Source organism: Dioscorea cayenensis, chromosome 7 (genome assembly GCF_009730915.1).
Source record: "Dioscorea cayenensis subsp. rotundata cultivar TDr96_F1 chromosome 7, TDr96_F1_v2_PseudoChromosome.rev07_lg8_w22 25.fasta, whole genome shotgun sequence".
NCBI classification, from domain to species: Eukaryota; Viridiplantae; Streptophyta; class Magnoliopsida; order Dioscoreales; family Dioscoreaceae; genus Dioscorea; species Dioscorea cayenensis.
The window spans coordinates 20,151,239-20,217,135 of NC_052477.1; the positions used below are offsets into that span (position 1 = coordinate 20,151,239).

A 65,897-nucleotide genomic window follows, 5' to 3' on the forward strand; every position below is an offset into this window, starting at 1 on the left:
GCCCTTCAAGAGATCTACCCGAATTATAACCTAGATCCAACACATCGCTCATATTATACCTTGTGGTGAGTTCCCAAACCTAAGTTTATATTAGCCCGAAGTACGATCCGCAGCCCTGTGTCCCTTCAGCCATGATTTACTACTTGGCAAAAACCGTGCACTTGTGGTTGTGCAAATAAGTTCTTTGGCGCCGCTGTCGGGACTATAGTGTGATATTAATTGAATTGCAACCCTCGGGTTAGACTAGGTATTTTTATTCTCTGCTTTTTCCCATTTAGTCGAACTCCTTTTAACTTGTTTTCTTTGCAGTGTCAATTCTCATTCTATGCAAAGAAATAGAAGTCTTGGAAGTCCATAGGAACCGGATCAAGAATTTGAGAGGGATTTCTGACTTCAATATCAAAGGAAAAGCTAAGCTTAAAGAGTCCCTCACAAGCATCAAACATGGAGGATAATAGTAAAACTTTGAAGGAATTTACAGCCCTCGAGTGCTCAAGGATTGCATTCCAAAGATTGCAATGCCACCGTTGAAGCAAACAATTTTCACCGCAGCCAAAGACTCATGTCATTAATTCAAGCAGAATCGCTTGAGGTTCACCAAGAGAAGATCCACACCTCCATCTCTCCGCTTTTTCCTCGAACATCGTGACACTCGTTAAGCTCAATGGAGTCCCACGTAATGCGCTAGACTCGACTTTTTTTCCATTCTCTTTATGGGACAAGGCTCGAGCTTGGTTACATTCACTACCTCAAGGCTTTATCAAAAACATGGGATCAATTGCTCCAAGTTTTTCTTTTCTAAGTATTTCCCGCCAAGCAAAATATCTACTAGGAACCAAATCACCGGGTTTTTTTATCAAAAGGATGGTGAATCACCGTATGAAGCTTGGGATAGATTCAAGGAGCTTATGAGACTATGCCCACACCATGGCTTGGAGAAATGGTCGGGTTGTGCAAACCTTCTACAAATGGGATTAAACTATAACTCTCGTGATTTCAGCTTGATGCCGCATCGAGGAGCTTTGATGAACAAAAAAGTGGATGATGCCTATAATTTAATTGAAGACATGGCTCTCAACCATTGGCAATGGGCAAGTGAAAGAAGCACCGCCTCCAAAACCTCGCAGGGAAGACACGAGGTGGAGACCTTAAACTTAATTGCAGCCAAGGTGGATGCTTTAACTCAAAAATTTGACAAACTGAATGCTCCAAGTGCCGCCAATGCTACATGTGAAACTGTGGTTCCACAGACATCTAGTCAGAATCGTCAACTCGATCGCATCCTCTTCGTAACCATCAGTGGAGCAAATGAACTATCTCAATTTCAACAAAGACCCGTCAATGATCCATTCTCCAACACCTACAACCCCGGGTTGGCGAAATCATCCTAATCTTTCCTACAAGATCAATCAACCTCACTTTGATCAAAACCACAGCTCTAATGTTCCTAAACAGCCACCAGGATTTCAGCAGAGAATTTCCAATCCACAACCAGTGCAGAAATCAAATTTAGAGACCCTGCTAGAGAATTTTGTTGTAACACAAGCCAAACAGAATGAAGAGTTTAAGCTACAAGGTCAAGTTATGAATGAAGCAATTCGGCAGCTTACCTCCAAGGTTGATTCCTTGGCAACCCACAACAAAATGCTGGAAAATCAAATTGCTCAACAAGCAAGTTCTTCATCCAGACCCCCAGGGATGTTTCCAGGAAAACCATAAATTAACCCAAGCGAGCACTGCAAAGCTATAACTCTAAGGAGTGGAAAGCAATTGGAAGATCCCAAGTTAAAACAAGCAGAAAATGAAAACATTGGGGTGAATCCTGCTGAGGAAAATGATACACAACAACAAACGGCTGAACACAACAATGGAGATGCAGAAAAAGTTGATGAAACACCGAGGTATATACCTCCAAAGCCTTACATACCACCTGTGCCATTTCCACAAAGGTTAGCCAAGGCTAAGTTGGACAAACAATTTGGAAAGTTTCTGGAAGTTCTCAAGAAGCTATACGTCAATGTTCCTTTCACAGAAGCTTTGCAACAAATGCCATCATACGCGAAATTTTTAAAAGATATTCTGTCCAAGAAAAGGAGATTAGAGGAGTATGAAACAGTGGCATTAACGGAGGAGTGCAGTGCATTAATCCAAAACAAATTGCCTCCAAAACTGAAGGACCCAGGAAACTTCTTGATTCCATGTGAAATTTGGGCAACAAGCTTTGAGAAAGCTCTATGTGATCTAAGTGCAAGTGTAAGCTTGATGCCTTTGTCAGTATGCAAGAAACTAGACATGGGAGAGTTAAAGCCGACAACAATTTCCTTGCAACTCACGGATTGATCCGTCAAACATCCAATAGGTATTTTTGAAGATATCCCAATCAAGGTCGGTAAGTTCTTTGTACCCGCTGACTTTGTGGTGTTAGAAATGGAGGAAGACACTCAAATTCTAATCATTCTTGGGAGACCCTTCTTGGCAACTGCAGGGGCACTTATTGATGTTGAAAATGGCAAGCTTTCTTTAATCACAGGTGAAGAAAAAGTAGAATTTGATTTGGCTAACTCTGTTAAACACTCTTTTGTTGAAAGTTCATGTTGTAGGGTTGATCTACTTGAACAAGCTATCAAAGAGGAGTTGCCAAAACACATTTCCAAAGACCCCGTCCCAGCTTGTGTTTGGTACAAGATGAGCAGGAAGATAATGAAGATAGTGAGAATGAGAATGTGCACACCGCGTAGTCTAAGAAATTTCTCGCAACACCAGCACTTTCATAACTCGAAATTTTGGAAACCAGCTTTCCACAAGACACAACCCGTAAGACCGAAAGCTCCAAAGGTAGAACTAAAACCTCTCCCATCCACTCTCAGGTATGAATTTCTTGGACCTATTTCCACATATCCTGTGATTATTAATGCTGACCTAAGTAGGGCGTAATCGAAAAACTTCTCAATGAGCTTAAAACTCGCACTAAAAAGCCATAGGATACACAATAGATGACTTGAAAGGAATACAATCATCAATTTGCATACACAGAATTCTACTTGAACCTGATTTTAAACCTTCTATTGAGCACCAAAGAAGACTAAACCCCAATATGAAGGAAGTTGTTAGGAAAGAGGTGCTTAAATTGCTTGATGCCGTGTGATTTACCCACTTTCCGATAGTGAGTGGGTCAGCCCTCCTGCAAGTAGTTCCCAAAAAAAGGAGGCATGACTGCTTTTGAAAAATGAAAAATGATGAATTAATCCCAACTAGAATGGTCACGGGTTGGAGGATGTGCATAGATTATAGGAAATTGAACAAAGCAACAAGGAAAGACCACTACCCACTCCCCTTTTTATAGATCAAATGCTAGAAAGGTTGGCTAAACACTCTCATTTTTTTGTTACTTAGATGGATTTTCTGGTTTTTTTACCAAATTCTTATCAATCCTAGTGACCAACACAAGACCACATTCACTTGCCCTTACGGCACTTTTTGCCTATAGGAGGATGCCATTTGGTCTTTGTAATGCTCCCCGCCACCTTTTCAACGCTGTATGACAAAGCAATTTGTTCAGATTTTTATTGAAAAACATCATGGAGATTTTTTTATGGATGACTTTTCGGTGTATGGCACAACCTTTGATGAATGCTTAGCTAACTTGTCTAAAGTTCTATACAGGTGTCAAGAAATGAACCTCATCCTTAACTGGGAGAAGTGCCATTTCATGGTACTGGACGGTATCGTGCTGGGACATGTGGTGTCCGAATGTGGCATTGAAGTAGACAAAGCGAAGGTGGAAGTCATAGAGAGAATGCAACCACCAACCACAGTTAAAGCAGTCCGTAGTTTCCTAGGACATGCATGATTCTATCGGCTCTTTATAAAGGATTTCTCCAAAATTGCAAAACCCTTAACTAATTTGTTAGCTAATGATGTTCCTTTTGATTTTAATCATGACTGTTTGGATGCGTTTTGCAGGTTGAAAAAGGCATTAACCACCGCACCAATAATTCAGCCACCTGATTGGGAGTTGCCCTTTGAAATCATGTGCGACGCGAGCGACTACGCTGTAGGAGCTGTGCTTGGCTAGCGGAAGGAAAAGAGATTGAATGAAATCTACTATGCAAGCAAGGTGTTAGATGAAGCCCAAGTCAACTATGCCACAACAGAAAAAGAATTCCTGGCGGTTGTGTTTGCTTTTGACAAATTCAGGTCCTACCTCGTCGGCTCCAAAGTGATAGTATACACAGATCATGCTGCGATCAAATACCTGTTAAGCAAAAAGGATGCAAAGCCAAGGCAAATTAGGTGGATTCTCCTCCTTCAAGAATTCGATCTTGAGATTCGTGATAAGAAATGTGCAGAAAATGTGGTAGCCGATCACCTCTCAATATTGCATCAAGTTGTGGAAAAGAGTGGAGAGAATGAGCTGGCTATTAACGATGCATTTCCTATGAACAGCTGCTGAGAATTTCCACAATTAACACTCCATGGTATGCAGATTTTGTGAACTACCTAGTTTGTGGAATTCTACCACCAGACCTGAAATTCCAGCAGAAGAAAAAGTTCTTTTCAGACTTGAGACACTATTTTTGGGATGAACCATTTCTTTACAAACGATGTGCTGATGGAATACCTCGAAGGTGTATCCCTGAAGATGAAGCAGAAAAAGTCCTGTTCCATTATCACTCTTCATCTTATGGTAGTCACTGTAGCTCTTCAAAAACCGCAGCCCAAAAATACTTCAAGTCGGGTTCTATTGGCCTACACTTTTCAAAGACACGAGGAGATTTGTGCTTGCTTGTGATCGTTGTCAAAGAACAGGAAACATTTCAAGAAGACATGAAATGCCTCTTAATTACATCCTTGAAGTGGAAATCTTTGACGTTTGGGGAATAGATTACATGGGACCGTTTCCATCTTCATGCAACAACAAATATATTCTTGTGGCTGTGGATTACGTTTCCAAATGGGTTGAAGCTATTCCATCCCCAACAAACGATGCCCGGACTGTAATTAAGCTCTTCAAACGGGTAATTTTTCCAAGATTCAGAGTTCCTAGAGCTGTCATAAGTGATGGAGGATCACACTTTATAGAAAGACAATTTGAAAGCCTCCTTAGAAAATATGGGGTAACACATAAGATCGCCACACCGTACCATCCTCAAACAAGTGGACAGGCTGAAATTTCAAATAGGGAGATCAAAAACATACTTGAGAAAATGGTTTCAACAACAAGAAAGGATTGGTCACTGACACTTGATGATGCCTTATGGGCATATAGAACAGCTTACAAGACCTCAATTGGCATGACACCATTTCGTTTAATTTATGGCAAGGCTTGTCATTTGCCGGTTGAATTGGAACACAAGGCATTTTGGGCAGTTAAAGCTCTCAATTTTGATATGAAGACAGCTGGAGATAAGAGGAAGCTTCAATTACAAGAACTGGAAGAATTAAGATTGGATGCCTATGAAAATTCGAAGATGTACAAGGAAAGAACCAAATTATGGCATGACAAGCAGATTTTTCCTAGAGAATTTCAGGAAGGAGATTTGGTCCTGCTTTTTAATTCACGACTCAAGCTTTTTCCAGGGAAATTAAGGTCGAGATGGTCAGGACCTTTTGCAGTGACCAAGGTCTTCCCGTATGGCCCTGTTGAGGTTCACAGTGCAACAACAGGCACTTTCAAGGTTAATGGGCAAAGACTGAAGCATTATATTGTTGGAGAACCTATTGAGGAAGGGAGAACTTATGTTCTCTCTAACTCCTCCCATCATTGAATAAATGAATAAAAAGGGGTCGTGCTCGTCACCTTAAACGAGCTCCTATTTTTCCTTTTGATTTTCAGTCTTTGTTTTAATTTTTTTGGTTATGTTACAAATTTTTAATTATATTAGCTGATTTAAGTTCAACTTTTTTCTGCAGGTTCAGGGTTGTCCCAGAGCTCCTTTCAGCTTCTCTGATGTTCAATTATACAGACTAGATCACCAGCAGCCAATGCAGACTCGTCAGGTTCACCTGTTATGAAACACAACCGGAGTGCGCCAGGGAACACAGGTGTGGATCATACGCGGACTGGGAGAATCCAGAAGCAGTTTTTCCCTCCAAATTTTCCAGTCTTCTGCTCCCAATCCCAATGTCCACTCCTACTTTCCACCCACCCCTATCATTTTTTCGCTCGCCCCAAGACTGACCTAAACACTACCTATGCCTTTCCCCATGATCTTCTTGTCCTTGCCTTTACTCCACATTGCCTTTTTCCTACAACCAAGACAGCCTCATGACTTCCCCATTCCATCAACTATTCATCTTTTCATCTCCTCAGCCATCTCCAGCACTCACTCATTTCACCACGACTTCTACTTTTTCTCCCAAAGCTCAAACCACTAACCCTCGAAAAACCTCCTCACCTCCATATTAGTTTTTTTCACCACCTCACCCTGAGTTCCATCGGCAACACCTTCATTATGCAGACTCAGAGAACTCGACGCACAAACTGCCGCAGAACCAAACTCCGAGGATCATCCCCCGCAACCTCCTCCGGCGAGCCACACCAACATTGAACAGCTTCTTAACGCTTCCACTCACAACATCATATTCAAGGATGCTTTCCAAAGGAATAGGTACCGAGTTCTTTCTAAACGGAAAATCATCCCAACCGTGTATGTTGATGACAATCTTCTCCGCACCTTGGATATCCTTGATGATGTATATTGGATGGTAGGCAACCTAGGGTGGACCGCATTTGTCAACATGAGATTCCCCACTTATGAACGCCTCACCCTAGAGTTCTTAAGCTCAGTTGATGTCCATGTCCTGTACAGTCCAGGTAGTGAGGAAGGTGAAATCACATTTAGACTCCTCAACCAGGATTTTAAGCTTAATCTGGCTCAATTTAACCACATTTTCGGTCTTCCAACCGGTGGTGACCGCAGGACACCTAAAGACTTTGATGCCACTGATTTTTGGCACACCCTCACTAATGAACCCAAATTTGAACCTTCAACTATTAGGGCTACCAGTCTTAGGAATCCATGTTTCCGCTACATCCACCGTATTATGGCCCTTTCTTTGTTTGGTCGTGGTAAGTGTGAGGCCATTGTTAGGCAGTCCGAGCTCATGTTTCTCTGGGCAATGCTCCACAACCCCCGCGGCAAGTTCCACAGACTGTAGACTATCTCTCACGCATCATGACTGCCCTTGACTCCATTGCTGCTGAACAACAAGCACAACGGCTAATCTTAAACTGGCTTCAGCAGCAAACTAATTCAATCTACGAATGGCTAGTCGAGCAAGGCCACTTCCCTCTTCCACGGTAGCCCGGTCAGTTCCACACTCCCCACTTGCTTACTTTTCTTTATTAACTCGTTAACATTGAGGACAATGCTTAAAGTAGGCTTGGGGGAGTTAGTAGTTAGTTTAGTAGTTACATCCTTTCATGCATCCCTTCATGCACTTGCATTTGCATATTTATCTTGAAAAAAAAAAAGAAAAAAAGACTTGTCATCGTAAATCCTATGATGAATTGTGTAGCATGACACAAAAAAAGGCCATGGAATAGATTTTTCTTATCTAATAGTGATTGGATCGCAGACTTGCATTTGCATGAGTCTAACTTTGCTAATCTCATTGCTTATGATCTTGCATTTTAATTTAGTATATACATTTGCAATGGATTCTTCTTTAGATTTTGTGATCCTATAGCATTCTCTTTGCCTAAGTTAAGCTCTCAAATAAGAGGGAAATGATATAGGTGATGTTTTGAATTTTGAATTGAAAACTGAAAAAAAATGAAAAAAAAAATGAAATGAAAAAGAAAAAAAAAGAGGTCTATGGCGGCACTCCTCTGTTTTCATGGGCTATTTGCTATCGAGACATGAGTGTGTCTATGTAGGATTGTAACAAGTAGAAGGGTGACTCTTGTGCCTAACCCGCATGTGCACCCTTCGAAAAAAAAAAATAGAGAAAAAAAAAATCACATCCTATGTTAGTCGGACAAAGAATTGGAAAAAAAAAAGATCAATGAATGGTTAAAGAAATCCTATTGATCCCTCTAATAAGCAACTTGGCATGGATTGTGTAAGGGAGTTCTATGAAGTCTCTAAGACTCATTGCATCTATATATCCTATCTTAAATTTCAGGACCATTTGCATGCGAGGTGAATCAAGTTCTTTTGTGATGCTCGTGTACAATCTATGCTATGGGAGAAGCTGAATTACTCCATGACCTTTATGAACTCTATTCATAAGTTATGCTTGTGTCCTGTGCTAGATAATGTCATCATTTGAATTCTGTTAACTTCCCTTGTCATGTTGTCTAAATTGTAACATTGCTTGAGGACAAGCAAAATTCAGGCTTGGGGGAGTTTGTTGCACAAATAAATTGCATTATAAACATCATGCATTTAGCTAGTATTCATGCATCTTTACTAGTTTTTATGGTCATTTCCCTTTCTCCTTGTACAATCTACTTTTTCTAGTTATTTTCATTATAGGAAGCTGGAATTGGCTGAGAAACCTGGAGACTGGGAAGAAACACAGCCTATCTGTGGTCTGCGAGAAGTACCTGTGGTCCATAAAGTGACTGGGGCCCAGCTTTTATCTTTTGGCTATAAAAAGGACCATAAAGGGGCTTTAGGGAGAGGAGGAAGGTCTGGAAAAGGGGCTGGCGGCTAGAAAGCAGAAAAGAAGCTTTGAAGACCTGGAGAAAGTGGAAGAAGGAAGGGAGAGCTGAAAATTGAAGATCAAACCCTGTGGACATCATAGGGAGTCCTCTGAGCTTGCTGTCGCTTTCTGCAGTAATTACTATTCTTTTCTATCTTTTTTTCTTTGTAACTGAGATGGTGTGTGAGTAGAACTTTTCTTAGGTTTGGGATTAGCCCAAGATGTTTTGTGTATAATGGGTTGACACTTTTGTATGGATCTTTTATGCTTAATGGTAGATTTCTTGAGTCGATTTCGATTTGAGTACACGACTTTGTGATTGTGAAAGCATTGCTTGCTATCTTAGAGATCTAGGTTGGTCGAGAGGTTAACTTGGGTCTTGGAACCTCTTTAATCACCCCTCGAATATACCGAAAGGTAATTCTTGAGGGTCTTTGCCTTAATCATCGTACTTTAATCAGGGTTTTTGAAGAGGTTTATCTACCACGAAAGTAGGAGGTAGCCTAATCAAGATCTAACTTGTTATCTCTTGAAAGAGAGTGACAAGTAGTTTAGGATTAATGCCCTTCAAGAGATCTACCTAATTATAACCTAGATCCAACACATCGCTCATATTATACCTTGTGGTGAGTTCCCAAACCTAAGTTTATATTAGCTCAAGCACGATCCACGACTCGTGTCCCTTCAAACTCGATTGTGTTTCATTCCTTGTTTCTTGTTGTTCTTAATTCTCATCTTTTTAATTGTCTAGATAACCTCTTGTTGCAATAGGTTGGTAATTACACTTGGTCCTCGTGGGATCGATGATTTGTCAAAATATGCAATTATTATTCAGAACAATGATTCAGATTGCAGTGATGGAGATCTTCTTTTAGTTTTGTCATATCAGCCATCGGATTCTTGGATTTTAGATATCGGTTGCTTGTTTCATATAACTCCCAACAAGGACTGGTTCAGTTCATACACATCTAGTAGTTTTGGTTTTGTCAACATGGGTAACAACAAGGTGTGTGTTGTTACTAAAAAGAGACAGATCAAAATTCAGATGCATGATGGTGTTGTTCGTACCTTGTATGATGTCAGACACGTTCCATAATTGAAGAAGAATCTGATCTCACACGACACATTGCATGTGAACTATTTTGGCTACAAAACCGAGGAAGATTGCATTAGGATGAGCAAGGGTGCACTAATAGTGATGAAGGAAAAGAGGAGTGCTTGGAACATCTACTGATTGATTGGGAATACAGTTGTAGGTGGAGCAGTAGTTGCAGAATCAAATCATGGCACAACCTTTTTGTGGCACATGAGATTAGGTCATCTCAGTGAAGCTGGGATGGTTGCTCTTCACAAATGAGGGTTGCTCAAGAGGGTTAGTTGTTGCAAATTAGACTTCTGCAAGTATTGTTTGTTGGGAAACAGTCCAAAGTGAAGTTCAAGGTTGGTAAACACTAAACTGAGGGAATTCTGGATTACGTACATTTTGATGTATGGGGACCGACCAGAGAGCTGTCATTAGGAGGATCTCAGTATTTCGTGACATTTATTGATGACTTCTCATGGAAGGTTTGGGTATATTTTTTGAAATAAAAATCTGAAGTCTTCTCAAAGTTCAAGGCCTGGAAAGTAGAAGTTGAAAATTAGACTGGCAGAAAGGTTAAATATTTGAGAACAGATAATGGCACGGAGTACACAGAGTCACAGTTTTCAAAATTGTGTGAGGATCAAGGCATTAAGAGGCACTTTATAGTTCATAAAACACCTCAGCAGAACAGTGTTTCAAAAAAGATGAATAGGTCTATTGCTCAAAGGACAACATGCTTGAGGTTGAATGCAGGACTTCCGAAGATTTTCTGGTAAAAAGCGGTCAACATAGCGTGTTACCTCATCAACAGATCACCGTGGGCCTTTTTGGATAGGAAGACCACAGAGGAAGTGTGGACAAGTAATAACATTGATTTGTTTGGATTGAAGATTTTTGGATGTCTAGCTTATGTGCATATTCCTGGTGATGAGAGGTCCAAGCTTGATCTGAAGTCTAAAAGATGTATATTCTTGGGATATGTCAAAGGGGTAAAGGGTTATAAGTTCTAGGATCCAATGTCAAAGCAAAAACTGATTAGGAGAGATGCAGTGTTTGATGAACAGTCCATGTTGCAAGAAAGTGGTAAAAATCATATGCTGATTTCAGTGGAAAATAGAGAAAATATAGTGGAGGTGGAGCTTCAAAAACCTAAAAAGGCTGAGAGTTCAAGTTCAAGAGAAGAAAGATCTATTTTAGATGGTGAATTGGGAAGACCCAAATGTACAATTAAGCCACCAACCAGATATGGTTTTGAAGATTTAGTTTCTTTTTCACTTACAGTTAGTGATGTAGATCCTTCTTTCCAAGAAGCTATGAGTGATCAAAATAAAGATAAGTAGCTTGGTGCTATGGTTAAAGAGATATAGTCTCTCCATAAAAATAAGACCTGGGAACTGGTTGAACTTCCTCCATGGAAGTGGGCTATTGGGTGCAAGTGGGTCTACAAAAGAAAACAATCAGTATCAGAAAAAGAAGGGGAAAAGTTTAAGGCTAGACTTGTGGCAAAGGGGTATTCACAGCAGAAGGGGATAGACTATGATGAGATTTTTTCTCCTGTGGTCAGACACACTTATATCCGAGTGGTGTTGGGCTTGGTAGCCAGATGGGATCTACACTTTGAGCAGATGGATGTGAAGATAGCTTTTCTTCATGGTGATTTGGAGGAACAGATTTACATAGAGCAACCACAAGGTTTTGTGCAACCTGGGCAGGAGCAGTTGTTTTGCATCCTGAAAAGATCGCTATATGGTTTGAAGCAATCTGCACCGCAATGGTATAAATGGTTCGATTTGTACATAATCCAGATTGGCTATAAGTCTGTGAGTATGATTGTTGAGTTTATGTTCGAAGCCTTGATGATGAACTGTTATTTTTCTACTGTTGTATGTAGATGATATATTAGTTGTTGCGAAGAATATGAGTGATGTGGCTGAATTGAAAGGCCTTTTGGGGAAAGAGTTTGATATGAAAGATATGTGAGCTGCAAAGAAGATTATTGGTAAGGAGATACGCAAGGATAGAAACTCAAGGAATCTGTGGTTATCTCAACAACATTTTGTTGAAAAGATGTTGGATAGATTTGGTATGAGCAGAGCTAAATTAGTTAGCACTCCATTGGCTGCCCACTTCAGACTTTCCCAAGATCAATGCCCAAAATTATAAAGTGAGGTTGAAGGTATGTCTTTAGTTCCTTATGCTTGTGTAGTTGGTTGTTTAATGTATGCTATGGTTTGTACAAGACCAGATTTGGCACATGCTGTTAGCTAGGTTAGTAAGTTTATGTCAAAGCCTGGTAAACAACATTGGGAAGCAGTCAAATGGATTTTCAGGTATCTCAGAGGCACTGCAGATTATGGTCTTGTGTTTGGAAATGAAGAGGGTGATCCTTCAGTGAGGGATATGTGGATTCAGATTACGCAGGAGATTTGAATGACAGGAGGTCTACTACAGGATATGTCTTTTCTCTTATAAGAGAGCCTATTTATTAGAAGTCTACTGTTCCGTCTATTGTAGCATTGTCCACAACTGAGGCAGAATATAATGCAATTGCAGAGGCTACTAAAGAAGCTTTATGGCTTACATGGCTAGTTAGAGAATTGGGTATTGAGAAAGGTGGAGTTAGATTGCATTGTGATAGTCAAAGTGCAATCTACTTGGCAAAGAATTAAGTCCATCATGCTAGCACCAAACATATTGAGGTGAGATTTCACAAAATCAGGGAATTGGTGGAATCTGGTCAGATATTATTCGAGAAGATTCACACCTTAGAGAATGCAGCTGATATATTCACAAAGACAGTGATTACAGAGAAGTTCAAGCATTGCTTGGACTTGATTTATGTCTCTAAATGCTAAGGAGGCATGACACCCAACCTATCAAGATGAAGAGGTACTCCCCGGTTTTCAATTTTCTTGGGGTATGTTCACCAATGTGGAGATTGTTGTATACGGCTCATATACAAGGGTTAATGGGCAGATGCTGGAGCGGAGATATGTTACCCTAATTAATTTCTAATAAGAGAATCGACATCCGCTCTGCTCCTGAGAACGTAGGTATACTCTGCTGAATCTCGTTAAATCTCATGTCTTTGTGTGATTGCTTTTGATTTTTTCTTTAGATCGTTGTTCTATTTCTCAAAAAAAAAAGCCTCAAGATTTGTGTTTTAAACCCTATCTCAAGATAACATTGTACGGCATTCTATCAAGTGGGGATGGTCTATGTTTTGGTCTTAGGGGTCTCTATTTCGTCTTGGGCCTTCTCTTGTCATCCACAGACATGACACCATGTATCCAAAAATTTATGCATGTTTTTAGGTTCCACCCCCTAAGAAATAGTGAAATTGTTCGTTGCCCATTAATTTTTCAAAATTAGTTTTAAAATTTTTAATTTTTTCTAAATTATTTTTACAATGAGTTTTTAAAATTAGATAATTTTTTATGTAATTTTTTTTATGTATAATTGACTTTAATACAAAAATTATGAAGTAATTTTTATTTAAAAAAAAAAGGATATTTTCATCTCTTATGTGCATTTGTATATGTCAAAAAAAATTCATAAAACTAAAATTTTTTTTGCTATTTTCATAAGCAGGCGTTAAAAGACTCAATTTTAATGGTTATTGGTTGCAAGATGAGTCCATTCCCAAATAGAAGACTGATTGGATGGGGTTGTATAAAGAATAAATGTAAATTTTATAATATTTGACTGATTGGATCGGGTTATTGGTTGCATGTAGATGTGTTTTTATTAATATTTGTATAAAATAGCTCTTTTTTTTTTACTATTATATATTTTTAAAAATTATCTTTTTATTATTTTGAAAACTTGTAAATAAGAGGAATTGTTTAAAATGTCTGAGCAAGTTTACCATTGGATATAAAAGCCCTTTGATTTTTTCAAACCCCTCGGAAGTTTTTCATTTTTTTCAGAATTACTTTTAAGTCCAATGGCTAGATGCCCTTTGATTTTTTCAAACCCCTCGGAAGTCCTTCATTTTTTTCATAATTACTTTTAAGTCCAATGGCTAGATAACCTATGATTTACTAGTCTTACATCATGTTCAAATTTTAATTTTGCTCTTTAGTTTTTGGTATTTCGCATTTATTATTTTTACATCACCTTCAGTTTTTAGTTTTGCTCTTCAGTTTTTTATGTATCCACTTATTATTTGACAAATCTATTTGAACTTGTGTTATCAAACAGAATTTGAACTTCCAAAACTGACGGGAGGATGAAATAGAATTAGTTGTAAAAAAGAGAGACTGCAGAGAATAATATTTTGTCAGGACTCATTGGAAAGAATAAAAAGTTTCAGGTACTGCAGAGTAATTTTTCCAACTTTTTAAACTTTAAATTTTTTCATAATTTTTAAAATTACAATTGAATTGCTATATATATATTTTTTTAAAATTTCAATTGATTTTATGGAAATTTTTAAATAAAAATAAATTAAAAGATTGAGATGAGCTGTAAAAGATGGGATCCTATCTAAAAGTGGGCATGGGTTGGTTAATCGAGGTAGAAGTCACCCAAGAACCCGCTGGTTCACTTGCCGCCCAGCGCGGATTTTATTATTTTTAAATAATAGATTAAAAATTTTGATTTAAAAAATTAACATAAAATCTTTAAAAAAAATTTTAAAAAAGAATGTGTTGCCTTTGCTTATTTACTAACAGTTACCATTTTCTCTTTCATGAGCTAGTCAATATGGGACTAAATATGGATAACATGTCTTATTTATTATTTATATTATTTAGTAAAAAATAAATATCAACAAACAAGTTTGAATCTGGTTTGTTGCCTTTGTTCATTTTTTTCTCTCAAAAACTCATATATAATTTAATAAAATAAAAAATATTCAACAAAATTTCAAATAAATCGCAATAATTAAAAAATTTTATAGTTATAATTTATTTTTTCTTAAATACTCATTGTTAACATCTAGCTTTCCAAGAATGTTAATGTAACACTTAGTCCAGTATTATAACTTTTATGTGATACGATAGCTTTGGTACTCTAGCAATCTGAGGATTTTTTACAAACTTCAGGCCGTTTTCCACTCGTTTTTCATTCTCTTCTCTTGGCTTTCCTTGGCTTTACTCTTGGAGCTTTGGCAATCTGAGGATTCCTTGGCTTTTTCTTGCAACTGTAGCTATGGTACTGTAGTTTTGGGTTTTCCCCTAGTTTTTCTTTGGCTTTCCTCTTGGAGAAGAAATACTATGGATGAACCTTCCCTTCTTCTTGCTTGTTGAAACCCCAACCCTCATCCTTTTCATCTTTGAGATAAGCAAGGTATGTGCTCCTAGACTTGATTTCTTTCCTTGGTTCTTCACTTGGTCTTTTCTTCTCATTCCTTGGATTTCTCTTTGGGAAAGAAGGGAAGTTTAGATGAGCTCCTTCTCCTTACTAGGTTGAAGTTCTTTGGTCCATCACCCTTCTTTCCTTGAAGCAAAGGTGTGCTCCACACTTCCTTACCTTGTTTTCTCTTTGATGTTAGATTGAGAATGATAAACCTAGGGTTGTGATGTTTAGTTTGAGAGTTTGATCTTGTTCTCCTTATTAGGTGGTTGTGTTAGAAACCTGATTGGAATGCATGTAATCCTTTGTTCTTCCAAAATTTATTGTAGTCCTTAAACCAGCCTTTGGAGGAAAACATGATTACTGTAGTAGTACTGTAGCAATGGTGAACTTTGGTTGTTTTCCTTGTTTCTTTGGTTTAGAGAGAAGCCAACAACCTTAGAAAATCTTTGATGACCTTGGAACCCAGCTTTGAGCCAACCCTAAGCCTCTTGTAGAATTTCAATGCTTATAGGCCTAGGGTTTTGCTCACTATTCTTCTAGTTCTTCTTTTGTTATTTATTGCTTGGTTTTGTGTCTATGTGTGTGGTCGTGGTTGGTTAGGTGATGAGGGTTCTGCTCAAGGCAAGGAGCTTGTGGTTCATGATAGCCTAAGTTGTGAGTGGGTTAAGTTGATGCACATTTCTAGTAGAATATGATTTAAATGTTTTCATTATTTGATTTGAAATTGACTCATGGTTTTATCATATTTAAATTGATATGTTGATTAATTCATAAAGAATTTCCTTGATATTGATTTATGTTGGGAATCTCTTGATGTTTGAATGAAATTGTTATGACTATAATGGTTTATTGGAATTGAAATGAATTACGAAACTTGCATACATTATATTGCTTTTAGTTAATACACTTGTGAAAATGATTTCACTTCTGATATGTGAATATTGGGATCATTTTTGAAATGAGGGTGCTTGTCCGGGATGTAGACATTTGAATTGTTTGAAACTTGATTTCCCTGAATATTATTGTGACACATGGTGTCGTTTATCTCCTTCGAGTATGATATGGGTGTTAGAGTTAGGCTCTATAATTGGCATCATTTGACACTAAGTCAAGATGACGTGGCAAGCCTAGTGACATGACAAGATGATTTGGCCAAGAATGATGATGTGGCTTGAAGACTAGAAGGCCGTGGTTGGTGCTATATTTTGAGGATCTATAAAAAGCTATATTTGGAGGATCTCTAAAAAAACCTTATGGAGCTATCTTTGGTAGGAGCTTATATTTAGAGGATCTCTCTCAATATACCAAGTGGAGAAAATCTATTGAATCTATCTTTGGTCAGGGTATTGATAAGTGCTTGTGTGATAAGGATGCAAACTGTTCTTTCCTTATGATGAGCATTATTTTTATCGGGTTTTAGCACTAATATGTGTGCATTTATGTTACTTTCATGCATATAGGATTGTGAAGCCGAATGGTAAAGAAAGAAGCCAATGTTGATCGTAAACGCACTATTTGGAGAAAATATTGAGAAAGTTCAAACGTGAAGACATAAGTCGGGTTCAAGATGCAAGAATGTGTACCAACCTCCTTGTATTCAAGTTAGCACGATGGTTTGGAGGGGCACAAGGGCAGTCACATTCTAGTATCCCGACTTGTGCATTGATAACAAGATTTTCACCAATGAAGCCGTTTATTGAAGAAGTATAGCTATCTACGACATAAACGTGTGCCCGTTTACGTTACCTCGATAAAAGCATGGATTCTGGAGTGTTCCGGGCCGTTACTATAGCAAAACGATGTAGCAATTCACTGTAGCAAGTACTGTTCACAGCCGGACAAAAAAGTGAAGTTCAGAGAATACACACGGGCGTGTGGAAATTACCCATGCCCGTGCGGAATTTCCACAGGCTCATGTTGAGAATCCACAGGGGCGTGTGGATGCCCGATTCCAGCCCTATTTAAAGCCGATTTCAGCCCCTATTTCAGCATTCTTTTCTCCATCTTTTCCCCAACTTGAGAGAGGGCTGCGGCTAGGGTTTTGAGAGGTATTGGCAAGGGATTTAGAGAGGTTCTACGGCTTCGACATCGCGCTCCATTTGGAAGAAGGTTAGTGGGAGAGCTTTCGTCGGCACCGATCCGGCGAGGTGTATCCTAGGCCGGACAAAGGGACCTTTGGAAGAGTCGAGGCTTCTCCACAAGACCATCGTTATGACTATCGAGGGGTTTTCTATAGATTACTTGCTTTTACATTCGATTTTATTGTTGATTGTAACTAGGTCCATGGAGAGCTGAATCCCCTAGTGGGCACTTGGGTTTGTGAACCCTAGGATGTATTTGTTTTATTAAACCTTTTATTATGTTTTCATTAATTGATGCTTTAATTGAGTTCCAATCTTGAATGCTTGATTGAATGAATACTCCCTTAGAGTGACATTAGGGTTGAGAGTTCTTATTGGTAACCCTTGTGAGTGAGTGACACACCACGAGAGTTAGACAAAGCTAGATTGGTCAGGGTTGAGAGGGTGAGTCGAGAGGTAGCGGAGCGTTATCTTTTCCTTTCGATGTGATTTATTCTACCTCCATTTACTCGAGTTCTTTGCTGTCATAGTAGAGTGAATGGGTTAAGGGATGACCTTCCGCTGGGGCTTAGTTGCAGAGGCAACAGAGTGAAGCATTGAAGTGATTTTAGCACCTAGAGTTTAATTGTAACTAGGGACCTTCCACCTGGACCAAAGGGTTAGGTCTACATCTAGGAAGAGGATTTATCACTTGGAATCCCTAGAACTCATTACGATTCTATATGAGTGCGAGATGTTGAGATTGTTCGGATTCTCCTCTGGGACATGTATAGAGTCAGGCATGGTTGACCTTAGATTTGGGACCATGTATTGAAGGATCTCCATGACTCATTTATGCATTAGTTATGAAGTATAATAGAGGGTTTTGCACTTGAAATGATCGTCCTAGGCGGAACAATATATGAGTACCCAATTTATATCGATTGCCTTACTTCCCCTTTACTTGTGCTTCTCTTTCTTGTCTCTTTTATTCTTGTTTACATTATATCTTGTTAACAAAATCATTATTCATATTTCACTTGGTTAAGAAACAATTTAAGTATTTATATTCCATACTCCCTGTGGATACGATACCCACTCACCTGGGATTTTATTACTCGACAAACCTGTGCACTTGCGGAACATACGCAAGGGGCGTTGTCAGGTATCAAACTTGAAAGATCTTTCTTGAGGAGCAAGAAAAATATAGAGATATGAAGCCTATAAGCCTAACTTTCGAGAGTCTATTTTTGGCAAGAAGCATCAAGGTGTAAGGAATTTCTCTTGAAGAGCAAGTCATAAGGAGTATATCTAAAGTTATGATTATTTAATCTACCTTTGATAAGATCTAAGATGATTGATAAGTGATTGTGTGTTAAGAATACAAAGTGTTCTTTTCTTATGATAAGGATTACTTTTATCAAGTTTAAGAGCTAATACATGTGTATTTGTCTTCTTTTGCTCATATAGGGTTGTGAAGCTAAGTATTAATAAAAGAAGCCAAAAGTAGATCATTAACACACTATTTGGTGGAATATTGGAAGGAACAAACGCGAAGACACAAGTGGGGCTCTAAGACACGTGAATGTATGCCAACTTCAATGTATTCAATTCATTATAATGAGTTGGAGGGCATCGAAGATAGTAACATTTGCATATCCTGACTTGTGCATTGATAGCAAGATCTTCACCAATGAGGCCTTTGATTAAAGAAGAGTTGCGATCTATGGCATAAACGTGTGCTCGTTTATGCTGACTTGATAAAAAGTTGGAATTGGGAGTGTTTTGGCGGAGCACTGCAGCAGGTCACTGCAGCAAATCAATGTAGCTGTTACTGTTCACAGCATGCAAAAAATCAGGTTTCCAGAGAATCCACACGGGCGTATGGAAATTCCCCACGCCCATGTGAAAATTCCACAGGCCCGTGTGGAGAATCCACAAGGGCGTGTGGATACCCGATTCCAACCCTATTTAAGCCACGATTCAGCTTGATTTTGAGAGGAATAGTTTCACCCTTCTCTCCAACTTTTCTCCATCATTTGGCAGGCCGTCGGCTAGGGTTTAGAGTGGCTTTTGGCAAGTCTTTGGAGTAGTTCTACGTATTCGACAGCGCGCTTCGCTTGGAAGAAGGTTATTGGGGGGGCTTTCCTCGGCATCGATCCGGCGAGATGTGCCCTAGGCTGGACAAGGGAACCTTTGGAGAAGATGAGGCTACTCCACAAGACCATCGACACGACTATCAAAGGGGTTTTCTCATAGATTATTTATTTTTACTTTTGATTTTATTATTGATTGTATCTTGCTCGATGGAGAGCTAAACCCCCTAGTGGGTACTTGGATTTTGTAAACCCTAGGATGCTAATGTTTCTTTGAACATTTTATTATGCCTTCCTTAATTGATGTTTCTAATTGAGTTTTAATCTTCAATGTTTGTTGAATAATTTCTCCGTTAGAGTGACACTAGGGTTGAGAGTTCATCTTGGTAATCTTTGTGGATGGGTGACATGCCATGAGGGTTAGACAAAACTAGATTGGAGAGGGTTGAGAGGGTGAGTCGAGAGGTAGCGGAACGTCCCCTTTCCCCTCCGGTGCGTTTATCCTACCTCCAATTCCTAAAGTTCTTTGCGGTTACAATAGAGTGAAGAACTAAAGGATGAACTCCGTTGGGGCTTAGTTGCGCGAGCAACAGAGTGAAGCGTTGAAGTGACTTTAGTGTCTGGGGCTTAATTGTGGCTAGGGGTCTTTCGCCTGGACCAAAGGGTTAGATTTACACATAGGAATAGAGTTTATCACTTGGAATCCTTAGAACTCCATGCAACTTTGTACAGTGTGAGATGTTGAGATTGAGTGATTTCTTCGTCTAGATATAGTGTAGAGTTAGTCACAGTTGACCATAGGTTTGGGACCGTGTGCTTTAAGATTTTCACGACTCATTAAGCATTAGTTAGGAAGCATAATAGTAGGTCTTTCAATTGAAACATTAGTCCTACGGGGAGCATTGTTGGAGTACCCCACTTCTATCAATTGCCTTTCCTCTCACTTACTTGGGCCTCTCATTCTTGTTTCTTTTGTTTCTGCTTACATTACACTTTATCAACACAATCATTATTCATCTTCTCTTAGTTAAGTAGCAATTTTAGTATTTTTATTCCCTACTCCCTGTGGATACGATACCTCACTCACTTGGAATTTATTACTTCGACAAACCTTTGCACTTGCGGGTCATACACAAGGGGTGTTGTCAATGATAAAATCTATTTTTGGTAACTCTATTTATCATGAGAGATTTATTTCTTGAAGACCATATGGAGGGCATTCTAAAGAAGGGAGTAATTTATTTTTGGCAAGTATAACGATCATCTTTTGGAGACCAAGATTGCAATGGATCTTCGTTTGGTGTGAAGATAGGAAAAGACACAAACTAAGAAACGACAAAGGCAAACCAACATGATTCTCAAGACTATAATTAGAAATCTAAAGCTAAATCATGGACAGAGTTATTTGAAGACACAAGCTATTCAAGGACAAAGCTACTTTTGGGAAGAGCATATATTTTGGAGATGATTGAAGCCCAAGCTTGATGAATGAAGATCATGCTTGGAAGATATTGAAGAACTAAACTTGGATGAAAGAAGATCAAGTTTAGTAGCAAGATATTGAAGACTAAACTTGGATGAATGAAAATCAAGTTTGAAGATTGTGAATATTAAACTTGGATGAATGGAGATCAAGTTTGGAAAGAAGATTTTGAGGATCTTTAAAGACCATATTTGGTGAGATGGAGATGAACCTAGGTGGGTGCGACCCTCAAGAGAGGAACCTGCTGATATGATGTGAAGAGGCAAACTAGTTGCTGGAAGGAAGAGCTCCAGAGGAGTTGTCTGCATTAACTTGGACTTGCACAGTCGGGAGGACTGGGGGTATCGTAAGGTCGTGTTGCAACGGAAGCTAGAATTCAGTCAAGATTAGTAGGTGGACCGCATTGCAACCTTGGTTCCAACAGGAGTTGCAACATCTAACTTTGGAAGGTGTCTAAGTTAGGAAGCCTCAAAAATTCTAAAAGAGGAAGGTGCTATATTTGTGATATTGAGACGTCTATATAAGAAACCCTGCTATGAGATTTAGGATGTGCCACCAGAGCAAGTCCTTTTGTAAGGGTGAGTGAGAATGGGCATCGGCCAACTAGAGAGGGTTATTTTTTTACCTTTGTGAGGATGAGTGCGAGAGTTGTACTCATTGGTTTTCATCTCTTTTAATGGATTTTTTTATCTCTGAGCTCGGCCCCCTAGACATAGGCAAATTGTGCACAACTAGGTAACCTATTAGTGTGTTTCCTTTCTCTTGTATGTTTATTTTTACGTTGAGTGTGTGTGCTTACAGTACATGAGTGATTGAGTTAATTACCACACTACTACCCCTCCGGACCTAATAGTGGGCTTTGGCTCTGTTCTATGCTTACGTTTTGATTGATTTGAAATGACGTTAATTTGGCCGCTAGCTAGTACATAGGTCTAGTTATGAGTGAATCTTTAATATGATGATGCTTGGTTATTCCAATACTTGGAAAATTATAGGTTAATTGTTTGGTTTAATGTTTAGAAGCATGGATACTTTGTAACTTTAATAGAGAGAATCGTGCAACAAAATGTGGAAATATTGTTAACAATGGAAGCTTCAAGCATCGAAGATATTTAATATTTTTATATCTTAGAGTTGAAATTAATTTAAGAGTTGAATTAGAATAAATGTATACTCAATTTATTTGTACAGTTGGAAATTTCTTGGAAGAGTAATGACAAACTACATGTGATGTATAAGCTAAAAGTTAGATTGAATTTAAATTGTTAAATTGAAAGTTCTTGTGAATGTTAATGAATTGTTAGACTTACTGTTTTAAGAAATGGAAAGTTTTTTCGAGAGTTTTACTACCTGCACCTGGAAAGAAAGACCTAGTGAATTTTTTATTACTAAGGTTAATATGGTTGACTTGGGAGTAACAATACATTGTTGAGAATTTTGGACTTCAATGAAGTTCATTACAAATTTGTTTAAATATAGGCTTGGGTAAATGACCACTTGATGATATGTAACCCTTGTAGGCATATTGAAAATCTTGAATGAAAAGATTTGGTTGATTTCTTGGCATGCAAAGATACATGTAATGACTTAAATATATTTGCATGTTTCATTGTGGCTTTCGTATATGTAAATTGTGTAATTGGTAATTTGCTGCTTATGGGAGAGTTGAACTTGTATTATAACAATTGAGATTGATAATGGCTTGTGCATTGTTGAGGGTTTTTGATAATTTTTACATTATCAAATTGAGAGAGGTTGTGTAGTGACATCAAGTTTGAGAAGAATGTAAATTAACGTAACAATTTCATATCTTTATGGAAGATTTGGATATTAGTCTTGAATTGTTCTTGGATTTACTTTTATATTTTGGGTGCTGATTAATGAAGTGTTTAAGAGGTGAAGCTAGAGCGATCATAGGTGTGGGTCGAGTGTTCGTCAGGGCAATAGCCATGTTTGTGTTAATGAATTTTATTATATTTTCAAAGATATGTGCGATGTATTCCAAAAGTATACTCACTGTTTCTTATGACATTGTTGGATGTTTCTTCTAGAAACGGCTTGTGAAACCCTTCATTCATATAAGTATATTTTTAGTATATATGGACATGAAATTGGTTTCCCTTTTTGAGATGCATATGTTTGTCCTGAATGTGGACATTTCAATATGTTTATCATTAGTGGCTTTATCGTATTAAACTAAAGTTTTAATTGATTTGAAAAGCTCTCTATGATATTGGTCTACATGATAAACTCTTGAACTACAAATGCAAAATTTGATGACTATTCTTGTATTTTGAGATTGAAATGATTTATAAAATAGTGTGTGCATGTTGATATGCTTTTACCATTGACATTAGTGGAATCGGTTTTCATTCCCGGTATAGGCATGGTGTCCTGGATTTGGACTTTATGGGTATTATGCATGTATTGTATTATTAGGCTTCCACAGGTTTTGATGGTGACAGGGATGAGCCCTTCCCTGCTATTGTAGTGGGTGGTTTTAATGGCCAGCTTGTTGAGGTGGTGTGAAGACCTAGATTTACCGTCCAATTCAGGTGCCGTGTAGAACTTTGATTGGGATACACATCCGGAATCCGGAATCACCACACAAATTCTCGGTAGGCCAATGTCAAGGTTATGAAGACCTTGACGGTTCTCAACCTAGTCGTGACGACAGTTAAGTCGGAAGTTTTTATTCCATTGCTCCTTTCATCGAGACGAAATCTCCGTATTTGAGAAAATTATGTTTTTCATGCAATTGTTGCACAACCGCAAGCGCACGGTTTTTGCCAAGTAGTAAATAAGTATCGATCCCACGATGACCAAGTATGATTACCAACCTATTGCAACAAGGGGTTATCTAGACAATAAAAAAAGGGTGGGAATTGGAAACAACAAGAAGCAGGGAATAAAACACAATCAAGCTACAGAAACACAGGGCTGTGGATTACACTTTAGGTTAAAATAGACTTAGGTTTGGGAACCCACCACAAGTTGTAACATGAATAATGTGTTGGATCTAGACTAGATTTGGGTAGATCTCTTAAAGGGCATTAATCCTAAGCTACTTGTCACTCTCTTTCAAGAGATAACAAGTTAGGTCTTGGTAGGGCCATCTCCTACTTTCGTGGTAGATAAACCCTTTCAAAACCTGAATAAGCACGGTGATTAAGCAAAAGACCCTCAAGAATTACCTTTCAGTAAGTTCAGGGTGATTAATGAGGTTCCAAGACCCAGGTTATCCTTTCAGTTAACCTAGATCTCTAAGGTAGACAAGTAACGCTTTCACAATTACAAACTGTGTACTCAAATCAGAAATCAACTCAAGAAATCTACCATCGAGCATAAAAGATCCATACAAAAAGAGTATCAACTCATCACACACATCAACACCTTGGGCTAATCCCAAATCTAAGTAGAGTTCTACACACACATTGTCTCAGTTACAAAGTGAAAATAGGAAGAACAAGAGTATGCCAGACACATCACAACAGGGCTTAGAAGACTTCCTATAATGGCTACAAGGATCCGATCTTCAGTCTCCCAGCCCTTTTCTTCTTCTTCAGTTTCTTTTCAGCCTTCAGAACTTCCTTTCCTCCTTTTTCCAACCGCCAGCTCCTTTTTCTCCTTACTTTTCCCTCACCCTAAAGCCCACTTTCTAGTCTTTTTATAGCCAAAGATGGAAGCTGGGGCCACAGTCACTTTACAGACCACAAGTACTTCTCGCAGACCACAAATAGGTTGTGTTTCTTTCCAGTCTCTAGGGTTGTTCAACCAATTCTTGCTTTCTGAAATCAAAACAACTAGAGAGAGTAGTTTGTACAAAAAGAGAGAGGAAATCACTATAATGATTATTTAGCTAAATGCATGAGATAACAATGCATGATTATTTAGCTAAATGCATGATTATTTAGCTAAAATGCATGAGATAACAATGAAATTTGTAAGTGCAACAATGATATCTTCGAGATGTGATCTCTTGTACATTCTTTGGAAAAATTTATTTGATGATGTGTTTTATGTCTTAATGCTTTACAACTGGTATTATGCCAAATTTTGTATTTATGAGAGTTGGAAGCTTTATTTGATCAATTAATGTTTTGCATTCATTATGAGATTTATGTACATGTATTTGCTATATACTTGATGAAAGGCTTTGAATACATTTGTGTAAACATATGTTTTAGGTTTTTGAACTCTAGGGTTTAATATCTCTCATTTATAGAATATCTCTCATTTATATAGTGTTATAAATGTTAAAAGGTTTCCAGATTATATGGTTATTGCAAACGATTAGCTATTGGAAATTTATTGATTTGTTTTTTTTATATTCTTTTAGAATTGTGCTAACCCACTCACTATGTGACATTAGTTACTTACCCTCATAGTGAGGTGGAGTACTGAGAACCTGTATTGTTGCATAATTGTCTACTTTCTTGTAAAACTTTGCCGTATTGTGACTTGTATGACTTTTGAAATCCTATATTTGGTTGTTAAGGTTACTGCTTCCAATGTGTTATCATTTTACTCTGTACCGTGGCTCAAGAGTTGAGTGGTGTGAGTATCCCTCCTCAGGTTGTCGAGACAGTTGTCGCGTGCTGGGCCTGTAGGTCGGGGTGTGACACTCATTATTTAATATTTTTTTACAATGTTTTCAAAACTATATATTAGTTGATATAGGATTAAATTGATTTTTTTTTAAACCATTGGTTTGATTAGAATGGATCACTTGAGGGGAGGGAATTGAAAATATCTTACTAAATGAGAATTTATTTTTTCATAAAAAAACGTTAAATATAGAAATGATATATATAGTAATTTTTTAAAAAATTAATGGTTTTTTTATAATAAGTGCCATGACTAATGTTTAGTTTTACAATAAAAAATTAGTAAATTTAAAATTATAAAAAAAAAGACTATATTGATCGGGTCAAACCAGCGGTGACTCTACAATGCGGACCAATTACGGATTGACGCCCAAGGAAAAAATTGGTGCCAAAATTTTGGCGACAGCCACGCTAAGATTGAAGCAGAAATAACCTTACCAAAAATTTCAACAATAGCCAGAAAGAAAAAATAATTTCTCCTCTTTGGCATCGATGTGGAAATTTACAGCATGAAATTATGATTCGCATTTAAAAACATTATATTCAAACAGTAAGTACATCCCGGCGTCCATATTGTAGTTTACCAACAGCAGCAGCTACAAAGCACCCTCCTCCTCCACAACATATTTTAGGAAAAAGCTAAATGTTGTAGACTTAACCCATTGGGTGAGGAGCAACTGTTTTTAATCACACAAACAAATGTCAGCCAACCGGAAAACAGAAATATATACAAGACCGACAATAATTCCCTCACCCAGGCCGCCCACCATCTGCAAGCAACTTTTTAAAGAATTATTTAGTTCACCTATTTATTGAGAAGATGTACAAGTAATTGCATGAATGGTGCATAGTTGCTCATGCTATCCACTGTTTAATTTGCTGATCCATGGTCTAATGTAAAGAGCAAAGAGAAACAATGATTTCTTCGCATATGATGATGAAGAGTAGATAGGTTTGCAATCCAATGTCAGATTTGGCACCTAAGCAGACTGAAGAGTCACTTTCCCGACTTCCACTTTCACTGCTTCTGCACAAGCCTCAGGAGTGTCTTCTTCACTGGGTGGGACAATTTGCCAAAATAAAGGTAGATAAGCTTCCCACTCATTCAAAATTGTTGCACCTTTGCTGCTTCCAGTTTTTTCCTTTTCAAAACAAAAGAAAGGAATAAGTTCCTAAGATTACAAAAGGGTACACAAGTACATGCAATAAAATTTTCTTACAACATGGGATTCTATCAAGCTCTTCAGTTGCATTTGACCAGCAGGAGCATTCACTCTCTGAATTTTCACGATTTCCTTGTTGACCTGTCGTGGCACCGCAGTTAGAAAAGATTAGATGGCAGAATTTCAAAACCAAAGGAATAAAAAACAAGGGAGAAGAACATGAATAACTAAATGGTTCCAGTGCAATGACTTTATAAATATGATGATACGTAAATGATAAGTAAAAAATTAAACAAACAAGTACAAAATACACAAGAGAGAAACACATGACTATATGACCACTAGTTTGAAAAAAGATGATCTGAAAGCTCCTGCGCATGTAACCACAGTTTCAGGTGTCATGGTTGAGGTAGAACACACTATGTTCCTGATACTGAAGTATCAGAAAGGGCAGAGGATTGCAGGCGTTAGCATGCTGCCTGCCTCAAATACCAAAAAAAGCTAATTAAATTTTAAGGTAGAACAACAAAAGAACCAGATTTCCAATTTTAAGTTGTAGTGATGAATGCATGATATTTACTGCCACATGCAAGTATGCAATAGATATTGTTGTTTATGTTGTGACGGAGACATTGCCATTATGTTGTGCTACATGCGAATAAAGGTATGGTTTCCAAATGAGAAATTGATCAGTTTCCAGAAATATGACCAACATGCATCTTTCTTGTGAATGTCCTCGTTCTCACAATCACCAAAAATAGGCACATGATTAAATAAATGACAACAGGAACGCATCTTAGAATTTGCAAATGATCTAGAACATGATCAATGGATGTTCAAGAGAAGGCGGTCAGTACGCTTTGTTCAATACCACATTAAAAAATGCTAGATCATTGTTAAGCAAACGTTAAGCTGCTTTATAGCTTTTAAGTTTGTCGGAATCAATGCATATTAAATATAGACATCATTTTGGCTAGTATGTTAATTGGACAAAATATAATTGTGCTAATTTTTAATTGTACCACAAAGTTTCAGTTTCTTTCATGATGTGTTTTTAACATGGTCCAAACTTCCTTAATGTTTGATGCCAGGCTAAGTTTTGGATGATCCCTTTATTGTAATTCATATTTGCTTGCGGTCTTTCACTATTAAAAGAAAAAATTAACCAAGTGCTCAGCTTCAATTTTACATCTTCCAAATATTCATAAATCTTTCCTGTACCTTTGTACACACACACACATGATAATCATTATAAATGACTAGACAAAACCTGACTCAAAAAAAATTAATTGAAAATAAAATAAGAAAATGATAAATATTGACAGAGCATGTAAGGAAATTATTTCCATGTTAATAAATCTAGTATTAATATAAATAGGACACTGTTTTGGCCCTGACCTTTGGGATGAGGGCGTCATCCTCATCAAGGATATATGCCAAACCACCAGTCATGCCTGCAGCAACATTCCTTCCCACCCTGTTCAGATGGCAGTATGGCATTATATAATTATCAATCAGAGAGCTTTAGTTAAAAAATGAAGCAGAAAGGAGAAACATACTTTCCAAGAACAACTACACAGCCACCAGTCATGTACTCACAGCAATGATCTCCAGTACCCTCAACCACAGCTTGGGCAAGAGAATTTCTGACAGCAAAACGTTCTCCCGCTTTTCCCCTAACAAATATTTGACCTCCAGTTGCACCATATAGGCAGGTGTTCCCAACTATCGTTGCATCTTCTGGGCAAAAGCCGATATTTTCAACTGGGGTTACTACCATTTCTCCACCAGCCATACCCTAAAGTGGAATGACTTAGATAGCTATAATGTACTCAATGATCAGTTAATGACAGGAATATAGTCTCCATACCTTTCCTACATAATCATTTGCTTCTCCAACCAGGCGAATGTTCATTCCAGGAGTTAGAAAACAACCAAAAGATTGTCCAGCGCTTCCAGTAAATCTGGGAGGTTATCCGGCATATTGCCAATCATAAATAAGTTGATCAAACATCAAGTAGTTTCAATTACAAAGAATTTCCACAAACTAAAGATACAACACTTACGTTATATTCAGTTGCCCTGCAAAACCTCTATCACCGTACTTCTTGGCAACAACACCAGCTATGCGGCCGCAGACAGCACGATCAACATTATAAATTTTAAATGATTTGGAAACATCCTTTTCATGCTCTATTGCCTTGGAAATCTTCAGTACGGAAGATTTGTTAAGATAGAACGTTGCGAATATTAGCTATGACTAAATCAAATAAATGCATGAAATAACCTAAATAATGTACATCAAGAGTCATAAGTGCAGAAGGTAAAATATTTTGAAGTTTTGTTAAGTTGTCAAGGTTCTTCAAAGTGCTTGGTGCCCACATGAAGCAGAAGGATTCCATGGAAATTACATATATATATATATACACGTATTATGCATATATATATACGTAAAGGCCAAAATAAAAATAAAAAAATAAATAATGCATGAAAGTTTTGAGGTGTAGATTAAAAAAAAAAAAAAATCAAACGTTCAAATTTTCATTTGAATGATCTATTGTGCTAATCTCACCATTGTTATACAAGAACCATCTATGGTTACTAACTTGTGTCAGTCATGTAATTATCCATGACATATATCAAACATATGAATTTGGTTTGAAGGCATCTTTTTTATTAAGTAGTTCCTGATGAGTTATGCTATTGATAAATTAAACTCAATCAAATGAGAAACAGAACTCTCAGTTGCTATTTATATTACATGAAATGAAAACCTAGCCATCACAAACATACATAAATCTAAATAATATTGTTCAATATACAAAGGGACAGCTTTTATTTGCTTCTCTGGAAGTCAGTAGAGACTAGCAGGTTATGCAAAACCATGTGTCTTTAAATAGCAAACCTCACACTCAGAACAGCATTGGCTTAGTTTTCTGACTCATTACATTAATATCTACTTTGGTCGATAGTAGAAATGGGTAACACAATTGACCTTCCGCACTTCAGTTTAAATTTTGAAAAACACACTTCTAACTTAAAACTGCCAAAACTAGGGTTTTTTTTTACCCAAATACCAACATTTCTAATTGTTGAAAAAGGCATGGTAGCTTCCGCAGGCAATGTCTACAACAATATGACAACTAGATAAGCAATTATTTCAGAAACGTTTCTCACCTCAGAATCAGAAAGTATAACATCATCTAGGACAGGACCATTAGAATGAACTTCCTGGCTTCTTATTTGAGTGCTGCTCCACTTTGGCAAACCCACATTCTAGAAACAGAGTCCAATATTATAAGGACAGACACTACATGCAAAGGAAATAGGAAAAAACGTGGTAACGTAAAGTAGTTCCCCTTACAGATAATAGATAGCTCAGATCAAGTTGCTGAGTCTTAACTAAAGAGATGTGTCTCAGTCTTAACACATCTGTCCGGCCAATTATATCATCCATTTTCTCATATCCAAATTGAGCCAACATTCCTCTTACCTGGGACAGACATGAAAGTAAGGAATTTATTTGCTCTATTAAATTAATATACCAACAATGGAAGCCAGCAAGTTGACGAGTTTAGTTTATCCAGCACCAACTATTCCAATATATCCATGTTATTAGAAGCTATTGGCAGATGTGTCACCTCTTCAGCAACATATAAGAAGTAGTTAACCAGGTCTCCAGGAACACCAGGAAAGCGAGCGCGTAATTCCTCTCTCTATGATGATAAAGTGATATTATAATATGTAAGATGAAAAATGTGTACTAAGGTGTGTAAGATGAAAAACAAAAGGAAAAAAAATTAAATCCTAGCTCATACCTGGCTAGCAACACCAACTGGGCAGTTATTTGTATGGCAGATACGAGCCATGACGCAACCTGTAGCTATCATTGCAACAGAACCAAAACCATACTCATCAGCACCCATAGTTGCAGCCATTAGGACGTCAAAACCACTCTTAAATCCACCATCAACTCTAAGAATGACCCTTTCTCTCAATCCATTGTCGATAAGAGTCTATGAAGAGTTTTATAATAAGAACAGTCAGAATTATGGTACATGGAAAAATTAATCAAAAGTAATTCAAAGCAATAGCAAATGGACCTGATGTGTTTCAGTTAACCCAAGTTCCCATGGGCCACCTGCATGTTTAATAGAGCTTACAGGGCTAGCTCCAGTCCCTCCATCATGCCCTGATATCTGCAAACCAAATGGTATTATTCATTTAACCATGGTGCTGAAAGATTTATTAGTAAGAGTTTATGCATATTACATAAAGAAATGAAATTAAAATTTGAATCACCAAACCATTTGATCAAAAACAGCAAGACAAAAATCAATAAATCATAAGAAAATCTAATACCACTCTTTGGTGATTTTATGCAAACTTTTGCAAAAAAAATCACAACATTCTGAAGTAATGTTAAGAGTTGATGATGTATGATTAGTTGATTACAGTACAAGAAAGAGAATGAATTTACTCAAGATCTTCATAAATCGAAGGAGAACAATTTCAAGCTACTAGCAGTAGTAAACAGTTCAAATTGAAATCTCAGGTCCACAGACTTATAGAGACACAGTAATACCCGTTTCACAAAGGGGTTCCATAATTAAATGTTGTAGTCAACTTTTTACAATATATTTTTATGTATTAGACTCCATTTTTGTCATCTCATCATGCATTCTTCTTAACTTTTGTGTGTAATTCTTCTCTTTAGATCAAATTTGTTTTTTTTTTTAGCATTCCTTGCATCTAGGGAGATGGTGCTGAAGTAAAAGAGGCCTAAGAAAAGGATTAGAACCAGTTAGCAGCTGAGGAAATAGAAAAAGGCCAAGCCAAGTAAGAAACATGACCCATGTGTGTAGCAGGGCTAAGTGTGGAACATAAAGACAATGTGATCTTGACTGGACATAGAAAAGTGAGTTGAAAAGCAGTGGAGGAAAGCAAGAAAAGGGGAGGCTGACAGAAAAGGGGGGAATCCAGAAAGAAGGGACCTGAAAGGAAGCTTTGGCAGAAAAGAATAGGAAGTTTTCTCTTGTTTTTGGATCTTTGTATTTTGAGATGAAAATGCTTGGATTTAATCTTTAAGTTGTTATCTTGTTATGGAAGAATAAAACTCTTAGCCTAGGATTGGGTTTAACCCTCTTAGCCTAGGATTGGGTTTAACCCAAGGTTGTGGAGAAATGGTTATGTTTTGGAATACTCTTTTCTTTCAATGATATCATACTTTGATTTGGTTCTAAATTCTTGTAGTGAGGATGTGAAAGCATTTACTTGTATGATTTTAGAGGCCCAAGTATACTAAAAGGTGAACCTTGAGTCTTGGATCCTTTTGGAACCAAACTTGAGATCCTAGGTTAGATTTTTTGAGGCTTTAATAAATTTTCTTGCGGTTAAGAGCCTAATTTAGGCTAACCACCATGAATATAGGGGTTGTTTAGATTAACCACCTTGTTATACCTTGAAAGATGATAGCAAGCATTTCTTTTGACAATTGCCTTCAAAGTAACTTTTTTTTATTCAAGAGAAATTCAAAACATACCTTCCATTACACCTTGTGGTGAAGCCCATCCTAGGGATTAATATTTCTGAAACTGTCCTCATAGCTAAGCCTTTTCTACTTTTAATTTCTGCAGATTTTCTTTTACTTAAATTCCCTGTTTTACTCCTCCCACACTCATATTATATATTTGATTAGTTAATCTCTATTTATAGTTAATCGGTACTCAACACCAATGTCTCTGAGGGATCGATATCTTAAATACTACTCGGTTAAAACCGTGCGCTCGCGGTCACACAACATAAAACACGAGCATGAAATCATCCCTTTTACCATGTCACTGGAAGCTCTGGTTGTTTAACTAGTCGATTAGGTGGAATAAAATCTTGATGCACACACTTGATTAACTTCAACCATATATATTTTATTGGCACAAGAACATGATTTCACATGAGCTAAAATGCGCAAACTAACTTATATCATGGTTGATCACATGGGAAACTCTTCCAATGGGCCAAGATAAAAATCACATTTTATGCAGCCTTCTTGTGAAAGCGAAGTCTGATGGTAGTCCATAGGCAAGTGGAGTGACCTGATCATTTACCAGGTTCCAGTAAATGTGAAGATAACTAGGTTATCTATGTAGACAGGTTATATTGCATTGAAAAAGGAAAAGGATCTTTAAGCCTTTATGATATAAACACAGTAATAAATAACATTGGAAGACAGCACAATATCCAGAAATTCACAATATCAAATGCTAGCAGCTCACATGATTATTGTTTCTCTAAATAATTAATTTCATTGTAAACGCCACATAAGCGGGATAAGGCTTTTGGTAATGAAGGTAACAATCATGGTCTAAAAAAGACAAAAGTAATTGAAAATAAACTAATTCATTGTAGCACAGATACGAAAAAAGTTAGGACCCGACACCTGTATAATATCAGCATTGCCCTTAGCCACGCCAGACGCTACAGTCCCAATCCCTGCTTCTGCCACAAGCTTCACAGACACCTTAGCCTTTGGATTGACCTGGTTACTTCCAAAAATCAGTTAGATGTCGTCTAATTACATGAAATCAACAAAGTTAATAATATAAAATCGCTCAATGATGAAAAGGATTTTGATAGCATAAACATATGAAAATTTATATAACTACATCTTATACCTGATGAAGGTCAAAAATTAACTGAGCAAGATCCTCAATTGAATAAATGTCATGATGTGGAGGTGGAGAGATTAGTGGAACTCCGGGTTTAGAATTTCTTAGCCTGGCTATGTAAGCACTAACTTTCTTTCCTGGCAGTTGCCCTCCTTCACCAGGTTTTGCACCTTGTGCAATTTTAATCTCCAATTGGTCAGCATTGACCAAAAAGGTTGGAGTGACCCCAAATCGTCCAGAAGCAACCTGATAGAAAACAAAAATTTTGAATACAAAACCATGGTCTATGGTTCAAATGATTATATACTGATTGCAGTTAATTGTTCTCACAAGGCCAATGCAACAACCATAATACATAAACAAATGCCAATCACTTCTTACAACCACATGTAGGCATGAAGATGCAAAAATATCTTCTTGATGAAAGTAAAATTTCCAGCAATTATAAGTGGTTCCTGATTTGACAAGAGTTAAGCAGATGCAATCAGAAAAAATTTAAAATTTATCAGCTCTCTCCCTTGAAGCTAGTCCACCAATGGTTTTTCCCACTAACCTATGAAATAAATCTACACAAAAAATTAATAGTGCACATATTGTTGCTTAAACGTAAGGCCGCAGAACAAAACCGATGATTAACATGCTAACATAAGTGGGCCTTTTTCATCCTTTTACCTGCTTAATTGCACTAGTAGCAGTATCCCCATTCTGAAGGCCCTTCAAGTGAGGAAGTGTTGGAGAATACCCATCAACAACATCTGTTAGTGGACTCCATCGAATAGGATCCTGGATGGAGTACATAGTTCAGTTACCCTGCCTTATCTATTATAGTCTAAGACATGAATATAAGATATATGCATACCTCACCACCTTCTCCAGAGTTAGATTTTCCACCTATTCTGTTCATTGCTATAGCAATTGCTTCATGTGTTTCCCTAGAAATAGCTCCTAGAGACATCCCACCTGTACAAAAGCGTTGGACTATTGAAGACGCTGATTCAACTTTCCCAACAGGGATTGGTGGTCGGTCACTTTTAAACTCAAGGAGATCGCGAAGAACCTAGAGTTTTTGAGAAAGAAGGTGTGCATGTTAATTGTAGATCTAACACAATATACAAGTAAACTGAAATTGTCACCATTCATTAAATATAATTGTGCACTTTAAAACATATTAAGAAATAAAACTCACATTTACAGGTCGATTGGCAAGATGTTGCTGATAGATTGCATATGCACTTTCATTCTTTTGGCGAACTGCTTTATGCAGCAGCTTTGACATTTCTGGGTTATTTCCATGATATTCCCCTGAATCAGATAAAAAACAAAGAAAAATAACTTGAGTGACAGCTCAGATAATATTACGAACTTAATGTTTAGTTATTAGATAAGTTGCATGGGGAGCCCAATTCATATTGACTTAAAATTTAATTTTCATATCATTTATTCTACATGATGATTCATGCATGCAGGACGTAATGCAAAATTAGAAGTTAGTTTCTATTTCAATTCATTTGATCATTTCGATGTTTCACACTATACTGTTTGCTCAAACAACTTTTTATAGTTAGTAATCTAAAGGCAAAATTTTTCCTTGCTCTCCTCTTCACATAATTATGAATTGCATAGCAGAGTTTTACCTAAACACTTTTGTCTACAACTAATTATTCACATAAGTCAAGACACTTACCTTTCCAGAAAAGGGATCAACAAAAATAAATATTTTGAAAATCTGGCTTAACCAAGTCATTGGAATCAGGTAACAAATGTGCCACAACACCAGTTCATTGTATTAATTATTTTTTGAAGAAATTGATCAGGAAATATTAAGAATAAAGACAAACAACTCTTATCTCATTTTATTTCTTAGTCTCAATTTACAATTCCAACTTTTTCTTCCCTCTTTTCTTCCTTTCCATTCTTAGTTTCTTCTTGCCAGGGAACTATGCTAAAGTTAACCTCAAAACCACTGAGATCATTCTTCCTCCTTAAGCCACCGAGAACTATGTGAAGTTCAGTCAAAGAAAACCCTAACAAGTTATAGGACCTATTAGCTAATAGACTGATAAGTGTTTGTGTATAAGTAATACAAAGTATTCTATTCTTACATTGAGCATTACTTTTCTCAGATTTTATCGCTTATGTATGTGTATTTGTGTTTTTTTGTGCATTTAGGGTTGTGGAGACAAGTGTGGAAGAAAGGAACCAAAAGTAGATCGTGGATGCATTTGTTGATGAAATCTTGGAGTGAACAAACGTGAAGACACAAGTTGTGCTCAAAGACATTTGAGTGTGTGCAAACCTCCATTGTGCTCGAGCGAATATACAATTTGGAGGGGTACAAAGGTAGTCACACTCATGTGTTCCGACTTGTGCAATGCTAGCAAGATCATTCGTCAATGTGATTTCATTGAAGACGCAACACGATCTACTGCATGGATGTGTGCCCCTTCATGTGGCCTCGATGAAAAGTGCGGATTCGAGAGTGTTTCGGCGAGCAATTTACTGTAGCAAAATTACTACAACAAAAATCAATGTAGCAGTTACTGTTCACAACTCGCAGGAAATCAACTTCTGGAAATTCACACGGACGTGTGGAAATTTCACACGCCCGTGTGAATGCCCGATTCCAGCCCCTATAAAAGCCGCAATTTCATATGTTTTAAGGGATCCTTTTCCAATCTTTTTCCCATCTTTTCCCCATCTTTGGAGGCGCTCGCTACTAGGGTTTGCAGAGGCTTTGGCTAGGTCTTTGGAGTGGTTTTACGGCCTTCGACACCGCGTTCCTTCGGAAGATAGTTATTGGGGGAGCTTTCGTTGCCATCGATTAGGCGAGGTGTGCCCTAGGTTTCACGAGGGAACCCTTGGAGAAGACAAGGCGACTCCACAAGACCATCCATACGGACTACGAGGGGGTTTTTCTTATGGATTGCATGCTTTTACATTTGATTTCATTATTGATTGTATCTTGCTCCATGGAGAGCTAAACCCCTAATGGGTGTTTGGACTTGTAAACCCTAGAATGATTTTGTTTCTTTGACCTTTATTATGCTTTTTTAATTGATGTTTTAATTGAGTTCCATCCTTGAATGTTTATTGCGTTGATTTTCCCTTAGCGTAACACTAGGGTTGAGAATCTATCTTGGTAATCTTTGTGGATGAGTGACACACCATAAGGGTTAGACAAAGTAAGGTTGAAGAGGGTCGAGAGGGTGAGTTGAGAGGTAGCGAAAGTCCCCTTTCCCTTCCGATGTGATTTATCCTACCTCCACGTTCCAAGAGTTCTTTACGGTCATGATAGAGTGAAGTAGTAAGAGACAAACTCCGCTGGGGCTTAGTTGCGCAAGCAACAGTGTGAAGCGTTGAAGTAATCCTTAATGCTGGGGCTTAATTGTGACTAGGAGTCTTTCGCCTTGACCAAAGGGTTAGATCTATATTAAAGAATAGGGTTTTTCACTTAGAGTCCCCAAAGCTTCATGCAACCCCACACAGTGTGAGGTGTCGAGAGTATCACTTTTCGCCGGGGCATAGTGTGAGGGTTAGTCATGGTTGACCTTAGGTTTGAGATCGTGTGTCTTAGGATTTCCACGACTCATTGAACATCATTTAGGAAGCATAGTGAGGAGTCTTGCACTTGAAACAATAGTCCTAGGGCAAGCAATGTCCGTGTGCCCCATTTTCTATTGATTGCCTCGACTTATTCCCATTGCGTCTCTTTCTTCTTTTCTGTATTTTCATTTGCATTGATATTATTCACACAACTCTTGAATTATCTTCACCATAGTTCAATAGCAATTCTAGTGTTTCTGAGCACTATTCCCTATGGATATGACTACCCACTCACCAGGGTACTGTATTACTTCGACAACCAGTGCACTTACAGTACACACACGCAAGAGGTGTGTCATAGACCCATGCTGTTCATTCCTTACACCAAAGCTCAAAGTTTTCCAAGATATTTAGTTTACAAAGCCTCTACAACCTTTATATTAAATTCAAATGATTTAAACTCTCTTGCACAATCAATAGACTATAAATTTCCAAATTAGCTTGAGCACTTACTATTGAAGATGATATCAACTAATCATGCTTTAACTGTACAAAAATTTGGTTCGCTTGACATGAAAGCTAGTACTAAGTGATGAATAATTGGATAGAACCAATAGTTCATAATCAATGGGTACTTCAAAAATTGGACTAACATTTTAAAAAAAAAAAATTACTGGGATGCGTATAAAGATTTTCTGATTTGAGATACAAACATATGTATGCCTGTTTTCTAACATGAACTAAGGAGTTGTTTGGTTTGTAGAAAATTAGATAAAGATGTAGGTAGAATCACTAGAGACTAAAACCCTATATTTGAAATTACATCATTCTTTTCAATTAGCTTAAAGAGAAGATATCTCTTTCCTTTCCTGGTTGTTCGTAAGCATCGCAAAGTAATTTGTCAGCATTATTTTAGTAGATGATGGGCCAGGTTTGACCAAGATTGGACCAGCCCAGAAATCCAGAATTGAGGCTACTATGTAGAGCTTGCTGGAACTTAAGCATTAAAAATTGAGGAAATTATGCATTACCAGCTTTTGCACTGATTATTAAAAAGACCAAGAACTACTAAAAAAGACACTCTAATTTTTCTATTTCAATTAATATAGACAAAATTAATTTTCCATCAAGCATTTCTTTCTAAATTGCTCTTACCTTAGATATTGCACTTCTAGATTTTGAGGTAGCTACATTTGTGATGCCACACATTTTGTAGTTGATTTGTCTTCACAGGAATATATTTGAACTTTACCAAATTAGCACACCCACATATCACTAGTGCTACAGTGCTCTTATAAATGCTACTGATTACTAAAAGATAAAAAATTTTATTTGTTTTCATTGTTCTGGATGATACTTTATCAAATTATAAAGATGTGTTTAAAGTGCATGCAAGATGGGCTGATAACAAATGATTACCATATTAAAAGAATTAGTTTATTTTATTTATTCAATCTTCCAGTCCCAAAAGACAATGATATAAGCATTTTATATTCAATCCATAAGCTTTAAAAAAAATTTCCTATGAATATGATTATCCTACGAATATAGAGATCTTATTGCTATTTTCTAACAAGCATCTTTTCTTTTCCTTATTTTTTTCAAATAATTGACATAGTTGAAAAACAAGAAACGTAATAATAAAAAAATAATTATATAAATTTTTTATAGACCAAAAATTCTCAGTTGCTTAATATTCCAAATTTTATTAGCAAAAGAGAAATATATATTTTTTATTGGCCGTCAACAGAACCAAGCTTGTCTTCAGATGTGAATATTTTTCAAGGATATGCGGAAGAATCCCACAATAAAAAAAGGAAAAAAAAGAAACTGAATAAAAGTTCTTATATTGCAACTAGTATCAATGCACTGCTTTGTCTCGATAGATAAAATAAATCAAGGATAACATTACCATAGCATAGCTGCATAGTTAAAAACTTAAAATTTCAGAGGAAGTGGAAATATGAAAACTCTACCTCCTGGCCTGTGCTGAATAAATCCAAAATTTTCTAGCCTCTTGGCAGTATCTTCAGAGAATGCCTTTACCCAAAATGACAAGGATTCCCTAGCCAACTACGTCCAAAAAAATAATAAATAAAAATTACAATAAAATAAATAAAATATAAAAATAAAGATTATATATATATCTTCAATAAACAACAGTTTATAGACTAAATTATTAACGCATTATGTGAATCACTCAGATCAAGAATCAAAATGATTATAAAAAAATGTAAATAAAAAGAGAATAATGTTCAGTTTCTTAAATTATCATGATGTTCTTAACAGTATGACTGAAAAATTACTAATTTAGAGAACAGTTTTCACCACCAGGAAAGACATAAGCTCAATATTAACAAAACACAAGAAACAGTTATCCCCAAAAATAAACAGGTAGCATTGTAGACCTTCTATTATCATTAATCTTCATAAATGTCAATTGCACTGGTTGTAGTTTCGAAAATAGAAACTAAGAGAAGCAAGAACAGATCTGGTCATTAAAAAAGGAAATGTAGACTTCAAAAATTAGCAAGTGGTGGAGATCACAAGAATCTGAGAATCAATATACAAATGATACTTATTTAAGTAAAAAGTTGGTAGCCTTATTAATGAGTGAATATGAATAGGATTCAAATGTGGTACTTATCAATGAAGCAATGATCACACTACTGAGCCTATAAATTAGTCTTAATAGGTGTAACAATGTACTTTTGAATAAAAGAATTCAACCCTTAACAAGGTTCAACTCATAAAAAGAATGCTAAATAGAGTTCTGTCTGAATTGAATAAGTACGAGCAATATGTCATCACTGTATTCCTGAACTTTCTCATCTGGATAGTTATTGTCCAAAGGATGCTGGTTCAATTATCAAGGTTATCCAATTCCATTTACTTTGTTATTATGATGACCAACTTCCTAGGAAACTCAAAAGGATCTGCAAATCTCTAATGCAAAATGACAATCAACCCTTAGAGAATGAAAATTCGTGAATATAATATATAGCAAAAAACGAACATTTGAAACAAAGAGCATCAATAAATCTCATCAAAACATGCTTCTATTAAGATGTACAACAATTAATAATTGAACAGTTCAGAGAATCAATCTTCCAGGAACAGTATTCAACAAAACTTGGCACAATTTCCAGACAAACATAAATTCCTCAATAAACCAAATATTCAATAGCTGCTTCTATAGCATCTTGACTGAGGATTCGACTTGCAGAATAATTGCATTATTTCAAGCATATGTGAAAACCAATACATCTCCCTTTCTCAAACAAAATTTAAAACCTTGGAATGCCCAATGCCCATTAGCCATAATGGAGATAATATTTCCCAATTTATGTTGGAAACATGATCAACTGAAGGTTCCACAAAAAACCTCCTCAGCTGGTCAACAGAAGGCTAAGTATACAAGATCCCCAAGTGGAGTCAAGAAGGATAACTTTCCAAAACATGCAATACAGAAGGCTACAAGGGAAGAAAGAAGCAAAATATTTTTCTCCATGTTGATTAAAATTTGTCTAGTCCACTCACATAGATGTAGCAACATCAAAAATGAAAGTGGCTAAAATGTTCTATATTAAGCAAGGATAAACTAATTGGCAGTAATTAGACTAAAGTAGGGAGCTGCAATAAGTCAATTACAAAGAGATGTTTGCATAAGTCAGAGTCACACTAGCACCAGTGCGAAATCGCTGCATAAAATTTTACACTTGAAAGTTAAAACATAGTAGCTCAAGTCAAAGCAATGCCATTTGGCTGCAAAGAATACATGTAATACTTGTACGTGATATGGATAACTAAACTTTGTGGGCATTCAAATATATTCATCGATATGGCACCTAACTTAACAAACTATTCTCTTCTCCTAATTCCTGCGCCTTGCATTGTAAGTATTGAAGTTATCTTTTTCAGAAACTATTGTTATAATCCTAAGGGAAGACAACTATAACAAAATCTAGAAAGATCACCATCATGTGTAGCATCAGAAAAAACATATGATTTATGTCATTTAAACAATCACAACTTGCTGTAATATTGCACAGAAACATCAACAAGTGCTAGTTCTTTTTTCTTAATTTAAATTACCTCATCAAGAGTTAGTCCACCAATCTTGGACACACTTCCACAGAAAGCAAGATCAACAATTTCTTGCCCTAGACCATATATCTCAAATATTTGCGCTCCACAATAACTTAGAAAAACAAAATAAAGGAATTAAAGGAAAAAATTATAAACAAAGAATTCAACTGAAACAACACTCTGTAATGATGAAACTGAGTGCATTTTATAGTTGAAATATCAAGAGTTTTATTCTACAAACCTAGAAAGCAGTGAGATACCCATCTTAGAAAGAATCTTCAGAAGACCAGATTTTACTGCCTGATGACGAAAAAAAACCATAACCAATTAAAGACAGTAAAGAAATATTACACACAAAAAACAAATGCAAGGCTAATGAAGATGTAAACCATAGAATTAAGTCCTGATAGATGAAGAAATAAGTGACAAAAGTCACATGCAATTGTAAGTTTTTTTCAAAGTTGAAGGCTGGTCCTGCACTATTGATATTAAGTAGGCTTTACTTTATGATGCGGTCGTAAATTCCCTTCAAAGTTGAAGATTAGTTTTACAGGATTAACATTATACAAGTCTTATTTTAACGTATAATGTAACACTTACAAAGAAATAAAAATCCATGAAATGATCTTAGAAGGGATAAAATACAAGAATGAAGGGTAGAAATATATAAAATTAAAAGACAAAAGTTAGAAACAAATATATTTCAAGTATGTTAGGGACGTATCAATATATTCAAATTTCTACCACTATCCAGCATTGGCATGCCATGAGATTGCTATATGCATCTTAACAAGAAATGTTAATTTGTACTTTCCTATTTGCTTACGTTCATAAATACTTCCTAATGAAAGGCTTGTGCAAATATTTTCACACACACTTAAGCAAGTACGTAATGCCTAGAAAAAACAGCCTGAGTGATCATGCTTTTTGACATTATTCTTTCATGATCATTGTGAACTATGCATCCTCTTAATGTATGAAGCATAAGCATAAATATCAAATAATCAATGATTTTAATTATAGGCTGCATTAGCATGAGGGATAAATTAGCAGAAAACAAATCTGCTTTTGTGTTTTTGTTGCATTAGGGCCAAAAAAAAATGGAGGAACAAAAAACTGATTTTGTTAAATCCCATTTGACAGAAATCCTATCATTTTTAGGGCAACAATTAAAAAAGCAAATCAATAAATAAATAATATGGGTCATATCTATAATTATTTTTATCTCACCTCACCTGTGGAATACATTTGTCCCACCACGGCACAATGTATTTTACCAATTTTAACCATCCTCTGTTTCTTTATAAATAATATCAAAGGTGCCCTTGTAAAAACTCATTTTCCATATAAAATTTATTAAATCCTGCATATATATAATTACATATATACCCCTTAACCAATGATTATTGCATATCAAATCCAGAAGGCTGGATTATAAAAAATTTTGCTAATATAAAAGACTCCAAGAACCAAGTGATAAGTTGTCATAAAAAATTTAAGACTAGCAAGAGATAGATTCACTAGAATATTTTCATCGTCTGGCCATTTCAGTATAATGATTTAAGTATGATCCTTCGATAAAGAATATTTTATATAGAACTTACCGATGCAAGCAGAAAATAGACAAAGATTAAATCATGAAAAATTGCAACAAATTAACCCAGAAAAGAAGAGTTTAGAACCAATTAAGAGCTATGATACTCAACATATGGCTTTTATATAATCCATATATAGTCCCTGACTAACAACCTTAAATTTGCTAGGTGTGAGCAACATATAATAATTTAAGGTGATTTACAAACCTTACAGAAGTTCCGTTGAGCCTGCTCAATCGTAACAGTTGGCATCTTCCCATTTCTCATTAGGTTCACAGTTTTAGTGCTCAAACGCCATTGCCGGCAGGTTTCTAACGCCAAATATGGACAAACCGCACTACCAAAATAGTAAAACAACAAATATCAATATTTTCAGTAGAAAGAATGAATTCAGAATATAAACAACAATAATAAGCAATATTTTTACCTACCTTGACAATATAAATTGATTAATTTTGCATAAAAAAAAATCAGGTTAAAAAGGGTGGCAGTAAAAGTTATCTTACAAAGAACATTGTGTCTAATCAAATTTTGTTGATGGATGAAATGAATGACCAAATAACAACAATCTGTTAGAGTAATATGATATAATTTTAAAGTATCAGGGCATTAATGTCTTCTAGGTTAAGTTTAAAAAAACCCTAATCCTACTCTTATCTAATACCTCGATTGTATTTTAGTGATAGAAATATTCTTTTAGTTCAATATTACGTCTTTTTTTTCATAGTTTGCTTGCTTGTTTAAATTGCATTAACATGGTATCAAGAGCTAGGCTGTGAAGAAAGAAAAGAGATCTTGGTTATTGCACTATAACTTTGGTTTTATTTTTTTCCTTGGTACTGTAGCGGTAAATGTTTGGCAGTATTCGATACTATTTCATACTGATTGGAACTGTAGCAGGTACAATCTTTCATTTGTCTAACCCAATCGAAATTGAAAAATAGCGAAGAAAGGAAAACTTTTCACACACATAAGTGAGGAACCTTAAGTAAGGGAAAACTATTTTTCTTTGATGACTCCTACATCCTTGAGGCCCAGGGTCAAGCACTTATTTTTCATATTCTTTTGATTTAGGACAAGCAAATGCTTAAGTGTGGGGAAGTTTGATAAGTGCTTGATTGAACATGTTTACATATCAAATATTTGAACCATTTAGCTTGTTTCTTTGATGAATTCACTAATTCTAGTACTTTAATTCACTCAAATTAAGTTTTTAGGCCATAATTAACATCTCTGGAAAAAATGTGTGGATTCTGGAGCATTTTGGATTCAAATTATGAAGAAAACACATTTGTGGAGTTAACACAGGCACTATCACAGGCATGGTAACAACTGTGGAGTGTTCTATAACCAAATCAGAATCTAGACTCAGGACAAAGAACACCACAACCAAAGAACCACGGCCGTTGAGAATATGCTTCTAGAAAATCAAGAAAATCAAGAAATTGAAAAGACTGCGCCCGGAAACATGGCCACTGTTGGCTAACCTCGCATGTGGTTTAGAGGTTTCCTCAACATAAGCATGGTCTTGTTGAAGCCAAAAATCTTCATTTCTGATTTAATAACCACGACACAAACCATAGCCGTGGTTGAGCCTGTGTTTAGGCCCAATTTCGGTGTCTATAAAAAGAGGAAGTGGCTTAGAAAAAAAAACTTTTTGTGTGACTTTGATTGACTTCAAGTGGCTTCCATTGGAGATTCTTGGGGAGGATTGATGAGTATTTTTGAGAGATAATGAGAAGAACCTTGGCCATGGAGAGTTGTAGGCTAAAAATTCAAGAGTTCTAAGCAAATAAAAGAAGAAGATCGAAGACTTGAAGGATTTCAAAGCAAGTCTCCTTGGAATTGGGTCCATCAGCTCAAGAAGGACGTAAAGCTCGAGGGAGTGATCATGATTTTAGATTTCGTTCAATCTTTCTTGTGCTTTGTTGTGATCTACTTGATGATAAGGAACCAAATTCAAAGATGCTTGGGTTGTGATGAAACCTTATATGTATCTTGCTTTATGATCTCATTTTCTATCAATATAATTCTCTTGATCTTGTAATTCAATTGTGTGCCCTTGAATGCCTTGAATCATTTATAATGAAAGTTTTAATTCATATTTGATCCATGCATTTCAGATTGAGAAATCCTTTGCATGTTTGAAGGGGGTGATCGAGCGCCTAGAGATAGGGTGAGACAAACTTCTCGGATTAGGGTTAAACCTAATAGAAGGATTCATTGAACGGGTAAGCAATCATAAGGAGAATGGAATTAGAAAAGGATTTCAATCCACTCCTTACGGAATTAGTTGCTAGTTGGCTTAAGAAGCGGATTAGCACAATATAGGAATCTCCACGATCTAATGATCTTGAGAATAATCTTTAGACAGTTTCTTGAAAGCCAAAGAAATCTAAGATGGATTCATGATTCAAGTGCCATATTTCATGTAAAGAACAACTTGTTAAATTCAACTCTGAATTCATTCATCGCCTTTGTTCTTAATTCTTATTTGATTTGTTGTTCATTTATTTACTTTCGTTTTGATTCTTGAACTGATTCATCATTTTTGATAAGCTAGATAACAAGAAGAAGGTTAGTACTAGAAACCATTACTCTCGTGGAATTGACATCTTGCACTCTTACCCACTTTAGTACTTGATACAACACGTGCACTTGTGTATAATTGCTTCACAAGCACACAACACATCATCATTGCAGAAGAGACTCAGTTTGATTCTGTTTCTCCCATCTTTAGCATTAGTAAATCTCAAAATTCCTCCATTGTTTTTGCTAATATAAGCTCCATTTAACTCACAACAAAACCTATGTCTCTAAACTCACTTTAGATAAGTGTAGTTATTGCCATGAGAAAGGGCATTGGATGAACTCTTATGCGTAACTAGGTATGGTTGTAGTCGAGGTAGTGGTCGCCCCCTAAGGCGTGGATATGTTCCACATCAGTCTCACAATATATTCTTAGGTAACCACAACAACGTAGTGGACATGAGCAGAATTTTTTTACTAATGTCTTATCAGATATATTTGCTAATCAACACATACCTTCTTTTTCTCTAAAGATATCTAAGCAATAAGCTTAAACATTTTTGACAAAACAACTTCAACAATTTTGTTTATCTAACAGTTTGCAATCTTCCCATTTAGCACAAACTTCCAATTCAGTTAATCTTTCTCCCACTTGATTGATTCTAGTGCTACTGTTCATATAACTCCTTTAGATGTACCTAGGTACACTAACTTTTCTTCTGTTGATACTTCCAAACTTGTTGATATTGCTCATGGCTCTGTTAGGCCCATTCAAGGAATTTGTAGGCTAAATTTTATCCCAACTCACCCTTGATCATATGTTGCATGTCCCCAAACCACCGCTAACTTATTATATGTTAGTTAATTGGCTGATTGAGGGTATCATATAGCCTTTACAAGTACTTCTTTTGTTTGCAAGATCCGCAGATGGGCTTTAAGATTGGGGCAGACCATGGAGTTGCTAGATTGTATTAGTTGGACCTTCTTTGCATCCCATATTAGCTATTACTTAAACATCTTCACTTTTATCTTCATTTAAGTTAAACTATCAGTCTACGTTGTTTTATTAGTGACATTCTTGGTTAGGACATGTTTTTAATTCTAGGTTGGAGTATTTGGTCTCAACAATAATATAAGGGAAAAACATTTAAGTGATATTTTAAATTGTCATGTATGTAAATTGTCCAAAGTATCTGCTTTGCTTTTTAATCATAATCATATTATTTCCTCATCCACTTTTCATTTAGTCCATTCAAAAAAATTTTAAAAACCTGTACCTATACATAACAAAGAAGACGCACAATATGATGTGTCATTTATTGATGATACACACATTATACATGGATTTACTTAACGCATGGTCCATCTATGTTCTAGCATGAAACTGTCTTACCTGTTATGTTTCTTATTAATTGTATTGCTTCTGCATTCACTTTTGGTCTTTCCCTTTCATAAGTTGTATAGTTTTCCACCAAATTATTCTTCTCCATGTCTTTTTAGGTACACTTGCTTTTTTTTGTTACTTACTCACGATGCACAAAGTTATTTGCTAAGTCAAGCATGTGTCTTTCTTGATTATGGTATTGATAAAAAAGGATATAAATGTTTTGACCCAACTACTGATTGATTATATGTTTCTCAGCATGTTCACTTCTCGAAGCTATTCCTTTTTATTCGTCAAGTAATACTTTGTCTTTTTCCAAGTCTCATAGCCTAGTTTTCATGAATCCATTCGCAAATGACACAGCATCTACCACTCCTAGTTCTTAACAATACTTCCGATTTACCAATTCTCATTACACAAATTTATACTTATCAACCTAAGACAACAACTCAGATATTAAAGATGATCTAACTTTATTTAGTCAAAGTCATCTACAGGTGTTCATCTCCATCTCTATCTATTTGTCCTAATCTACCTATATCTCATCATATTTGAGTCAACCACCTCATATTCGTTGATCCTTCATCCCATTACAAAAACCTCCTCATTCTAATTGGCAAAAAGCTATGTAGGAAAAACTTGACACTTTAAAATAAAACTCGCACAATAGGATCTCGGGTCATTATCCTGGTTAAAAATGTCATTGATTGCAAGTGGATATATATAATTAACACAAAAGCAAATAATTCACTTGAATGCCATAAGGCTAAGGCCTTTTCTCAAGAGTATAGCATTGATTATGAGGGGGCTTTTTGCTCCAGTGGCAAAAATACTTCAGTATGTCTTTTAATAACACTTGCTTCTTCCAATCAATGACCTCTTTTTCAAATGGATGTTATAAAAAATAAAATAAAATAAAGACAACCTTCTTAAATGGAGATTTACAAGAAGAGACATGCCAAGTTTGCTCTACACAAAGGGACAAATATGTTGTCTCCGTAGAACACTATACGGTCTTAAACAAGCACATCATGCTTGATTTGACAAATCCAGTTTAGCATACTCCAACGTGGCTTTACTAACTCACCTAATGATTATTCACTCGTGCTTTTTCTCATGGCAAATTCTTTTGCTATTGTATGAGGATAATACGATCATTGTTGGAGATGACTCGAATGATATTTTGTCATTTTTACGAATCACTTAGCAAAGTTATTTGAATGAAAAAAATATGCTCTTTACCTTTTTTTCTATGCATTTAAATGACTTCATTAGCTCATGGTTATATCTTCTCTCAGACTAAATATGCACTTTGCAATACTTAATAGTGCTTATCTTACTAATGAAAAACTATAGTTACTACTTTTAAGTACAATGCTAAAGTTTCTTCAAATGATGATACACTTTTAGATGGTCCTACTAGATATCGAGAAGTTGTTGATCCTTTAGTGTATCTCATGGTCACTTCTCCTGATATGCATCTTTTCCTTCATAGTCTGTTTGCTTGTTGATGAGTACATTTTATATAGGTATTTTATATACCCTATCCCATGATTCACTTGTCCTTTTTGCATTCTTTTATTAGAAATCGATGCTACTTTGGGTATATTTGTTAATTGATGCTAATAACCAGGTCTTGGATTGAAAGGAATGAAAAGAGTAACATTTTAGCGTGAAATCAAAGTTGGAATGCACTTTTCTAAACAAGCACAATTGGGAAGCACGCCCACGTTTACGACTGTGCAATTTTCAGGACTTAGAGAAATTCAGCCCAACTAAGGAAGCACACCAGTGCTCGGAAGCACAGTCAAAAAGCACGGGCATGCTTATGCCCATGCACTTCACTAGAATTTGAGTAAATTGAATAGCACGGTTTCATTGCCCCTAGCACCATCGTGCTCTTGAAGCATGGTCGGTAACATGCACTTTACTGGGATTTTCACAGAGAAAAGAGCATGGCTCCATGGCTCCTAGCACCAAAGTGCTCTTGAAGCACGAGCAATAAGCACAGGCGTGCCTACGCCCGTGCACTTTTCAGGTTGAGCTACAATCGTGCTGAGAACGAGTTCCAAGACATCCTGAGATGAACACGGCCAAAAGCACGGCCGTGCTTGCATCAGGAATGGTGTTTTTAAGACCCAAAGTTGGGTTTTCAAGGGGATCTTCTTCCTCTTTTCTGAGAAGGTTGGGGCAGAGCTTATCACCATTCAGGGCCGGATCTGGGAGGAGAAATTGTTGTGGGAACAGAGGAATACCAACAAGATCTTCATAGATCGCTTTCCGACGAGGATTATGAAGCAAGAAGGGAGTTTTATGGATTGCATTTCTTTATCTTGTTGGTTTTCTTTAATGTATTGTAGAACCATGAGGGATAACCATCATTCGGTGCCCCGAATTAAGATCCTTGACTTGTGATGTATTGAACTTAGTTGCTTTGATTTTTGAGTTTCCTTGTGGTCTCCCTCTTATTTATCTTGGTTGCTCATCTTTATGTTGATTGCCTTGATGTTATATGTTGCAAAACTCGACGTGAGAATTGCTACTAGCTGCATTAGCATTGATTTGGCGTGCATGTTCCCCGTAGTTACAATTGCAGTCAATAAGCATGTTAAGTTTAGTTGCACATCCATTGTCTAGATGATAATCAAGTAATCCATCAAGCTATGGCACACATTAGGGAAAGGATTGAGTCCGCCCCGAGCCTTAAGTGAGGTCCTACATTATCAACCCTTCATAGGTGTTCACCACGGTCCAAGGAGATATACATGTAATCAAGGTAGTCAAATCGAGATTCGAATCGTGAATCGAAATTCTAAATTTGTGAATCGATAATCGTGAATCGAATCGAATCGTAAGATTCAGTTCACATTTCAAAATCATATATATACATTAATACATATATATATAACATGATTATATATAAAAAAAAATTCTAAGTCATGCATTAAACATAAAATAGTTTGGAAGACATTTTCCTAGTTTGAGATCTTTTTTAAGTTTGGAAGACATTTTCCTAGTTTGAGATCTTTTTTAGTTTGGAAGACATTTTCAAGTGTTAAGCAAACCTATATATTGAAAAAAACTTAGTTATTTTAAAAATAATTGAGATTTAAAAATTAATAAAATAGTCACAGAAAGATTAAATTATGTTAAAGATTAGTTTTTAAAATAAAAAGATTTCTTTCCATAACAAGATTTTTAAGATAACAAATTAATTCGATATTAAAATTTTAAAAGAAAACATTATCTTTTAATTAATCTTTGAATTTGTTTTTCGATAACAAATTCAAAGATTAATTAAATAAGGGCCAATTTGTCTTTTTCTTTTTTTTTTTAATTCAAAACTCATATTAACTAGGAATCGTTGATCTTCTCGATTCATATCGATTCGACCGATTCGGGACCGATTCAAACGATTCATTCACGATTCTAGATCAATGTCGATTCTTTTATAAGATTCGAACCGTTACGGATGAAAAACGATATGAATCGTACGATTCGTATCGAGAATCGTACGATTCTAACTACACTGCATGTAATCATTGCTGAGATAATACATTTGTTGAGGGGATTAATCCGGGGCACTATCCTTTCCATTGTTGTTTTTTTCAACCCAAACCTTGTCTCTATTTTCTCTCTTTCTTATCATCTCTCTTTTTTTTTAGGATTAGATTTCAACCAAATCATTTCAATCGGCTAGATATTAGAAATTTTACTAGTATCAAGAGCTACACCAATCCTTGTGGATTCGACTACCAGACCTATTCGGGTACATTATACTACTTGTATGACCCGTGCACTTGTGGTTACGCAAGGGGCATATCACTTGTTTGGATTGCATTAACACAATCAAATAAAAATCTCATAATATGGAAAAATCGAAGCAACTTCACCCAAGCGATATGGTAATAGCGATATGGTAATGTCAACACAAAGCCACATATATGAGTGAAAAATTGACGTGAGAGTGAGCTAAGTGCCGCACTACAGAATTCCCAATATTCAAAAATAGGAGAAGAAAATTTATTCCTATTCAGGTTCAACTAGTAGGCTAGTAGGCTTAAATATTGTGGTATGAATGTCCAAGAGCCATAAAATTAAGCACAGGTGTTTAGTTCAAAATTAAAACATAAATATTCAAGTGAGATGAAGATATTATGAATACCTTTATGTTCTAAATTGACACACGAATATTTAAGTGAGATGATGATATAATGAATACCTTTATGTTCTAAATTGAAACATGAATATTCAAGTGAAAATAGGAATCGTTCAACAATAAAGAACCAGAAGCTTGCTACACAACAGTAGCTGCACCTACAGACTGAATTACAGAAATTTGTTGTGATGCTATTGATGATTTCAGGGAAGCACATTCACAAATGTGCACACAAACACATGGTTGTCATTTCTATTTATTTTGGGTCATTAGAATTGCACCAATACAATGTATCTAATAATATCACTTAAGTAGAAATTAACTTGCTCTGAAGTAACAGAAAAATTCCTGAAATAACAAGAAAATTTTATAAAAGATTACAATAGGTTGTTCATGTAAGAGCAGATTTACACACAAAGCCAATCACAAAAAAACAAAAAAATAAAAAAACAAAAAAACAAAAAAACAAAAAAAAACTATTCCATATGATGAAGTATCAATTTCATACAACTAAAAGAAAAGGAAAATTTCATAAGCAAACTTAAAACAATTAATGTGGGGTGATTTATAAAGCAGTGACCACAAAAAAGAAACCCAAGAATATGTCCCTACAGTTCTAAATAACAAGCTAAACCAAGCTATAACCATAAACTATCAAACTCTGCTATGTTAGTGCATAATCAGCAGATTCAGAAGCATCCACGATGATTAGGGCTCATTGTCAACACATTTTATCATATGAGGTATAATAATAAAATGTGCAACTTGGTTCATATTCAAATAAAAGGGAGCATAGCTATAAAAGATAAGAGACCTGGCACCATATCCAATTAGACATGCAAATTGATGAGTGCTGAAGCACTGAGCAGTATCAGCAACAATGGAAGCTGACATCCGCAAGCCATTCTGAATCAAATGTTGGTGAACAGCACCAACAGCCAAAAGAACTGGAATAGCAGGTCGTGTTGGTTCCTGATGATCACAATAGAAAGACTTTAATTGATGAGGAGACTTCATAAGGTAATTAACAAAGATCAGTTCTATTATTCATAGAAGAGATCGCCAAATGGTAGTTCTACTTGTTTTAAAATATAAAGTTAATCAATTTCTTGGCTATAGATACATGAAACTCAATTTCACAAATATAAAATCACAATTTTGAAGATTTTAACATTTTATATAGATTGGTTATGTTCCCATTGGAAACGTTATATGCTCCTGCCCACAACTTTGGGAAAACATTTCAAAAATGTTATTTTATTTAAATGTACATGCAGTTTTATCTGAACTTTTGTCGTCATTATCTGAACTTTTGTGGTCATCTTCTAAAACCAGAAATTTTCATGATAATTAGAGCGGATGTTGTAGACAAAGATCAGTTCTATTATTCATAGAAGAGATCGCCAAATGGTAGTTCTACTTGTTTTAAAATATAAAGTTAATCAATTTCTTGGCTATAGATACATGAAACTCAATTTCACAAATATAAAATCACAATTTTGAAGGTTTTAACATTTTATATAGATTGGTTATGTTCCCATTGGAAACGTTATATGCTCCTGCCCACAACTTTGGGAAAACATTTCAAAAATGTTATTTTATTTAAATGTACATGCAGTTTTATCTGAACTTTTGTCGTCATTATCTGAACTTTTGTGGTCATCTTCTAAAACCAGAAATTTTCATGATAATTAGAGCGGATGTTGTAGACAATAAGTATTTTACTACCATGCTCGTATAAAGGTTAAACAACAAATAAAGTGATAGGAAATGCTATACTAAATTCTACATAAGGAATCCATACTATCCACTTTTTTTTCCTTTTTACATACTCTCAACAAATCACATTACATCAATTTGATACTTCTTGTTATTTCAATTTTTCTAGAAAATTCAATTTGAGTTTTATCATTAAGATGTTCCTTTTATTTCTTATATCCAAAGTTATATAACATACCTAACAATATATTATAATCATCTGATAAATTGTATTAACTATTTTCAAAACCTAACTACAATTGTTATTTCTAGAAGAAAGTCCTTACGATAATCTGTAAAGGAAAATGCTATAGGAAATCAAGAGAGCTATGCTGTTAATCTTGAAGAACATATATTGATAAGAGAATCTTGTATAAGGTAAACAGCAAAGGAGCACCTTCTTATAGTTGACCAAGGTGTTAATAGGTAGAAGCCAAACCACATGCCTAAAATGAGACTTTCAATGGAAGGATCTATGGTAAACCCAAAAGACACATACCAGCTCCTCACAACGATCAGAAAGAATAAGAAGCTGTGAACCATTACGAACAGCATCATCTGCTGCTTCACATAGCTGGTTTATTGCTTTATCTAACGAACCAGGTATTCCCTTCTGAATTTCAAAGAAGGTATGTAATATTTGAGGGTTCAGATTATGATCCTTCATGAGCGCATCAAGCTCCCCCTCATTCAGTACAGGACTTGACAGAATGACCTAGAATCAACATAATAATAAGATCTCTGAGATAAATAAAACAGAATTTACACAAATCATTGTGCAGACTAATCCTGAAATTAATGAATACCTGATCTGCATTTTGTGGTCCAATTTCCAAAATATTTCCACGCTTGCCAATATTGACCTCAAGGGACATTACCAGACCTTCTCTTAGAGGGTCAATTGCAGGATTTGTGACCTACAACAACAACGCATGCAGACGAACATCAAGATAGAATCATCAGATATCAGAAGATGATCTAAGTAGCAAAACTTACACAGTAGAATAACCAACATAATATCATCAGCGATGGAAAATCAAAATATCATGTCGTCAGACTACATTGAATTTTATAACAGAATTGCAGCCCACAACAAAAGATGAATGCATTTCACTTTAAGAGAAACAAGCAACTTATAATCTATAAACACTGCATGCACAGGTGCTCGAATTAAATATGATACGATAAAGTTCAGCAGCAGTTCAACAAAAATCTTGTTAAAAATATTGCATAATAACAGTATGATAGCAGGGCTTAATAATTAGAAATCTGCCACAAGATACTTTAAAGTAGCATAAGGGCAACAAAGGCCAAGGCTTATACTCCCTCAGTTCCTAAATGAGTGATGTTTTAGGGAGAAAATTGAGAATAAATGGAGTAATAATTGGGAGCATATTTTGTAACAGGTTATTTTACTTGAATACTTCTATAGATTAAGGTATTAAATGTTTTGCTTAATCCTAGTACTAAAACCTTAAATGACACTTATTTGGGAATGGAGGAAGTATAATTTTTAACAAAAACTTCAGAAAAAGAAAAGGAATTTGGAATAAATGAACATAGAGCATAGATTTGAAGTTCCTATTTTATAAGGGTTCACTAAATTTATCTCACATTTTATTAGTGCTCAGGAAGGCAAATCAGAAAGAAAAAGGCACTTGATGTCACTTTACGTAATGAATCCCACACTCAAAAAAATTAGTATCAAACCTACCTATATATAAAATCACTAAGCCAGACAAAAATCATGGAGGAGCTGGAGTGCTACAATAATGATATAAACAGTTTCTGCTTCTACTCAAGCATTCAGGAATCTTCGTTGTCTTATCCCTTGTTCAGCCTGCTGTTGTGGTTTTGTTAACAATTTTTTGCGGTTCTGCAAAAGTTATGAACAACTTGACAATTGATTTATGAAGTGAGACAGAAAGTTGGATTTAATTTAATATAGTTTCCCAAATTCACATAAGTAAAATAACTTCCAAATAAAAATAAATGGCAGAAGATCTTAGTACCACAAGAACACTTGGGATGTAGAAGTTAGCTTATGGATAGCTTCAAGATAAGGACAAGAAAAGCTTGTCAATTCTTTCAACAGTGAGTGATCAAAGCCGGAGTATAGCATAAGATTGGAAGACAAAATCTCGAAGTAGGGCACTTACATTAATGGATATCTATTTGGACTATGAAAAAATATCCATAATCTAATGTTCATGTACAACTAAAGTAGATAGACAAAACTAAAACAAAATAAAATAATAATAATAAGAATTGGAATATGTACAGCTTGAATAGTTAGCTAGTCGCCTTAGAGCAGAATTGCAACTGAAGTTAGTTAAGTTAATGACAGTGGAGACGTAGAACAGAAGAGATGATTTACTGAATAAAAGGAATTGACTTTATTTTAGCAACTACCCGATATCTTGAAAAATCTTCCATAAATTATAATACATATACATATATACATATATATATATATATATATCAATTTAAAGATGACTGATTTCCAAACATGTGTAGAACATAAATCTAGCCATATATATATATATATATATATATCCTACTAAACATTTTCTTACAAACACCCAAAAAGCATTTCATTCAGTGAGAGAAGAACACAAGGTGATATCATAGTATGCAGACTGAAAATAGAAGCCCAACCTGAGCAAACCTCTGTTTAAAATAGTCATAAAGCATGTGTGGTTTCTGTGAAAGTACAGCTAATGGGATATCATCACCCATACAAAAGGTTGGTTCCTTCCCTTGGGCAGCCATTGTCTCAATAACCATTTGAACATCTTCACTTGAATACCCAAATGCCCTGTGACAATTGAAGTCAACGGCATTAGAAAGAAGAATAATGTGTGCTCAGGTAAAACTAGTAACTAAAGACTGTTTCTCTAAAATCAAGATAATGGAAAACAATGTGCTCCAAATCATTCCAGGAGGCCAGAAGAAATAATGAACCAACAAATATATCACTGATCATTTTTAATGGAGTTATAATGCCTAAAAGGAGTAAAATATCCATTAGATCATAGGAGTAACTGTACTACATGACATGAGAAAGGCATGAAATACGCATGGATCAAAAACAAGCACATGCCTGGCGTCCCCATATTGATATTTGTAGACATGCAAGGAAATTTCCTTAGGTATACAAGTGTATATCAATTCCAAACATAAGGAAAAAACAACAAAACCAAGGGATCTTTTCTTGTTTTCACCTTCTTGCTGTGTTTTTTAAAATAAAACTTTTAATCTTTTCTTGCATACAGTCCACACTCACATACACATAGATAATGATTAGTCCACAACCCGTAAGATTTGATATCTTCTTATAATGGTTGGCTTTCAATAGTTATTCACAACCACACTGAAATAGATATTACAATCTTAGGATTTATTTTGCTCATAGTAAGATTTTAACAAGGAGACGGTTATCTTAGGGCATTTATATTTAATTAAGGGTTCATTTAGGTGATTGTTACCTAAAAGCATTTCTATTTAAGAACTCGATCTTAAAATCAAGTCTTACTGCATCTAAGGTTTGCTATATTAGAAAGTTGTTACGTTCAAAGTCTCTAATAGGTCGATGAAATTTTAAATAAAGGACCAAGTACTATCACAACAAGAAAAAAGTCTGAACAAAGTTATTTGTTTCTTTTATTTTGTGTGATTACTGATTTTCAACATTTTTTTCAGCCTAATTTCTTGTGACTTCAGCCTAAAGAATCTTCATGGGAATTTTGTTAGAAATTGGTTGACTGCTGAAGGTCGCAGCTCTGTGTTGATTTTCAGCATCAAGATTAATATTACAGCAAGTTCTATAGCAGCTTACAAACTTTTGTTTTTGAAATTGCAGGCAGAGGTGTTTGGGAGATTAAAGCTATTTTAGTCATCTCAAAACCCTGTCAACTGAAATTAAAGCTTAGGAATTCCATCATGGATTTTAAGAGTTCAGTAAAATTACATCTATTAGAAAACACTCATTCCATACCCTCATCAAGGAAACTGGAGTTTCTTCTTATTGCATTGGCAAACATAATGGTCGAATCAAACTGATAAAACAAGGAAGCAAAGCATTGATATCAAGAATCACAAGGCCATGATGAGTAAGCAAGGAATCTCAAGCAAAGAGATATGACTGGTTTTAATTAGTTACTAGCCAAAATGTTAGTTATTTATCCCCATCATGAGCTATTGAAAAGGAGATTACCGACAACCATCCGGTAGCAATAACATCTAAATTTCTACATGTTTACCAATACAGCAGCATACTTAAAAATATGTTGTGCTGACAAAATCATGCCCTTGGAAAGTTGGAATATCATTTGTCCTAAACTGAATCTAAAGTCAATTGCTCTAGGAACAATATTATCTCACCATCTGAGATAGTTTATGGATCACTCCTAAAAGCCTAGTAGATTCGATTCCTTTACCAACATCAAATAGTTTGCCACAAAAATTGGCACCTCCATGTTGAGACATATATAACCAAAAACTAGTGTACTGGGAGTTAGATTAGGTGACAATATGAAATAGCTATAATAGTTGTTAATTAATTTACATAGTTTTACTTAACTCAAAAATGTTCCCATAACTTGAAATGGCAACTAATAAATTTACAATATCCCACTCTCGTAAAGCCCTATCCATCCACACAATAAAGTTTAGGCGTCAACTTAACCATAAATGTGTCAAGTACCCATCCAAACATCTCAAGAACAAGACCTCCTTCTACTCCACTTAGTGTGACCTTCACCTTCTGTCATTTTAATATTCAAGACTAACACTCTCTAATACCCAATCAAACACAATCTTAAAGACAATTTATTCTAGGGCTGTAACAACCTCTTATAAACTTAGCCACATTATAAATAACACCAATCTTATGCCAACCATCCAACTTATTAAACCCCCATGATCATATGATAACTAATTAGAAACATAAACTTAATTGAAATAACTATTGGTTAATTAAGAAAAATTCTATGGTGCTCCTAATTCAAAGGAAAAAAATGATATAGCCATTTTTGGTCATTGTAATTTACCTTAATGTTCATTTCCATTCATCTACTTTCAAAATGCGCAACATAGTCCTTGTACTTTGTCTTTTGTTCATTCTCATCCTTATGCTTGTAAGAATGTTCCATACACAAAATATTCAAAAGATATAATTGTTTTATTAGCTTTTCCTAATGGATGTGAAATTTATGACAGAAATGGATGGTAATATATCCTACCAAGTTGATCAAATTATACCACATTAGCATCTCATTAGTGGTTCTAAAAATGATAATAAAAAAAATGGAATGGGTAACGTGGATAAAACAATCATATATTTCAGATCGTATGCCAAGTGACTGACATGCATATTGACATTTTAAAAGTAGAGGGATGGAATTGAGTAAAAGGACAAATACAAGGGCCATATTGAACATTTTCAAATTCCAAAGATGAAAATGGATATTGAGGCAAAGTACAGAGACCAAAAAAGTGATTTTATCATGGAAATAAAAGGCATAAAACATACAGAGATGTTACAACCAAGTTTAGTTACATAGAGTGCCCCAAAAACCTCTCTTACCTAATCATTTCAGCCTTCTCCATATGTGAGACCAAACACAAAATTATACACATGGACACATATTTACCCACAGCCTAGTTCATCTTTTCCCATCAACGGAATTCTACAATAAACCTTGAATAGAATGAAGAATACTTGACACCATAGTATGCTTATTCTCAAATGCTATATTGTTCCTCTCATGCCATAAATTTCACACCCACTAAGCATTACAGAACCCATTTCAATCTCCTCCAAGTTCTTATGATGCCCCATTACACCAATGCCTCTATTGTTGATTATGTGTGAAACGCCAACTAATTTTAAGACCCCAAAGAAGTTCATGCATCCCTTATCAAATTTGGAGGGGAAAAAAAGATTAACACATACAGTTAGAATCCCAAAACCATTCTAATTAACTCACCTTCAGCAAACACCCCATCGCGAAAACACCATTCACAAAAAACAATGTCATCAAATGCAGCATAAACAACATATCCTGCTTATCCTTGTAGGCTAGCGGTGATATGTGGGAGCCATGGTTCACATGCCCCCTGCATTATGGCCTCTAGCCAGTGCATATTTCTTTTCCACTCCAACATTCCATCTTAATGTTCCTTCTTTGATTTTCAGTTTCAACCTTTTATTTGGTAATCTGCCTCATCAGTTCCAACCTTTTTAAACTCCATAAATTGTTTTTATCCTTTTCTTTTTTTTTCAAAATCATGATTTTTCCTGATCTTCTTCACCGTTTCAATCGTTTGTTATTTTTGTGAGTATTTATGATTGAAGGAATTTGATTTCACTTTTTATTCTCTTATTAGTAGTTCTATCTTCCCAACACAACATGGTTTATTACGATATAACCTGCTCCTTTAAAAATGATGTCCACAGAAATATACATATACAAACACATCTAAATATCTATGCTACTATCTACATATCCAGATATATATGAAATTCACTATTTGGACACTTTTGCAGTTGAATGCCAAACACCCTTATCCACATCATAGTAAAATGGACCCAAAGTACTAGGATGTCAATGGAACTTACACCTTCCACAAGTTGGCAGACCAAGATCAACCATCAAACAATAGCCTATAAAAAATGTTTTTAAAATAACTATGAACCCCTTCTCATATTCATCTATTAATGTTATTTAATATTGTGAAAGAAAATCACTTCCTCAACTTCTCAAAGTTCCTCAATATTGAGTAAATCTCATCAAATAAGACTTGATTAATCCACTCCATACTTGGGTGCACTTGCCAACACAATTTATGATCTGGGGCACTCTTCGACATGTTCGATGAAGGTTCGAGCACATAGGAGAAAAAGTCAACGAAGTGGGTCAAGGTTGTTGTGGCTTGTAACCATGCACCTAGAAACATGGTTGAGTGGGTATGCCTACCTGAATCCATGCACAAGAATGCATGAGAAGCCACATTGCTACGTTGTTCACGTCCACAACATGAGAGAAAACTTCATTTCTTTATACATGGAAAGTGAGTGGAAGAGTGGGGGGCTTAAACTCATTGTAAAGAGTGTGACAGCGGGTATTAAAGAGAGATCATCAATATCGGAAAGAGCCTCCTTTTTTTTTGTCTTATCTTGTTCTTACTTTCATTGGTGTTTTACTTTATTTTTAAATATCCATCCAAGGATGTTGTGTTGAGAAACCCTTGGACGGATCAAGTGGTATTAGATCCAAGTTTGAACCGCTTGTGTATGGTGCAAACCAAGTCCAGCTACAAAGCATCCGGTGAACCTCTTATCGTGTTGCAGAGTCATCGACGGCCAACAAACAAGAGCCGACCAACGTCGACAATGGCAGCTGAAGAAAGTAGAAGAGCAGAGCAAAGCGAACTTTTTACCAGGTTGACAAGTTGGCCAATCAACTTGAGTCTGTGCTTACATGGATTCAATCACAATCATCTATTCCGCCCAGAGCTCAATCAACGCGATTGAAGGATAAATATGAAAATACTGCAAGTTCGAAAGAAGATGAAGAAGATAATCCAAATGGTAAGACTAGTGCACGGATGGCTCAAGTATCTCATCAGCCATTCAAGGTGGAAGCAAGAATTGACATCCCGACATTTAATGGCTCTGTCAAAACTGAGAAGCTAGACTCATGGATTTAAGAACTAGAGACTTCACTTTGTATGATTTCAGTAGTAGTGAGAAAGTTGCTTTTGTAAGACTGAAATTAACAAGCCATATCTTGGCTTTGGGAATTCTCCCTTAAAGACTAGGAAAGATTAGGACGTGAAATGGAGTAAATTCATTCGGCTCTCATGCATGAATTCTATCTGATGGGGTATTCACAAGATTGATGGTCATAGCGTTTGGTAAAAACATGGGCAAACAATCCGAGATTACACCACTGAGTTTTGACGCCTCGCAGTCGTGTTGGAGATTTCAACGAACAATGAAAATATCTTCATCAAGTATGATGTGAGATTGCACTGGCAAATTCAAAACAAGTTGCGGCTAGACTCAGCAGGAGATATTCCTAGCAGCGAGCAGCATCGCTATGGCCATTGAAGTAAAAAAAATAGAACCAATGGGCAAAAGTCGAACGGGTTGAAGTAAGAAACATTAAATAATCATCGTCTAAAGAAAAAATTTAAGAGCAAGTGGCGACACCTTTCACCAGTGAAAAGAAATTCTATGAGCATTGCAAAATTATGGGACACATCAAGGAGAAATGTTGGAAGGTACATCCAGAGTTTTCCCAAAGAAATGGAAGAAAGATGATCAAGAAAAGCGCATAACTGCAACAATCAAACCCAACGACATGGTTAAGCTTGGCCTAGTCAAGGTGGCAAACAAAAGCTTTGCATTAATGGTGAGATCGAGGGAGAAACTGTTGAACTCACTCGGTGCACTTGATGAGAAGGAGTAATTCACATCGAAAATCCAAGTGAAGCAAGAAGTAATCAAGGCCATCATCGGCACCGGAAGTCAAAAGAATCTGATCTCTGCTAGCCCTCGTCCAAAGATTGGGTCTAGAGACAACATCACACCCTTGTCCAAAGATTAGGTCTCTTTCTCTTCGCCATTGTTGTCGTCAACTTTTTACTATACATCTTTATATATTAGGCTCCATTTTTGTCATCTCATCATGCATTCTTCTTAACTTCTGAGTGTAATTCTTCTCTTTAGTTCAAATTTGCTTTTTTTAGCATTCCTTGCATCTAGGGAGGTGGTACTAGAGTGAAAGAGAACTAAAGAAAGGGATTGGAACCAGTTGGCCGCTGAGGAAACAGAAAAAGACCAGGCCCAACGAAAAACATAGCCTACCTGTGTAGCAGGGCTGACTGTGGAACATAAAGACAATGGGACCCAGGCTGGACATAAAAAAGAGAGTTGAAACGCAGTTGAGAAAAAGGAGAAAAAGGGAAGGCTGAAAGAAGGAAAGAAACATCTAGAAGGAAGGGACCTTTAGTTTTGATAAAAAAGAACAGGGAGTTTCTCTTGTTTTTTATCTCTATATTTTGAGATGAAAAATGCTTGGATTTAATCTTTTAGTACGTAATCTTGTTATAGAAGAGTAAAAGTCTTAGCCTAGGATTGGGTTTAGCCCAAGGTTGTGGAGAAATGGTTGTATTTTGGAATACTCTTTTCTTTCAAGGATATCATGCTTTGATTTGGTTTTAAATTCTTGAAAGCTTGTGGATGTGAAAGCATTTACTTATATGATTTTAGAGACCCAGGAATACTGAATAGTGAACCTTAAGTCTTGGATCCTTTTGGAACCAAACCTGAGATTCTAGGTTGGATTTCTAAAGGTTTTGATGAATTGGCTAGTAGTTAAGGGCTTGATTTCGGCTAACTGTAGCGGGGCTTTGCGGCGTCCGCCCTTGGCACGGGCGTGACCGGGCCGCTAGGCCGAGACGATGGTCGAGGGCAGATCATCGGTAGTACAGACCGTACAGTCGGACACCACAGTCGGTCATTAACGGGTGTGACTTCCCGCGCAACCTAACTTGAGACGTGACCGGGGCGCATCGGCAGGGCCGCGCGCAATGACCGAGCGGGCGTGGTAGTATCGGGCAGTGCTAGGCCGGGAGAGGCCAAAAATATTCTAAAGCATTGGCCTAGAATATATACCCATGACTTAGGCAAGTCATGGAACACTTACCGAGAGATATGACGCGGCAGGGCCTGTCACTTTCGGTAAGGCTCCGGCTGACATAGGCGACATGGCTCAGCTGACGCAGGCTGATGGCACAGTGCAGAGGGTCAGGGCAGGGGCAAGGTCTCGAGACCCGAGGGCAATCCGGCCTAGTGCAGGGCGCAGGGCATGGCCACTGGCAGGGCGAGGTGCTAAGGTGTGGCGCGGCATGGCTGGATGATGCGGGTTGTACGGACGGCGTTGATACCATGGAGCTAAGATGGGCTGACGACCAAGCATGGTCAAGCATGAGGCCGGGCATACCCAAGAGAGGTTATCTCTTGGGTTCTTTGCATATAAAAAGAGGCAAGAATTGCCTTAACGAAGGCAAGTGAGTTTGTGGCTTCAAGTGAAGGTTGTAAACATTCCACTTCAAGAGAGTTAGATTTTCTCTCTTCATATTTGGTGTCCTTTGCCCCTTTGTCTCTTCCTTAACCAAATTCTCGGGCCATTTTGAGTGAAGGTTTGGTTGGTGCTTATAGGGCGTAGTCAGCCGCCGCACGGTGTCGATCTAGGTGGATCAACCCCATGACACTAACCACCATGAAAATAGTTGTTACTTTAAATTAACCACCTTGTTATTCTTTGAAAAGAGGATAACAAGCATTTCTTTTGGCAATTATCTTCAAAGTAACTTTTTTTTAATTCAAGAGAGATTCAAAACATACCCTCCATTACACCTTGTGGTGAAACCCATCCTAGGGATCAATATTTCTGAAATTGTCCTTATAGCTAAGCCTCTTCTACTTTTAATTTCTGCATAATTTTATTTTACTTAAATTCCGTGTTTTACTCCTCCGACATTCCTATTATATATTCGCCTAGCTAATCTCTACTTGTTAATCGGTAATCAACACCATCATCTCTGTGGGATCGATATCTTAAATACTACTTGGTAAAACCCTACACGTGCGGTTACGCAACAGCCATCACAAACTAATACATAGATGAAGTGAAGTCACATGCGAGGTGGTTCCTTGACGTCAACCAAGTGATTTTTGGAGGTCCATATCTTTGTAAGCGGAATGCTGTATACTTTCAACAAGTACAGAAGTACTAGTTGGAGAAGGATGGTCGCAAGTATCTTGTCATTAGAAATAATATCATGCAAAGTGTTAATCTGGTGACAGCTTGCCAAGCATGAGGAATGATGAATGCTTCTCAAAGTTTTGTCTTTATACTGATACAACCAATAGAGGGTGAAAGCAAGGCATCTACACTTACTCTTGCTTACAGGGGGTATGACAGTAAAATGGTGACCTTATTGCAGAATATTCCTCTCTTCGATGATGCCACTATTTTAACACCACGTTGAGCCACGAAAATTGAGATCCAACTAGTGGCAGTCTCAACTTTGCCCAACATCGGCATGTATTGGAACTTGGCACTAGAAAATGATGAGATTAAGCAATAAGTTGAAAAACTAGTCAAGGTAGGTGTCATTAAACCAAGCAACTCTCCATGTGAATCACCAGTTATATTAGTGCCAAAAAAAGATGAAGGATGGCGTATATGCATTGATTATCGAGCTCTTAACAAGGTCACCATCAAGAATTGGTATCCTCTCCAACAAATCGACAACCTACTAGATCAGTTGAAGCAACCGTCATTTTTACAAAACTCGAATTAAGGTCAGGATATCACCAAATTAGAATCCGTGAAGATGATATATGGAAGACGGTGTTCAAAACATGGCAAGGTTTGCATGAACGGTTAATGATGCCTTTCGGCCTTTACAACGCGGCATCTGCTTTCATGCGGTTGATGAATGATATTCTCCTACCTCATATTGATGATTTTGTCATCATCTACCTTTATGATATTCTCATCTATAGTTGCACATAGGTCCATACGGAGCATGTGAAGAAGGTGTTCAACCTACTCAAACATCACCAACTTCATTTGAATTGCAAAAAATGTGAATTTGGTAAGCAACATTTGATATATCTTGGATTTGTAGTTAGTGGTAGTGGTGGTGAACTACAAGTTGATACTGACAAAGTCAAGGCAATCAAGGATTGGCCATAACCAACCTTCATCATTGACGTCCAAAGCTTTAGGGCAACATGTTAATATCTCCAGAAATTCATCCACCATTTATCTGTTTTAGCTTCACCCTTGCATGCTTTAACTAAGCTAAATAGCAAGTTTGAATGGACAACAAAACATAAGCATTTCTACTGTTAAAAAAGAAGATCAACGAGGCACCAGTTCTTGCACTACCAAATTTAGAATGGCCATTCAAGTTAGAAACAAACATCTCCAAGTACACGGTAGGGGTTGTTCTATTGCAAGAAAGGAGGCCGGTAGCATCTTAAAAGAACTATCTAGTTTATAATGAGTTGTTGGCTCTAAACCAAGCAGTGAAGCATTGGCGTTGCTACCTTCTAGTTAAAGAAACAATGATACACACTGATCACCAACCATTACAATATTTGCAAAACCAAGCCAAACAACAACAAGTCACATGAAATTAATGACCTACTTGCAACAATTTAATATTGTGATCAAATACAATAAAGGAGCCCACAACAAACTAGCAAACATGCTATCTCGACCATTGGTTACCATACTTTGTTTGACAAATACAATAAAGGAGCCCACAACAAACTAGCAAACATGCTATCTCGACCATTGGTTACCATACTTTGTTTGTTGTCATTTATGGAGGCACAACCATCATGTCATGATGATTATGCTAATAAGTATATGAAGGGCCCGTATTTCCAATGAGCAATTGAAGATCTTGAATGTAGAACAACATCGGAGTTCATTTGGCAAGGTAGATTTCTCCACAAGTGTGCATAACTATGTGTACCAAAAACGAGGGAAAGAGTGCATGGATGGAAGAAGCACACTTCCAAAGTAGCAGGACATTTCAGGGTGATGAAAACTCTCCAAAACCTTCAATGCTATGTGTTCTAGCCATGGATGTACTAGGATGTTTCTCGTTTTATGAAAGACTGCATGTTGTATAACACGTCCAAACCTACAAATCGAAATGTTGGGTTACATACTCCGCTTCCAGCTTCAGCTCGTCCATAAGGAAAGCATTGCTATGGATTTTGTAGGTGGTTTTCCAAAAACTCAGAAAGGAAATGACCATCTGTCTGTGGTGGTTGATAGATTCTCAAAGATAGTAGTGCTTATGCCCTGCAAGAAGATGATGACCGGGAAAGAAGTCGCAAAACATTTCTTCGAAAATGTGTGGAAGATCTTTGGTCTTCCCAAGTCCATATATGATCAATATAGCTGGTTCTAAAGTAAATTTTGGTGTCCTCTTTGGTCTAAAATGCACATGAAGCTAAAGCGAAGCACAGCTTTTCATCCGCAAACCAACGGTCAGATGGAAGTGGTTAATTGTACAGTTGTGTACCTTGGGTATAATGCAAGACATCCAAAAACATGGGATGAAAGTATTCCATTCCTTCAATGTGCTATTAACCACACAGTACATAGTTTCACCAACAAGGCTCCCTCTCAAGTTTAGGATTTCTACCTCAAAGTTCTTTCAACTTGGAGTTCACAATTGAGACTACAACAACCATGAAGGAAGGTGGGGATACCAAAAAAAGCACAAAGGTTCATGGACAACATTAGAAAGGTACATCGTGAGTTGAGCAACAACTATAAAGATCCCAACAAAAATATAAGGAGCACCATGATCGTCACCAAGTTCAAGGAAATTTCCAAGAGGGCGGTCTTGTTTGGTTGCATCTTGGAAAGGATCGGTTGAAGAATGAAGGATAAAAGCTTAAACCCATTCGCTATAAGGTTTTCTGAATTCTTAGATCTTTCCAACTACCCGTCTACATGGAATTATATTCTATAGTTAATGTTGATAAGCTTAAACCATTCGAGCCATCGAGATGCTTGATGATGAGCTAGCGGAGACACTCTCGGCTATGGATGAGTTGGTGACTAAGCAAGAAGCGGTGTTAGCGGAAGATACCATTGTTAAATGGAAATCAAGCTCAACG

The 65,897-nt window shown here is 36.4% G+C and overlaps 2 protein-coding genes and 1 non-coding gene across 3 annotated transcripts in view; 1 reads left to right on the top strand and 2 right to left on the bottom strand.

Moving 5' to 3' along the window:
• LOC120265134 overlaps positions 1–2,340 on the top strand; it is a 17,959-nt gene extending 15,619 nt beyond the window's left edge. Inside the window, exons 2-4 of the mRNA XM_039273037.1 lie at positions 1,001–1,372; positions 1,437–1,675; positions 1,778–2,340. Of these exons, the coding sequence (XP_039128971.1) occupies positions 1,001–1,372; positions 1,437–1,675; positions 1,778–2,340 (1,174 nt within the window). The remainder of the gene's footprint in view (positions 1–1,000; positions 1,373–1,436; positions 1,676–1,777) is intronic.
• Positions 826–934, bottom strand: LOC120266055. The gene has a single exon (XR_005537899.1). It is a non-coding gene; the product is annotated as a small nucleolar RNA R71 (small nucleolar RNA).
• A 23,458-nt stretch (positions 2,341–25,798) lies between the features above and the next one.
• LOC120265916 (ferredoxin-dependent glutamate synthase, chloroplastic) lies at positions 25,799–54,984 on the bottom strand. Its single transcript, XM_039273871.1, has 24 exons — positions 54,827–54,984; positions 52,975–53,085; positions 52,668–52,883; positions 51,225–51,382; positions 42,546–42,675; positions 40,985–41,043; positions 40,750–40,855; positions 38,631–38,727; positions 34,298–34,413; positions 33,971–34,168; positions 33,784–33,894; positions 33,118–33,357; positions 32,883–32,981; positions 30,550–30,645; positions 30,265–30,462; positions 30,088–30,162; positions 29,811–29,939; positions 29,624–29,722; positions 28,513–28,655; positions 28,317–28,410; positions 28,006–28,244; positions 27,845–27,923; positions 26,504–26,587; positions 25,799–26,425 (listed from the first exon to the last, which is right to left on the bottom strand). The coding sequence occupies exons 1-24, from the start codon at positions 54,953–54,955 to the stop codon at positions 26,264–26,266; spliced, it is 3,168 nt and encodes a 1,055-aa protein (XP_039129805.1). The 5' UTR covers positions 54,956–54,984; the 3' UTR covers positions 25,799–26,263.
• Positions 54,985–65,897: the final 10,913 nt, after the last annotated feature.

Coding starts and splice junctions, on each gene's coding strand:
- LOC120265916 (XM_039273871.1), bottom strand. CDS start 54,955: ATGGTTATTGAGACAATGGCTGCCCAAGGGAAGGAACCAACCTTTTGT. Junction 52,884..52,974: donor GACCACAAAATGCAGATCAG/GTATTCATTAAT, acceptor TGTTGATTCTAG/GTCATTCTGTCAAGTCCTGT. Junction 26,588..27,844: donor ATGACGCCCTCATCCCAAAG/GTCAGGGCCAAA, acceptor GTGCCACGACAG/GTCAACAAGGAAATCGTGAA.